General features: G+C 48.9%; 1 pseudogene; it reads left to right on the forward strand.

Moving 5' to 3' along the window:
- The first annotated feature begins 35312 nt into the window (after positions 1-35312).
- On the forward strand, positions 35313-42224 carry LOC144278598 (C-type lectin domain family 2 member B-like; annotated as a pseudogene).
- Positions 42225-72089: the final 29865 nt, after the last annotated feature.

Raw genomic sequence — 72089 nt, forward strand, 5'->3', positions numbered from 1 at the left:
GCATTTCAGCTGCCACCTCAGCTAAGGGTCCACTGAGCTGCGGCCTCAGCTCTACCATGTATTGGTCAGTAGAGATGTTGTACCCAAGGCAGGCCCTTTCGAAGTTTTCTAGGAAGGCCTCAGTATCATCGCCTGCCTTGTAGGTGGGGAACTTTCTGGGATGGGAAGTGGTACTTGGAGAAGGATTACTAGGGTTTGTTGGGATATTCTGCTGAGCCTTTATCTTCTCCATCTCCTCCACATACTTCCTCTCTTTTTCCTTCTCCTCCAGGTCTTTGTCCCTCGCTTCCATAGCTCTCCTGTGAGCAGCCGCTTGGTGTTGTTCTGCTTCTCTCGCTGCCTCCCTTTCTTGTTCCTTCTTCAGCCGCATGAGTTCTATCTGTCTTTCATGTTCCCTTTGTCTTTCCTCAGCCTGAAATTTGGCTAATTCGAGCTGTAGTCGAGCCGCGGATTTTGCCATTCTAACCTCTCTGTTTTTAACTAACTTTACACCCGAGGTTTAGAAATAAACAAACAAAACTTGGCTGTAAAATTTTGCTGTGCTGGAATAGAATACCTATTCTCTGATAGTGATTGTCAGCCTACTGAAAAAGACAATTCCCTTGTCTCTGCTCTGGGCCCAAATTAAAGCAAAAAACCTCCAACTACTTGGAAACCTGCTTACCCAGCCCAAAGAAAAAAAAATTCCCTTTCAAACCTGTGCTCCTTGTAAAACAAAAAAAATCAAAATCCTAAAAAAACCACCCTGCCACTTTTGTCTCCAGGCAAATGGGTAGAGCACACCCCCCCTATTTACTTTTTGGAAGAAAAGAAAAAAAAAAAACCTCTGGGTTGGAAGACTGTGAATTTCCCTGCAGGAGTTAAGTACCCTGCCTCCAGGCAAAGAAAACCTGCAATTCACAAAGATAATCCCCTTTTGTCTCTGCTTGGCCACAAAGCAGGGAAAACCCAAGCTGCTTTCAGTTTCAAAGCTGCTTCAAAGCCACAGGAAAAAAAAATTCCTTTTTAAAATCTGTATTTCTAGTTCAAAAAATCTCAACTGGATCTCAAAATGATTTCAGGTTAATCCCACCACTATGCCACCATGTCAAGGTTCCTCCCCCACTCTGAACTCTAGGGTACAGATGTGGGGACCTGCATGAAAAACCTCCTAAGCTTATCTTTACCAGCTTAGGTCAAAACTTCCCCAAGGTACAAAGTATTCCACCCGTGGTCCTTGGAATGGCCGCTACCACCACCAAACTAATACTGGTTACTGGGGAAGAGCTGTTTGGACGCGTCTTTCCCCCCAAAATACTTCCCAAAACCCTGCACCCCACTTCCTGGACAAGGTTTGGTAAAAAGCCTCACCAATTTGCCTAGGTGACTACAGACCCAGACCCTTGGATCTTAAGAACAATGAACAATCCTCCCAACACTTGCACCCCCCCTTTCCTGGGAAATGTTGGATAAAAAGCCTCACCAATTTGCATAGGTGACCACAGACCCAAACCCTTGGATCTGAGAACAATGAAAAAACATTCAGTTTTTTACAAGGAGACTTTTAATAGAAAATAGAAGTAAATAGAAATGAAGAAATCCCCCCTGTAAAATCAGGATGGTAGATATCTTACAGGGTAATTAGATTCAAAAACATAGAGAACCCCTCTAGGCAAAACCTTAAGTTACAAAAAAGATACACAGACAGAAATAGTTATTCTATTCAGCACAATTCTTTTCTCAGCCATTTAAAGAAATCATAATCTAACACATACCTAGCTAGATTACTTACTAAAAGTTCTAAGACTCCATTCCTGGTCTATCCCTGGCCAAGCACAGCATACAGACAGACCCAGACCCTTTGTTTCTCTCCCTCCTCCCAGCTTTTGAAAGTATCTTGTCTCCTCATTGGTCATTTTGGTCAGGTGCCAGCGAGGTTACCTTTAGCTTCTTAACCCTTTACAGGTGAGAGGAGCTTTCCCCTGGCCAGGAGGGATTTCAAAGGGGTTTACCCTTCCCTTTATATTTATGACAGGCTGGGACTTCCAAAGATGCCAAAGGGACATAGGTGCAAAAATTCTATTGAAACTCTCTCAGGTTCCTTTGGTAAACCCAGCCTATGTCTTTACCTCCTTTGAAATCCCTGGCCTTAATAAGTAAAACACTTTCCAAAAGGTAGGGGGATACAAAGGTAAAAGTTAAAGTTTATTTATTTATCTCTGATGATAAGACTGGTCTAGATAGAAATATACAAAAATACAAATAAGTCCGGCATCAAGGGCAAGATATGTAAAGGTATTTAGGAACCTAGTGGCATTGTCAAAAGCATCTAGGTGTCTATCACCCATTAAAATCAACAGTCCCCATCAACAGTTATGTTTTGAGAACTATCAGTTAGCCAGTTTTTAATCAATTTACTATTGTTTTTGTGTTGTGTTATTTTTTTAAATAGTGTGATGTTACCCTGAATCAAACCTTTAGAAAAATGCAAGTCTATTACATAAACACCATTGCCTTTATCAATCAGAAATGTCACAGTTAAATCAAGTTCATCTGATAAAAAACATTCTGTGAAAACATATTGATCAACATTAATTGAACTTGTCCCTTGTAATTCCTTTTTGTTGAAAAATGACCATTTTCAAAAATGAAAATTTTTGTAAAGAACTGTTGATTTAGTGAATTTTTTCTTTTTTTAATTAAATTTTTCATTTCAATTTTTGACAACATTTAAATGGAAAACTTTATAAAAAACATGATTGAATTGTTTCCATTCACCAACATGTAGGACCCCCAAACTTAAAACCCTTAAAAAGGGAAATAAGTTTGATTTTTTGAAATTCTTCACTAATTAAAAAAAAAAATCCACCATGGTTGTTCATCATTCTTTATTTCCTGCATGTTGTTCTTTAGTCTGCTGTTTAATAATTTTTCAGCTATTGAATCAGGGAACAGACACAATGTCGTGTGAGTTGGCCAACCAGTCATACATCACAGGTAATGAAAACTCTGGAGTTGCTACAAATTTAAACTTAGGACAAACTTCTGAGTCACTAAGGTCTTGATCCTGCACATGCTTTATGCACAAGCTTTCTTTCCTAGTGTGAGTAGTCCCATTAGAGTCAACTGGACGACTCAAAATAATATAATTTAGCACTTGAGTAAGGATCTCAGGATGGGGGCCGAAATGTGAATTGCTAAAAGTAATGTCCACATAGGGCCCGATCAAAAGGCCATTTAATTCAGTTGAAAGATGTTCATTGATGCCAATGGGCTGTTGATGAGACCTCTCGAGAGATTTTAAGGGACAGATTTTCAAAAGTATTTGTAGCTACCACTGAAATCAATGGGATTTTGGTGCCTCATCTGCTGAAGTGCTTTGGAAAAGCCCACTAAACAACTATCTGCATCTTTAGACACCTAAATATCTTTGAAAATATGCCCCTTAGGAGCTCACGTCCAGTAGATTTTCAATAAAAATTAGGCTCCTAGAAACCACATCTTTCATGGTGTTTAGGGGCCTATCTGAATCTTTAGGTGCCTAAATTCCTTTGCAAATCTGGCCCTTAGGCACTTCTGAAAATTTTACCCAAATAAAAAGGTGTAAATGTAAAACTGGAACCAGGATTAAAAGAACAACAACAAGGACAGTTACTACCAAAGGGAACATGAGCACAGGCTGAGAATCAGACCCAGTAACATCTAAGCCATTCAAAAACAACTTCATGTCCCACTGAATAGCTTCCATAAAGCCTCCTTCACCTCTTTGTTTCTCAGACTGTCAAAGAAGAGGTTGAACAGTGGAGTTACAATAGTATTCAAAGTGTTGACAGTCTTGTTCATGTCCAAGGCGTTCTGTCTGGAAGGCCTGACATACAGGAAGATGGTGGAGCTGTACCATATAATCACAAGAGTGGGAGGGGAAGAGCAAGTGGAAAAGGCCATTTGCCAGCCTTGGGCTGACGGGATTCTCAGTATGGTGGAGAGGGTGTAAATGTAGGAGACCAGAGTTATTGAACATAATCCCAGGATGACGATGATCGAGATGATAAAAGCTGCCATCTCAATCACGTAGGTGTCTGGGCAGGAGAGAATGATGAAGGAATCTATGCTGCAGAAGAAACAAGTAATGACATTAGTGCCACAGAAGGACAACCTAACTCTCAGAGATTCTGGGATAGAAATAGCCAGGAAACTACACACCCAGGAGCCAAGGGCCAGCTGAGCAGACAAAGGTGCTGTTCATGATGGTGCTATAGTGCAATGGGTAGCAAATAGCCAGATAGCAGTCATAGGCCATGGCAGAGAAGAGGAAATATTCTGTGCAGCCCAGGGAGAAAATGAAGTCCATCTGCAGGATGCAGCTACTAAAGGGGACGGTTCTGCTTTTCCCCAGGAAAATCGCAGTGATCTTGGGAACACAGGCTGTGCTGTATCATATCTCCAGCAAGGAGAGGTGGGAAAGGAAGAAGTACATGCGGGTGCGGAGTTGATAGCTGGCCCTCACTAGGACTAGGATGGCAACATTTTCTGCAACTGTCAGGACATACATCATGGCAAACACCACAAAAAGAGAGATCTGCAAATATTGACGACCGGGGAAGCCCAGAAGGATAAATTCTTATATCTTGGACTGGTTTTCCTTCTCTATTCCAGTCACAGGCTCCATCTGTCAAGACACAAGAGACCATAATTCAGGAGAAGCTTTGTTACATGGATTGTTAGACATCACAAGTACAGTTTTCATTGGTGCCTGTCAAGATTCCTTCTTCACTCTGAACTCCAGGGTACAGCTGTGGGGACCTGCATGAAAGACCCCTAAGCTTATTCTTACCAGCTTAGGTTAAAAACTTCCACAACATGCAAACTTTGCCTTGTCCTTGAACCCTATGCTGCCACCACCAAGCGTGTTACACAAAGAACAGAGAAAGAGCCCACCTGGAGACGTCTTCCCCCAAAATATCTCCCCAAGCCCTACACCCCCTTTCCTGGGGAAGGCTTGATAAAAATCCTCATTAATTTGTACAGGTGAACACAGAGCCAAACCCTTGGAACTTAAGAACAATGAAAAAGCAATCAGGTTCTTAAAAGAAGAATTTTAATGAAAGAAAAGGTAAAAGAATCACCTTTGTAAAAGCAGGATGGTAAATACCTTACAGGGTAATCAGATTCAAAACATAGAGAATCCCTCTAGGGAAAACCTTAAGTTACAAAAAGACACAAAACCAGGAATATACATTACATCCAGCACAGCCTATTTTACCAGCCATTAAACAAAAGGAAATCTGATGCATTTCTAGCTAGAGTACTGACTAACTTTTTACAGGAGTTCTGAGCTGCATTCCTGATCTGTTCCCAGCAAAAGCATCACACAGACAGACAGACAGACCCTTTGTTCCTCCCCCTCCAGCTTTGAAAGTATCTTATCTCCTCATTGGTCATTTTGGTCAGGTGCCAGCGAGGTTATCTTAACTTCTTAGCCCTTTACAGGTGAAAGGGTTTTGCCTCTGTCCAAGAGGGATTTTATAGCACTGTATACAGAAAGGTGGTTACCCTTCCCTTTATATTTATGATAGTGCCTACATGATATAGAAGCCTAAATCCCATTACAAAATCATGTAAGTTGCTTAGGAGCCTGAGAGCTAGAGTTTCAAAAGTGTTTAGATGTCAATGGTGCTGACTGACAAAAATGCTTAAGCAGGTTAGGCACCTAATCTGGTTAGGGGTTTTTGAAAATCCCACTCAGCATCTATCTGAAGCTTTAGACATCTTCATACTTTTGAAAATCTGGCTCTGAAAGATTAAAGCTCTTTTGAAAATTGGATGTAGTCTCTCAAGTCACCCAGGGCCAGATTTTAAATGGTATTTAGGCATGTAGTGGGATTTTCAAAAACATCAAGGCACCTAAACTGATTGAGTTCATTGATTCATAGATTCCAAAGCCAGAAGGGACCATTGTGATCATCTAGTCTGACTTTCTGTATAACACAGGACATAGATCTTCTCCAAAATAATTCGTAGAGCAGATCTTTTAGAGAAACATCCAATCTTGATTGAAAAATTCTCAGTGATGGAGAATCCACCATGACTGTTAGTAAATTACTCCAAAAGTTAATTACTCTCACTGTACGCCTTATTTCCAGTCTGATTTTGCCTAGCTTAAAGTTCCAGCCATTGTATGGTGTTATCCCTTTCTATGCTAGACTGAAGAGACCATGAAGGAATTTATAGACTGGTTTATTCATCCATTAACCTTCTTTTTGTTAAGCTAAATAGATTGAGCTCCTTGGGTCTGTCACTATAAGGCGTGCTTCCTAAACTTTTAATCATTCTCATGGCTCTTCTCTGAACCCTCTCCAATTGATCAACATCCTTTTTGAATTGTTGACACGAGAACTGGACATAGTCTTTTTCCTGTTTATGCATCCAAGAATTGCATTAGTCCTTTTGGCACAGCATCACACTGGGAGCTCATGTTCAGCTGATTATCCACCATGACCACCAAACCTTTTTCAGAATCACTGTTACCCACAATAGAGTTCCACATCCTGCAAGTATGTCCTACACGCTTTGTTCCTGGATGTAGACATTCACATTTAGCCATAGTAAAATCATATTGTTTGCTTGCGCCCAGCTTACCAAGCGATCCAGATTGCTCTGTAACCCTGTCCTCTTCATTATTAACTACTTCCTCATTTTTGTGTCATTTGCAAACTTTATCAGTGATGAGTTTATGTCATCTCCCATGTCATGAAAAAATGTTAAATAGAGTTAGGATATGAACAGAACCCTCTTGGACCCCACTGGAAACATACCTGTTCCAAGACAATTCCCTTTAACAATTACATTTTGAGACCTAACCGTGAGCCAGCTTTTAGTCCATGTATTGTGTGCCATGTTATTTTTGTATCCTTCTAGTTGTTTAGTCAAAATGTCATGCAGTACCAAGTCAAATGCCATAGAGAAGTCTATTATATCAGCACTATTGCCTTTATTAATAAAGAAATTAAGTAATATAATTAATGTCATTTAACGTGGGTTTATGGTAAATAGATCCTGTCAAACTAACTTGGTATCATTTTTGATGACAATTGTAATGTCATCAAAAATGATACCAAGTTAGTTTGACAGGATCTATTTACCATAAACCCACGTTAAATGACATTAATTATATTACTTTATTTCTTTATTAATTGAGTCCCTTATCAGTGTAACGATGCTGGTTCTGGCGGGACCCAACGGAGAGTGCCCATTCAGGACAAATTGCTTCAAGCAGGGCAGTTACAGCCCAAGGCTGGGGTTTCTGTGCACACCAAGGAAACCAAACCAGCCAGACAGAGAAGACTTTGGCTAACCACAAGTCACACAAGCAATTCCCTTAGACACCCCAGTTTCCCAGTATCACCACCAGTGCCACATGTTATGAGGACAAATGGTGATGAAAACCAAGACCCCAGTAAAGGGAAAAAGGTTCTCTCCATCCCAAAGGACCAAGCCCCAGACCCAGGTCAATATACAAATCAGATCTGACCCACAAATCACGCTGTTGCCAATCCTTTAGATCTAAAATCTAAAGGTTTATTCATAAAAGGAAAACGATATAGATGAAAGCTACAATTGGTTCAATGGAATCAATGACATACAGTGATGGCAAAGTTCTTGGTTCAGGCTTGCAGCAGTGAGAGAATAAACTGCAGGTTCAAATCAAGTCTCTGGAGGACATCCACAGCTGGGATGGGTCTTTCAGTCCTTGGTTCAGAGCTTCAGTGTGCAGTAAAGTTCCTCCAGACGTAAGAAGCAGAATTGAAGACCAGATGGAGGAGCTGCAGCAGCTTTTTATAGTCTCTTGTCATTTGGCCTCCTCTTTCTTTGTCCTCAAGACAAGCTGCCCAGCACATGGCATAGAAAAACCTCAGTGTTCTGTCCATAGGCAGGGTCCCTGCATACCTTGCTGACTCAGAGGGTGAAAACCAACGCACTGAATCAGTTCTCCATCTGTACCCCAGTCTTGATTTGAGTTGGAGTTAAACAGTTAAAATACATTACTGGATGTAAAACAGTTAAACAGTTAAACAGTTAAACAGTTTAACAGTTAAACAGTTAAAATACATTACTGGATGTTCCTTGAATGTTCAAGTCAGGATCCTAATGCCTGAACAATTATTACCACCTCCCCTATCTCCCGAAGCCTCAATCAGCTACTACTTGCAACTAGAGTTTGTCAAGAAACAGGGCAAGGGAAAGGAAGGGGATCCTGATCATTTCATCATTTTTCCCATTGACATTGGAAATGTTGATGGCACTTTTGATCTACTAATTGTTCATTCAATCTTCAGCCAGTGCTATTCCTTGTCAAAAGTCCCTCCATGCTCTTAGCTGGGATTTTCAAAGGGGCTTAAGAGAGTTTGGTACCCAATACCCATTGAACTCCATTAGGTTATGGACACACGGCATGTAGAATTTCCCTTGATTCTGGATGTCCATATTTAAGGGATGATCTTGACTTGCACTCTGGAGAATCACTGATATGCAAATCCCATTTTAACAGATCTACGGAATTTAGCATGAAGAAGAAGAGGAAGAAAAATATCCCAGTTTCCCTGAAAATTTCCTTTCTTCTAATATTAAGGTAAATGGGTCAGTCTTGTCCTCTGCTATTTTCTCCTTCATGAATCTCTGCTGTGCTCTGCGGCAGGCAGGACTTGTCTTTGTTCCTCAAAGGCTCTACGATGAACATTTTACATTGGTATATTCCAAGGCAGAGAATCCTAATCTCTAGTTCCAGCACAACATTGCCAAACTTGAACTCCTAATCTTTTCTCCTAGATCCTCCCTCATTTTCCATTCTCCAGCTCATTTCAGAACTCAGCTACCCTTCCCAATACACACCTTTGGAACATTGGGGTTATTTATGTGTCTTCTTCTGAGTCCAGGACCATGATTTTTGTCTTTGGTGAAGATTTTCAGAGGCAAAGTGGGCAATTCTGTGGCCCAACTCCCATTGAAAATCCTTTGACAATCTCCCCCTTTGTATTGAACATTAAAACTGATTGTACATTTTGCCCAGGATCAAATTCTAACAACCAAGGAACAGACATCATGACTAGGCTTGGAAAGATTAGATTTGTATTGGTGAACGTTGGTAAATGTCAATTTCACCACACACACACACACGCAAACTGATGAAAATGTATTTTCATCGATAATACTCAAAATGTACAGATAGGCAAAGTAAGAAAAATACTGCGGGAGAACTTATTAGAGTCAAAATCCAGTGATTTAGACTTCTGATTTTGACTTACAAATGGATTAGTGAATGAATAGTGAAAACAGGTATTATCTGTTGAATTAAGGATATTTACTTTCTATAGTTTAACACGTGATGTTGACAATTTGTGTTTTAATGGTTTATAGAACTTTCACTTTTTGAATCTCAGTGTTAACTATCATTTGTCTGACAGTCTCCCACGCCCCACCCCCATAATTTTGTACAACTATGAACACTGAAATAAATAAAAAGTGGAGAATATGCTTAAAAATAAACAGTGACAGTACCCATCAAAATTATAAATAATAAAAATAAAATGCTGCCAAGCCTATCCATGACATATTAACATACAAGTGAGAACAGAACAAGAATTTCATACAGAATTATGTACCAGACAGTGCTTAATTGACAATGCTCATTAAGTATAATCCCTAGCTTTTGTGCAATGCTTTTCATCAGTAGATCTCAACACATTTTACAACCGGAGTCAGGGTCATTGTCCCCATTTTACAAAAGAAGAAATTATAAACCAAAATAAATGTATCTGATTTTGCAGTGCTGGACCTTAGAGGCACATTCCATGCTCAGCTGAGATGGAAATAAGACTTTGCCCTGAAGGATAAACGGTTGATTATTACTGTGCAATGGGATTTTCAAAGGAGTTCAAAACAATTAAAAATTCAAATCTCATTGTGATTCAGTGGAATGTAAATGCCTGATTCCCACAGACTCTTTTAAAAATCGCACCCATAATGATTATCCTCCTTATGCTAATCTGAGCTAGTCTGGCAAAGATAATAATACCTTGTACTTATAAACATCTTTACATCTTCAAATCACTGTCCAGTCATAAGCTATTTTATTCTAGAACAGGTTGAAAAGAACTGCCTTTGTAGCCATAACTTCAGTGTTGTTTGGAATGGGCCCAATGCCCCTCTGTAGTAAATAATTAAGGATTATCAATCCTCTGCCATCTGAGGAGAAATTGGGGCAGAGGGGTAAAGGATCTTGCTTAGGGATGCATTGGAAGTCAGGGGAAAAGACCGGAACAGAGACCAGGATCTCCTGACTTCTAATACCCTAAACTTCATAGTTACAGAGGTCCTGATCCAATGACAGAGGAAGTCAAAGTTATTCTATTCATTCACTCTAGTAGACTTGGGAAGAAATTCATGGTGCTTTTTCACCTGTAGATTTCAAACCATTTTACCAAGGTGGGTGAGTAGTATTATTTCATTTATTTACAGATGGGGAAACTGAGGCACAGACAGTTAATCTGACTTTCACACAGTAAATGAGTGACAGAGCTGGGACAAACTCCAACTCCTTATTTCCCATCTACCAGACCAGGCTACAGCTGAGAGTTCAAAAGCTGCCTAAGAGATTATGGGGCAAATTCTTAAAGGCTTTTAGGTGCGTAGTGGGAATTTTCAAAGCAGCTAGGTGTCTAATACCCATTGCAATCAAGGATTTTTAGGTGCCGGGATGCTTCTAAAAATCTCATTAGATGCCTAAAAACCTTTAAAAATCTGGTTTTTAAACAAAGAAATACCCGTGAAAATTAATGAGGAGTGGGCATCCATGTGGCATTTGTAGCTATGAAAACCTAAAGTCTACCTCTAAGAGAAATATCCAATCCATTTTTACATTCTTATCTATGCGACTCAATAAATTACAGCAGCAGTGAGTTCCACAGATCTATCATATAGTTATTTTCTCTTCTGCATTCAAGAGTTGAAAAAGATGAGTGAAATTTAGAAAGTGAGAAAGTAAGTGAGAGAGAAGGAAGTATGTTACAGATGAACCAATTACTCACTGGGAAACCTATTCCTTCCAACCAGATATGGCCCACTAGGTCACATTACCAAGTATACAAAAAATAGGTCTTAATACAAGTGGTTTAAAGTATATTTCTGGGATCCTCTCCCTCTCTCTCTCTCTCTCTCTCTAGTGGACCTAACTTATTAGCTTTTGCTGACAGAACTAGCCAGAACAGACTCCCTTCACACATTATATTCTCTCCTTAGAATGAGACGTTCTTGGATTCTGAGGAAAAAAATGCATTGCGAGCCATATTTTTTCCTCCAGCTATAAATCAAACATTTAAAGGTTTCATACACAAAATCCTCCTACTTATTGCATAAATTTCTATATTGATTAGAATCTCATTGCATTACCATTTTGTCATCACCCTGCTGTCTTTTTCCCTTACCTGCTTCGTTTATGTATGGCAACTCAACAGGTCCAAGAAAGAAGACGAATTTATGTTCCTCAGAAGTGCTCTTGGGATTTGGTCTCAACAGAATTTCACTGTCTTCTCAAGAATGTGCCAAACCCCTGGCTTAGTAAGGACGGTGTACTTGTTTAAAGAAGAGCACTGGAAGTCAGGAGACCTTGGTTCTGTGTCTCCATTGACTTGCTGATGGACCACTGTGAAATTGTTTAAGTTCTTTGTTCCTCAGTTTCTCCGTTTGTAAAAGACAAAAGGCCAGATTTCTCAAGGTATTTAGATGCCTATTGAAATTTCCAGAAGCACCTTGGAACCTACAACTCATTGATTTCTGTGGATGTTAGGTGCTTATGTCCTTTTAATAATCTCACTAGGTGACTAAATACTTTTTAAAATCTGGCCCTAAGTGGCTGCCCAAAGTTAGGCAACTACGTCCACATTTAGACAACCTAATAGGTGATCTAAGATACAGAAGTATAAAGCACCATAGGCTGAAGACATTCAGACGTCTTAAGATAGGCAGATAGGCACCTAGTGGGAATTTCAGAAGTACCTACGCAGGTTAAGCACATAACTCCAATTGAATTCAATGGGGTTTAGGTGCCTAGGCCTTTGAAAATCCCACTAGACACCTAATAACCTTTGAAAATCTGGTTCTAAGACACTTTGGTGCTTTTAAAATATTTGCCTCTAGTCTACACAAAAAGTTGTACTGACATAATGAAAGGTGTGATTTTATACCAATTTAGCTAAAAGAGTGCAACTTTGTGTGTGGATATTATATTGGTTTAAACCTCATGTATACCAATTTTCAGGTGCAAATTGAACTGATATAACCAGTTTTCAACCTAAGAGTCCACAAAGGCACAAAAGTGGCAGTGGCCTAAATAAACATATTGAAGTTAAGTTGCTGTGTCTTCTCTGTATAGACAAGCCCTAGGGCCAGATTTTTAAAAGTATTTAGGCACCTAGTGGAATTTTCAAACCTTCTAGTTGCCTAACATCCATTGAAATCAATGTTTTAGATACCAAGGTGCCTAAATACCTGTCATAAATATAAAGGGAAGGGTAAACCCCTTTAAAATCCCTCCTGGCCAGAGGAAAACTCCTCTCACCTGTAAAGGGTTAAGAAGCTAAAGGTAACCTCGCTGGCACCTGACCAAAATGACCAATGAGGAGACAAGATACTTTCAAAAGTTGGGAGGAGGGAGAGAAACAAAGGGTCTGTGTGTCTGTCTATATGCTGTTTTTGCTGGGGATAGACCAGGAATGGAGTCTTAGAACTTTTAGTAAGTAATCTAGCTAAGTATGTGTTAGATTATGATTTCTTTAAATGGCTGAGAAAAGAATTGTCCTGAATAGAATAACTATTTCTGTCTGTGTATCTTTTTTGTAACTTAAGGTTTTGCCTAGAGGGATTCTCTATGTTTTGAATCTAATTACCCTGTAAGGTATCTACCATCCTGATTTTACAGAGGGGATTTCTTTACTTCTATTTACTCCTATTTCTATTAAAAGTCTTCTTGGAAGAAAACTGAATGTTTTTTCATTGTTCTCAGATCCAAGGGTTTGGGTCTGTGGTCACCTATGCAAATTGGTGAGGCTTTTTATCCAACATTTCCCAGGAAAGGGGGGGGTGCAAGTGTTGGGAGGATTGTTCATGGTTCTTAAGATCCAAGGGTCTGGGTCTGTAGTCACCTAGGCAAATTGGTGAGGCTTTTTACCAAACCTTGTCCGGGAAGTGGGGTGCAAGGTTTTGGGAAGTATTTGGGGGGAAAGACGTTTCCAAACAGCTTTTCCCCACTAACCAGTATTTGTTTGGTGGTGGTAGCAGCCAATCCAAGGACAAAGGGTGGAATATTTTGTACCTTGGGGAAGTTTTTGACCTAAGCTGGTAAAGAGAAGCTTAAGAGGTTTTCATGCAGGTCCCCACATCAGTACCCTAGCGTTCAGAGTGGGTAAGGAACCTTGACAATACCTCAACTAATCTGGTGCTAAGTCACTTTTGAAAATAGGATGGACAGTTAAATTTTCAAGTGCAGCTAATTGACTAAAGAGCCAATGAGACCTAAGCTCCTAAGTCACCTAGGTGCTTTAGGAAATTTTACCCTAAGGCTCCCTAGTGTGCTTGAATGTAATATAGTTTGAATTCTAGGGACTTCAATGGAAGTTAGACACCAAAGTGCTTTTGAAGATCCTGCTAGGCACCTGTTTGTCTCTTTAGCACCTTTATACCTTTGAGGAGCTCAGCCCTAGTGCTTAGCTGTCCAGTTCCACCGGGTTGTCATTGTGCTCATGAAATCCTGAACTGCTCAGAGCATTTGCCATCCACATGGGTGTGAAAATTACTGAGCAATATCAGGCATCATCCCGGTAAATACAATGGGAATTTGCTGGGCTCAGGACTGAATAAAATTTAAGTCAGGAGTAAAATAATTGCTGAAATTATGCACCTGATCTCCCTTCCCCTTCCAGAGATTTAGGCTGGGATTTTCAAAGGCGACTAAGGGAGTTAGGTTTCCAACTCCAATTTAAATTAATGAGATTTGGGCACCTAAATTCCTTTAGGCACATTTGAAAATACCAGTCCACTTTGGCATGGACTTAATTGAGGCAGGACTGGCCCCTAAAGCAGAAGCTACTCCCCATAATAGTGCAATACATGTGAGAAGAGAATCAGGATCTGTGACTTTATGGCCCTCAACTCCGTGAGAGATTCATGATAACATCGCTAGGCTTGGCAACATGGACACCCCATTCTAAATGATAGGTCAGAGCTCCTAAATGTAAATGAGCTGCAAAGATGAGAGCACATGTGTTTGTGGCTAGCATACAGAAATTGTGACTTGTTCCAGTTCAGAGCCAGTGGGCAAATTCCGTACGCCTTAGGGTGAAAATCATCCTGTGCAGAGAAGTACTTACCTTACACCTAACCCTCACAGGATCACTTAACGAGGTCTTCAGTAGTGCACTGACTGAATTTGATTCCTCATCTCAGCATGGGACACAGGACCAAAGACATAGGTTGATAGAAATCTACAGCTGATATAGTGAGTTCATATCCATGGCGTCCATACCCATGGCGAGGTAGGTGCGAGAGCATTGTTATTCGTACTTGACAGAAGGAGAAACGAAGGCTGAGAAAGGAGCAGGGACTTGTCTTAGCTGATGCAGCCAGTCAGTAGCAGAATTGCTCTCAAATGAGCTACAGACCAGCAATTGTTCATAGTAATTATGCAGCAAGTATTTGAGAAGAATTGGATTGTTCGAGAGGATATTGAACTGCTCGGAGACAATGAATGGAGAGCAGCATCCACATTGGTCAGACATATAGCTGGTTGTGACTTATTTGCTTGGTCATAAAAGAGAACAACAAAATCCAGAGTTTTCTCCCTGTCAATAGCCCCCTCCTCAGCCAATCAAGGTTGAGACTTTGAGGGGTGGGAGGCTAAGGGTTCTCATTAAATAGCCCAAAGAATGGCCCTGGTCACCACCGAGGCGATCATTCTCGGAGCCCTATTCCAGTCTCATCTCTCTGTGAGGGCCTCCCACAACCTCCCCGGCCCCCGTTCCACACACAGAGCTCCTGGTGAGCAGAGGAAAATGACAAAGGAAGCAAGAAGAGAAAGGTAGGAGGGACAGAGGAAAAGGGAAAACAAAAAGGAGAAAAAGCAACGTCCCCAGTGATTCTAAGGGACAAAGTCCTAGGTCGGAAATAAAATACTTCCCCCACAATCTAATGTTTTCCTTTCCTAAAAATCAACCAGCACCTGATGGATCAGACTGAAGAGGTTCCAAACCTCTCTGAGGCTCTTACCTTCTATACAGGGATGTCTGTTTTCGATCAAAACCACTACAAGAAAAGGAGAAAACTCCGAAGAGGGTCCTCCTTGCGCTCACGAATGTGAAAGTGAATGCTCTCTCAGTCCTCCAGGAGAGACCTCGAGAAGGAGACGTGCTGAAGCAAAGCCACAGGGATCTCCGAGCTTGCCCCTGTCCTGCACCCCTGTCCTGCCTGGCTGATGTCAAGATCTCTCTGTGAGATCATCGCCTCCCCACCACCTTTGTCCAATAGGCTGAGGTCCTGCCAAAGGCCCTTGTGATGTCACTGCCACACCCACCCCTCCCCTGCAGTGCTGATGTCCTGCCCCTGTCCAGCCACACTGGATGTTTCAGCTGCTTCCCCTGGATCACCCCACGCAATGACTCTTCCTTGTGGGGATGACACCGACCACACAGTATAACACAGAGCTTCTTCCCCAGGCCGCAATTAGGTTTTCACAAGTTAGTTGACTTTATGGCCAGAAGCAACCTTTCGAGCATTTAATCTCATCCCCTGCATATCCTAAGGCCTCCTGTATATCAGAAGAGCTGGGCTTTTCTTTTACTCAAATGTTTTCCAGAAAGGCATCGAGTCTTTATTCAAAGAGATCAAGAGATGGAGAATCCATCATTTCTCTTGGCAGTTTGTGCCAATGACGAATCACCCTCTTACAAATCTGGGTCTTATTGTCATTATACTTTTTCTGATTTCTGCTTCCATCCATGGGGTCTTGTCATGCCTTTCTCTGCTACATAAAAGAGCCCTTTTATATTCAACATTTTCTCTCCATGAAGTCAAGCAACTCACCTCTCATTTGTCTTTTGTGTATACTAAACAGATTGAGCTTTTTCAATGTCTCATTAGAAGGCATCATCCCTATCACTCAATTACAAATCTTTTCTGTACCCTCTCCAATTGTTTTAACATAATATTCAAAATGTGGACACAAGAACTGGATTCAACATTCCAGCATCAGACTCACCAATGCTCTTTCATTTCCCTTTCCATTCTCACTACTCTATCCAGCCAAGAATGGCTTTAACCTTTTTTAACACAGTTTCACATTGACAGACCGTGCTGAGCAGCTCGTCTTCTATGGCCCCGAAATCCTTTTCAGGGTCGCTGCTTTCCAGCGGATTGTCCCCCATTCTGTAGGGTGCCACCTGACTCCTTTGTTACTGAAGCTATGGGGTTGCATTTGGCTTGATTAAAACCTAATTATTTCGTAAGTATTTTAGAAGAACTAGCCCATTAGAGAGAGAATCGTGAATTACTCCAAGACAATGAATGGAGAAAAGCGGCAAGAGCAATCAAATACATGTTTGGTTATGGCCTATTTCCTTGGTCTTAAAAGAGAGTAAGGAGGACCTGAGTCTCCTCCCTCACAATAGCCCCAAGCTCCCCCAATCAGCATTGAGACTCTGAGAAGCAGAAAGCTGAGAGTCCTCACCAGATGTCCCGGGTAACCACCGGCACCTGATTGATCAGACTGGTCAGGTTCCAAACCTCTCCGAGGCTCTTACCTTCTATACAGGAACATCTGTTTTTGAGCAAAAGCACTACAAGAAAAGGAGAAAACTCCGAAGAGGGTTCTCCTTGCTCTCACGAATGTGAAAGTCAATGTTCTCTCAGTCCTCCAGGAGAGACCTCGAGAAGGAGACGTGCTGAAGCAAAGCCACAGGGATCTCCGAGCTTGCCCCTGTCCTGCACCCCTGTCCTGCCTGGCTGATGTCAAGATCTCTCTGTGAGATCATCGCCTCCCCACCACCTTTGTCCAATAGCCTGAGGTCCTGTCAAAGGCCCTTGTGATGTCACTGCCACACCCACCCCTCCCTTGCAGTGCTGATGTCCTGCCCCTGTCCAGCTACATTGGATGTTTCAGCCGCTTCCCCTGGATCACCCCATGCAATGAGCGTTCATTGTGGGCTCAAGTCGAACAAAGTAAAACATCAGAGGCTTCTCCCCATGCTACACTCAGTTTTTCATAAATGAGCAGACTTTATGGACAGAAGAGACAATTAGAGCATGTCATCTGACCCCCTGCATATCACATGCTTTCTGTAGAGCGTTGGAGCTAGTTTTTGACTACACACATTCCAGAAAGGCATCTAGTCTTCATTAGAAGACATCAAGAGGTGGGGAATTCCCACCACTTCCCTTTCTAGTTTGTTCCTTTGGTGATTCATCCTCACGGTTGAATATGTGTGCCCTCTTTCTAATATGAATTGGTCTCTTTTGAGTTTCCAGCCACTGGGTCTTGTTATTCTTTTCTCTGCTAGATTAATGAGCCCTTTCATACCTAATATTTTCTCTCCATGAAGTCACTTCAACACTTCAATGATGTCACCTCCCGATCTTTTTTTATCATCTAAACAGGCTGAGCTCTTTCAATAGCTTATTCACAGGCATTTTTCTCCAGCCCTCAAAACGTTTCATTGCTTTTTGCTGCCCCATCTCCAATATTTCCAAATCTTTTTTCATTGGTGGCTGCCAAAACTGCATGCAGGATTCCATGATCAGTCTTCCTCATGGTTTCAGAGTAACAGCCGTGTTAGTCTGTATTTGCAAAAAGAAAAGGAGTACTTGTGGCACCTTAGAGACTAACCAATTTATTTGAGCATAAGCTTTCGTGAGCTACAGCTCACTTCATCGGCTGCATACTGTGGAAAGTGTAGAAGATCTTTTTATATACATACAAAGCATGAAAAAATACCTCCTCCCACCCCACTCTCCTGCTACTAATAGCTTATCTAAAGTGATCACACTCCTTACAATGTGTATGATAATCAAGTTGGGACATTTCCAGCACAAATCCAAATTTTTTCATGCTTTGTGTGTATATAAAAATATCTTCTACACTTTCCACAGTATGCATCCGATGAAGTGAGCTGTAGCTCACAAAAGCTTATGCTCAAATAAATTGATTAGTCTCTAAGGTGCCACAAGTACTCCTTTTCTTCCTCATGGTGTGTCACCTCCCTATGCTCCTCACTGCTCTTTTCATCCATCTAATGATGGCTTTAGCCCTCTTCACCACAGCATCACCCTGGGTGCTCATGTTGAATGGCTTGCCTAGCATGGCCCCGAAATCCTCTTCACAGTGCTTTCCTGGATACACTTCCCCACTCTGTAGGTGTGGCCTGCATGCTTTGTCGCTAGCTATAGGACCCTTCCTTTGGTTCTTTTCCAACTTGTTTTCTTTGAATGGCTCCACTTTATCAAGGGATCCGATTGCTCTGTGTCACTGCCCTCTCCTCATCATTAATTACCACTCTGTTACTATTTTATCACCCACCAACGTTAGCAGCAGTGATATTATATTTGGGTTGCAGTTCATTGATATTTATTTTCAAGAATTAGTCCTTGAGAGCCTCTTCATATCCCTCGTGCCCATAACCTGCTCCACACAGCACAGTGAGAAAAGGCCGCCCAGCCCAGCTGTGCCCTAGGGGCTAAGCACAGAACAAATGTAGGAGCTTGTGTCATCCATAGCTTCTGAACAACATGTGGGGGTCATCAGCTTACAAAGACACTCTAGACGGGTAGCATAGACAGGCCCCAAATGTATCGAAGTGTCCCGCCTTGAAAAACAGAAGACAAAAAAACATAACCTTGCATAGCTTTATTTTATAGTCGTGGAAACTGAGGCACACAGAAGCAAAGAGATTCGCTCATGGTCAAAAAGCCAGGAATAGAAAATGGCCAATCTGCTGATAGTCAGTCCTGGGCCCTAGCTGTGTTTGTCCTGGCCTCTCTGCTTCAGCTCCAGTAACAACCCGAGTGGAGGTTTTCTTCCTCTCCGTGTCCTTTAACTTCACGTCACTGGAGAAGAAAGATTGTTTCTGACCAGCTGGCTCTAATGCTTAAAAACCTTCATTTTTTTCTTTCGCTAGGAGGATAACGCTGGACGTTTTCTCTCATTCACTTTCCTTTGGAATAATTTCAATCCAGTCCAAAGGATTTCCTTTTCCATTGTGTCTTCAGCACCTTTCCTAGCAAACAGTTCCTGTTCGAGCACAGGTTTCCAGTTTCAGGCTGTCCCAAGGTGAGATGGCCATGAAAGGGGTAGTAGCTCAACTGAACCTATCCCCAGGTGAAGGGAATAAGTGCAGGGGTCACATGGGAAGGAGCAGCATGTAACTAGGATCCAGGCCTGTTGGGTGATATAAGAACAGCCTGTGCTCAGCCAGGAGAGAGACCCGCAATGGGAGCAGGCCTGGGAGGGGCTTGGATAGTCCTTTCAAGTCAGTTTTGGTACACAGCAGGGGATGGAACAGCCAAGCTGCTAGGGTTGGGAGCTGGGTTTCCTGGCAGTGTCCAGGAACGAAAGCACAGCACCTGCCAGGAAGGGAGTCCCCACAGAGGGACACCGTAATCTTCCAGGGAGGGAAAAGGCTCTCACTGCCATTTCTTAACCTCATGGGGTGTTCTCCTTCTCTGCCAACCCCACCCCTATTTCAGCATCTCTAGGTGCCTGAGGAAGCAGGCACCAGAGACCATCCTGCAGCTGGGACAGAGATGGAGGTTGATGACCTACCTGCCCGTGGTGACCATGGTGCAGGACAGCCCTCAGGACATGCGAGTGCAGCTCCAGATCTGCAGAATGCACCTTCCCTTTGCTGGCACGAGACCTTGCAGGTTGCGGAAGGTGAGACAGGCACTAACTTTTGGTAACCCTCAGTGGGATCAGAGGGTAATGGTTTGTAGAAAGTGGTGTTGGAGAGCTTTACAAAAACTAGGCAAGCCATTTACAACACACACTTTGTTTCTCTACAAAAGAAAAAGGACACTAAACTATCTAAACTACTACATGCCACAAGGGGCCACAACAGTGGTTCCCTCAATCCACCCAGCAATATTGTTAATGTCTCCAACTCTACTCTTAGCCCAGCAGAAGAATCTGTCCTATCTCGGGGCCTCTCCTTCTGCCCCTCCACCCCCACGAATATGATACCGTTCTGTGGTGACCTAGAATCCTATTTTCGACGTCTCCGACTCAAGGAATATTTCTCACACCTCTGAACAAAATACTAACCCACAGAGAGCTTCCTACCAAGACGACAAAAAGAAGGATTCTGGGTGAACTCCTCCTGAAGGTCGAAACAACAGACTGGACTTCTACAGAGAGTGCTTCCGCTGACGTGCACGGGCTGAAATTGTGGAAAGCAACATAACTTGCCCCATAACCTCAGCCGTGCAGAACACAACGCCATCCACAGCCTCAGAAACAGCTCAGACATCATAATCAAAAAGACTGACAAAGGAGGTGCTGTCGTCATCATGAATAGGTCAGAATATAAACAAGAGGCTGCTAGGCAGGTCTCCAACGCCACTTTCTACAAGCCATTACCCTCTGATCCCACTGCGGGTTACCAAAAGAAACTACACCATCTGCTCAAGAAACTCCCTGAAAAAGCACAAGAACAAATACGCACAGACACACCCCTAGAACCCCAACCTGGGATATTCTATCTGCTACCCAAGATCCATAAACCTGGAAATCCTGGACGCCCCATCATCTCAGGCATTGGCACCCTGACAGCAGGATTGTCTGGCTATGTAGAGTCTCTCCTCAGGCCCTATGCTACCAGCACTCCCAGCTATCTTCCAGACACCACTGACTTCCTGAGGAAACTACAATCCATCGGTGATCTTCCTGAAAACACCATCCTGGCCACTATGGATGTAGAAGCCCTCTACACCAACATTCCACACAAAGATGGACTACAAGCCATCAAGAACAGTATCCCCGATAATGTCACGGCAAACCTGGTGGCTGAACTTTGTGACTTTGTCCTCACCCATAACTATTTCACATCTGGGGACAATGTATACCTTCAAGTCGGCCGGATTGCTATGGGTACCCGTATGGCCCCACAGTATGCCCGCATTTTTATGGCTGACTTAGAATAACGCTTCCTCAGCTCTCGTCCCCTAATGCCCCTACTCTACTTGGGCTACATTGATGACACCTTCATCATCTGGACCCATGGAAAAGAAGCCCTTGAGGAATTCCACCATGATTTCAACAATTTGCGTCCCACCGTCATCCTCAGCCTGGACCAGTCCACACAAGAGATCCACTTCCTGGACACTACGGTGCTAATAAGCGATGGTCACATAAACACCACCCTATACCGGAAACCTATTGACCACTATACTTACCTACATGGCTCCAGCTTCCAACCAGGACACACCACACGATCCATTGTCTACAGCCAAACTCTACAATACAACCGCATTTGCTCCAACCCCTCAGGCAGAGACAAATATCTACAAGATCTCTATCAAGCATTCTTACAACTACAGTACACACCTGCTGAAGTGAAGAAACAGATTGACAGAGCCAGAAGAGTACCCAGAAGTTACCTACTACAGGACAGGCCCAACAAAGGAAATAACAGAACGCCACTAGCCATCACCTTCAGCCCCCAACTAAAACTTCTCCAATGCATCATCAAGGATCTACAACCTATCCTGAAGGACGCCCCATCACTCTCACAGATCTTTGGAGACAGGCCAGTCCTTGCGTACAGACAGCCCCCCAACCTGAAGCAAATACTCACCAGCAACCACACACCACACAACAGAACCACTAACCCAGGATCCTATCCTTGCAACAAAGCCCGTTGCCAACTGTGTCCACATATCTATTCAGGGGACATCATCATAGGGCCTAATCACATCAGCCACACTATCAGAGGCTCGTTCACCTGCACATCTACCAATGTGATATATGCCATCATGTGCCAGCAATGCCCCTCTGCCATGTACATTGGCTAAACTGGACAGTCTCTACATAAAAGAATAAATGGACACAAATCAGACGTCAAGTATTATAACATTCAAAAACCAGTCGGAGAACACTTCAATCTCTCTGGTCACTCGAACTCAGACCTAAAAGGGGCAATTCTTCAACAACAAAAAACTTCAAAAACAGACTCCAAGGAGAGACTGCTGAATTGGAATTAATTTGCAAACTGGATACAATTAATTTAGGCTTGAATAAATACTGGGAGTGGATGTGTCATTACACAAAGTAAAACTATTTCCCCTTGTTTATTCCCCCCCATACTGTTCTTGTCAACTGCTGGAAATGGCCCACCTTGATTATCACTACAGAAGGTTTTCTTCACCCTCCGCCACCTCCCCCGCCCACCTCTGCTCTCCTCCTGGTAATAGCTCACCTTTCCTGATCACTCTTGTTACAGTCTGTATGGTAACACCAATTCTTTCATGTTCTTTATGTATATAAAATCTCCACCCTGTATTTTCCATTGCATGCATCCGATGAAGTGAGCTGTAGCTCATGAAAGCTTACGCTCAAATGTCTTTGTTAGTCTCTAAGGTGCCACAAGTCCTCCTTTTCTTTTTGTGGATACAGACTAACACGGCTGCTACTCTGCCATGCCTCCACCCACTTTAATCCAAAACAAACTCAGGTTTTGGGTCAAAGGGGGTAGAGGCATGGAAGAGAGTATATAGTGAACAAAAGATTGATTTTAAAAGTGTCAGAACAATATTGTGAAAACAGGAAATTCCTAGTCTTGACAATCTTTCACGAAAAACCCTTGCATTCCAAAAATAGTCCCTTTTCTACAGACAATCCTTCCTTTGGAAAAGATTTTCAACCGTGTCTAGAAATCGCTCCCAGGTCAGTGTCTCTCTGAGCGTGGGCTGCACTCATTTGCCCTCCCCTTCCCCTGGGGATGTGTATGAAGCACTAGTTAGAGGGGTACAGAGGAGGTATAAATAAAGATGATTAGGTCTTGACGAATACACATGTGGAGGGTGTGGGGGGAGAGAGACATGACTGATTGTATTGTCCTGAAGCAGTGCACAGCTTCCAAAGATTTGGTGAATGCTTCTCTGGGGGTCTGATTCTGCAAACCAACTTCCAGGAGCATCAGATGTGCATCTGACAAGGCCCTGCTCCCTCCTCATGTCCAGGCCACTTGGCCAGTGGCTTGGCATGAGTAACTTTAATGCTGGACTGCCATTTGCCTACCCCTGCCTCTATGTGCATTGTGAGCAGCTGCACTGCTGCACATCCAAGTGGCTAAAGAACCATCAACAGGCTTCACTCTTCTTCACTCTCTGGTCACGCAATTACAGACATGAAAGTTGCGATATTACAATAGAAAAACTTCAGAAATAGACTCCAACCAGAGACTGCTGAATTGGAATTCATTTGCAAATTGGATACAATTAACTTAGGCCTGGGAGTGGTTGAGTCATTATGCAAGGTAACCTATTTCCCCTTGTTTATTCCTTCCCCCTCCCCCCCACTGTTCCTCAGACATTCTTGTTAAACCCTGGATTTGTGCTGGAAATGGCCCATGTTGATTATCATACACATTGTAAGGAGAGTGATCACTTTAGATAAGCTATTACCAGCAGGAGAGTGGGGTAGGGGGGAGAGAAAATCTTTTGAAGTGATAAACACCCATTTTTTCATGGTCTGTGTGTATAAAAACATTCTCACTGTATTTTCCACTTTATGCATCTGATGAAGTGAGCTGTAGCTCACGAAAGCTTATGCTCAAATAAATTGGTTAGTCTCTAAGGTGCCACAAGTCCTCCTTTTCTTTTTGCGAATACAGACGAACACGGTTGCTACTCTGAAACCTGACAACACATAGTGCTGTCATTTGCACAAAGATAAAATGGAGAAATGTTGTGTGTGTTTAACCTCTTTCAAACAATGGGCTCTTAAATGTGGCAAATAATTTCTAGCTCAACCAGAAGTTAGGGGCTTGAGGTAGGAGTCTCCCAGGCATTGTCTTCACTGCAAAAGTGTGTTTACACAGAGATAGCTAACTTGATGTAAAATCCGCGTGGAGACATAGAATAGAAACATAGAATATCAGGGTTGGAAGGGACCTCAGGTGGTCATCTAGTCCAACCCCCTGCTCAAAGCAGAACCAATCCCCAATTAAATCATCCCAGGAGGGGTTTGTCAAGCCTGACCTTAAAAACCAATAAGGAAGGAGATTCTATCTACCACCTCCCTAGGTAATGCGTTCCAGTGTTTCACCACCCTCCTAGTAAAAAGTTTTTCCTAATATCCAACCTAAACCTCCCCCACTGCAACTTGAGACCGTTACTCCTTGTCCTGTCCTCTTCTACCACTGAGAATAGTCTAGAACCATACTCTCTGGAACCACCTCTCAGGTAGTTGAAAGCAGCTATCAAATCCCCCCTCATTCTTCTCTTCTGCAGACTAAACAATCCCAGTTCCCTCAGCCTCTCCTCATAAGTCATGTGTTCCAGACCCCTAATCATTTTTGTTGCCCTTCACTGGACTCTCTCCAATTTATCCACATCCTTCTTGTAGTGTGGGGCCCAAAACTGGACACAGTACTCCAGATGAGGCCTCACCAATGTCAAATAGAGGGGAACGATCACGTCCCTCGATCTGCTCGCTATGCTCCTACTTATACATCCCAAAATGCCATTGGCCTTCTTGGCAACAAGGGCACACTGCTGACTCATATCCAGCTTCTCGTCCACTGTCACCCCTAGGTCCTTTTCCGCAGAACTGCTGCCTAGCCATTCGGTCCCTAGTCTGTAGCTGTGCATTGGGTTCTTCCTTCCTAAGTGCAGGACCCTGCACTTATCCTTATTGAACCTCATCAGATTTCTTTTGGCCCAATCCTCCAATTTGTCTAGGTCCCTCTGTATCCTATCCCTGCCCTCCAGCGTATCTACCACTCCTCCCAGTTTAGTATCATCCTCAAATTTGCTGAGAGTGCAATCCACACCATCCTCCAGATCATTTATGAAGATATTGAACAAAACCGGCCCCAGAACCGACCCCTGGGTCACTCTACTTGACACCGGCTGCCACCTAGACATGGAGCCATTGATCACTACCAGTTGAGCCCGACAATCTAGCCAACTTTCTACCCACCTTAGAGTGCATTCATCCAGCCCATACTTCTTTAACTTGCTGACAAGAATACTGTGGGACACCGTGTCAAAAACTTTGCTAAAGTCAAGAAACAATACATCCACTGCTTTCCCTTCATCCACAGAACCAGTAATCTCATCATAGAAGGCGATTAGATTAGTCAGGCATGGCCTTCCCTTGGTGAATCCATGCTGACTGTTCCTGATCACTTTCCTCTCATGTAAGTACTTCAGGATAAGTGCTTCAGACAAGGCACAGGTGGCTTTAACCTCTGTGTCACTTGTCCAGGTAAATACCAGGCTGAGCATATAGCATTCCTGGACTAGCTACATCAAGGTAAAAGACACCTCTCCCTCACCTCTACTAGTACTTTACATTGAGTTCGCCAGCTGAGTGTAAACACATACGTTTTGAGCTGGGAGGTTGATTTTTTTTGTTTGTTTTGCTGCTTTTTGGTGGTGGTGGTGCAGGGGGGAGGGCATTGAAGCCATAATAGTGACATTCTCTAGCCCGTGTTATTTGTATTACTGTAGCACATAGGAGCCCCAGTCATGGATCAGGACCCGATTGTGCTAGGTGCTGTACAAAAAAGTACAAAAGACAGTCCCTGCCCCAAAGAGTTGACAATCTAAGTATAAGACAAGAGACAGATGCAGACAGACAGACAGGGGAGTGCAAGGAAAGAATGAGAGTGTATCGGTCGGTATGATAGGCAGTGGTCTCAGCACCCCAGGAGACAGACTGTTGAATTTTTGGTAGACACCAGGGCAAAGAAGAGCATTGATTTGGGAATTGGAGATGGATAATGAGGTAGGTTTGCGAATGTTTAAGGGGCTCTCCTCCCGAGCATGTAGGGCATGTGGCAGAAAACATGAAGGTGGTTGTCTGAAAATTTAACAAGTGGGTGTTGCTGGCAGCACGGACCAATTGGAGGTGGGAGTCAACACCTTGGTACGGTGAATGAAAGATGTCCGGTTGGGATAGGACAGTACCTGAAGGGCCTTGAAAGAGAAGACAAGCAGCTTCTGTTTGATGTAATAGAGAAGGGGGAGCCAGTGGAGGGATGCAAAGAGGGGTGACATGGTGAAAGCAGTGGGCTCAGAGAATGATTTTTGCAGCTTGCAGCAATATTCTGAATGGATCTGAGCTGGGCAAGAGGGAGAAGAGAAGCATGTGGCGGTAACTGAGATGTGATGTGATCAAAGCCTGGATGGGAATTTTAGCTGTGTGGATGGAGAGGAAAGGCTGTATCTTAGAGATGTTATGCAGGAAAACTCCACAAGACTTAAGCACAGCCCTGGATGTGAGGACCTAGAGCAGAGGTGGGCAAAGAACGGCCCACGGGCCACATCCAGCCTGCGGGACTGTCCTGCCCGGCCCCTGAGTACCCGGCAGGGGAGACTAGCCCCCGGTCCCTCCCCTGCTGTCCCCCCGCCCCTGCAGCCTCACCTCACTGCGCCGTCGGCGCTCTGGCCCGCTGCTGCTACCGGGCAGCGAGGTGGCAGGGCTGCGAGCTCCTGCTGGTCTGAGCAGCATGGTAAGGGGGGGGCGTTAGATAAGGGGCATTCAGGGGACGGGGGCAGTTGGATGGGGTGGAGGTTCTGGGGGGCGGTCAGGAGATGAGGAACAGGGGGGTTGGATAGGTGTGGGATTCCCGGGGGGGCTGTCAGGGAGCAGGGGTGTGGATAGGGGTCAGGGCACTCAGGGGACAGGGGTTGGATAGGGGATGGGGTCCCAGAGGGGGCGGTTATGGATGGGGGTCAGTCAGGGGGCAGGAAGTGGGAGGGGGCGGATAGGGGGTGGGGGCCAGGCTATCTGGGGAGTCACAGCCTTCTCTACCCGGCCCTCCTCCGGTGGGCGGGGGAGGGAAATGAACAATTCATGAAATCGAGTCAGACTGATCTTTGAAAACAGTGTGAGAAAACTCAAACCCTGTAACCACCATTTCTGGGTGGGATCTGGGGTCCCGCCCACCTCAGGGCCAGGGGGCACAGGAGGAGGAGGAGGGGAGGGTGGCGTGGCGTTGATAGCCATGTAAACAGAGTATTAGGGAAGGTTTCTGGCTGTAACAACCGTAACACAAAATGTCCACTGGAAACCAAAGGACAGCACATTGTTCATCACAGAGAGCAGGGCTCCCCTTGAAAGCCTCCTATCCCCACACCCAGAGAACAGGCTGCATGCAGAGCAGACTCAGGAGAGGGGGTGGGGAGAACACGCGGGGCGGGAGGAGAGAGATTGAAATTGAGGTGAGGAAAGGAAGGAGGGAGGATTGAGAAAAGGGGGAACAGGAGAAACGCAGGAAGGGGACGGGGGAGAGAAAGAACTGGGGTAGAAGCAGGAACTGGAGAAGGAAAGAGAGAGAAGAGAGGAGGGAGAAGAAGAAAAACCTGAAAGAATCAGGGAGGGAAGGTGGGAGCAGCTCCCAGCGACTGCGACAAAGAAAACCCAGAGGTGGGAATGAAACCCGCAGTCACGGCCCCTGGAATCAAAGTGCACCTCTGAAGGGTGAACCACTGAGGGGGGTTGGGGGGTCAGATTGCACCCTTCAGCATGGCCCCCCTCCATGCACCATGTAACCTAAACCAGCTCCCCACGTCTGCCTGGAATCAGGGAGGTGTCTGCTGCTAGCCAGAGACGCCCAGGTGGGATATGTGAGCCGTGGCTCCAGGGCTCCCTGGCTGGCCACCAACCAGTTGTTCCAGCAGCCCCGGGGCTGGATCGGCTAGCAGGAGGCGCTCGGGGGAGGGGCGGAGAGGAGCAAGTGGCAGGCGGGGGAGGGGCCTTGGGGGGGGATGGAGAGGAGTGAGTGGCGGCCATGCGGGGCGGGACCTCGGGGGAAGGGGGCAGGAAGCGGCGGAGTGAGGGCTGGGCCTCGGGGTGGAGCACCCACCAGGAGAAACAAAAGTCTGCACATGTGACGGGCCGGGCCTCCTCTTCGACCACACAGCCTCGTGCCTGTGTCACACTCTGTGCTCCCCCCTTCCGGGGGACCTGCAGGCCGCTGGTCACCACTTCCCTTAGTGGCTACTGCAGCGTATTGTCTGGCCATTTTCTCATGGCCCCAGTATCCTGTTTGCCCTCGCCTCAGCCTGCAAGCCCCAGCAGCCTCTCTCGCTCCCCCATTCCCCGCACACTGCCCCCTAGGTCAAGTGGCTGCAACGCGGCTGTTAGCCCATCCTGGGTCTTTGTCCCAGCCCTGCCGCCAGCCACCCATGGGCCCTGCATAATCCAGCAGGTTTTGGTCATTGCCTGACTGCTGCGTATGATCTGCATGCTCTGGTCCTCTTTGGCTCCTGGCAACCAGCAAGCAAGAAGTGGCCATGAGCCGCGAGGCTCCTATCATGGTTCTAAATCATGTGCTTGACCCCCTGGGTCCTTTACTGCCGTGGCAGGTTGTTAGACACTGCAATGGCCCATGCTGTCTGTTCCCTGCTGCACACGTAAGAGGGCTGAACCAAAGGGCTCTGTCCCCTTGAAGGGATTTGGCGCGCTTTGTGCTAATCTGATCAGTGTCATTACAAATGTCCCGCCACGCCGGTCAAGTTTCCTTCATTTCAACAGCGGATGTAGTTAAGGCTCTTGGTGCCTTGTCCCATCCAGGATCAGTATGCTAATAGAGTATATGGCCACGCCCCTGTGTGTATTGCAGTCCCCTTGCGGCTGGCTTTTTTCGCGGGTTTTTCCTTGCCCTAGCAATGGGGGAAAACATGATGTGTGTGAAGGGGGGAGTTCGGGCTCCCCCCTCAGAGATATGGGGTCATGTTGTTCATATAATGAGTATGTTCAGATGTGGAGTATAATGAGTGGATACCATGATGAGGTTGGATTTACCCTCATTTGGTGGGATTTAATGTTCAGTGATTTATGGCTCCCAGCAGAACAGAATCCCATTGTGCTTGGTGCTGTATCTGTATGGAGTAAGAGACTGTCTCTGCCTTGAAGAGCTGTGCTAGGTGCTGTAGAGAACTTAGTTAGAACTGCATGGTCTCTACCCTGAAGCTGGTATGATCCAGTTTCACATGTGTCACCAGGAAAGGGATGAACAAAATACCTGAAAGGAGGATAGGTGTGTTACTGCCTCAGTTTCCATAGATACAGGTTTTTTAGGTTTACTTCTGAGTCTTCAGCTTGCCTAATCCCTATGGTATATCACAGCCCCAGTGCATGAAATGCAGCCACCTCTGGGTTGGGGCAGCTGGCAATAGCCATGCAGCAAGGTTGCCCAGGGATTGTGTAGGCATATTCTTAATATTTGTGATTCTGTTCATAATAAATTGTAAACCTGCAATATTGATTTATAGTATTTGTAAATCTGCATTTATAACATTTATAATTCTTCCATTTGACATAATTGTAAATCTGCAATATTGATTTACAATTCTGTATTAAAGCTTGCAAACCGTACCTTGCAAGCTGCTCAATTGGCTCTGCTTTCTCTGAAGTGATACTTTCTCTCACTTGTTAGTAAGACTGACGCTTGTAAAACTAAACCGCTCAATTGATTCTGCTTTCTCTGTATTGAGGCTTTCCATTGATTGTAATTGAGATTGACGCTTATAAATGTAAACCAATCAATTAATGTGACTTTCTTAAAAGGTTATGTTCAATTGGCTCTACTTTGCAAAGGGATACTTTGTGATGGAGATGGACATGATTTCTTGTAACACGGCGAAGAGCCGCGATTTGGAGCGGCGCTCATAGAAATGCCACATAGAGACTCCCACCCTCTATAGTTTGGATCAGGAATGTTAAAAAACGGGGAGTCTCAAATAAATAACACCTTTGTATGAAAAAGAAAGTCAATACCGAAGGAATGTTAAGAGACAGGGAGTCTCAAATAAAATAACAATAGTCCGTGAAATGAGAAATGTGTTTTTATTAAAGTAAGGAATGTATGTGAATGAATGGTGGGTTTTGAATAATCAGGGAAGTGCCAGCCTAGGAATTTAACATCAATTGGCCGAAGAAGACGCCAGGTGGAGACAACCAGAGAACCCCACCGGAGGGCAAACTAGGATCCACCCAACCAATTCAAAGGATGAAGAAAGCTGATGAGCACCTGACAGCCGTCCTGGAGCAGTCATGACTAACAATATGACAAAGCAAATTCCACGGACTGGCATAGGAAGAAACTCCTACAAAAATGGACACTAGGGACTGAGAACTTTGAGTCTCCAGTTCTGCCACTACCCTTCAGGAGCATCGGATGCGCATCTGACACGGACTCGGCTCCACTCTCGTGTACAGGTTACCTGGCCAGTACTCTGTCACGAGCAACTTTTAGGCTGGTAACTATAACCCCTATGCAGAACTGGTATGAATGAATGAATGAATGAATGAATATATATATATATATATATATATATATATATATATATATATATTTAAGTAAGGAATAAGTAACAATACAACAGTGTGAGTTTTATATTTCTTTTTATTATATTTACAATAAATGTGGCATTTTGCCTTGTCCCTTTTATAAGATCCTGCTGGTTTTTATTTTATTGGTACAACAATTGCTTGCCAAGTACTGAAATCTAACTGCCTCTGGGGTTGGGTGCAGCAGCTGGTTGACAGCCATATGGTAACAATGCGCTGCGATCGTTCATCCAGTGCTGAAATGCAGCCATCTCTGGGGTGGGACTCATCAAATGTTTAAATGTATATCAACATTTTTTGCAAAAAAATTTAGTTGCATTTTTTCCACTTAGAACAAACTCAGGTTTTGGGTCAAAGGGGGTGGAGGCATGAAAGAGAGTATATAGTGAACAAAAGATTGATTTTAAAAGTGTCAGAACAATATTGTGAAAACAGGAAAGTCCTATAGTCTTGACAATCTTTCCTGAAAACCCTTGCATTCCAAAAATAGTCACTTTTCCACAGACAATCCTTCCTTTGGAAAAGATTTTCAACCATGTCTAGAAATCGCTCCCAGGTCAGTGTCTCTCTGAGCGTGGGGTGCACTCATTTGCCGTCCCCTTCCCCTGGGGATGTGTATGAAGCACTAGTTAGAGGGGTACAGAGGAGGTATAAATAAAGATGATTAGGTCTTGACGAATACACATGTGGAGGGTGTGGGGGGAGAGAGACATGACTGATTGTATTGTCCTAAAGCAGTGCACAGATTCCAAAGATTTGATGAATGCTTCTCTGGGGGAAGCAGTGAAACTGACTACACAGAGTGCTGTCAGTTGCACAAAGATAAAATGGAGAAATGTTGTGTGTGTTTAACCTCTTTCAATCAGTGGGCTCTTAAATGTTGCAAATAATTTCTAGCTCAACCAGAAGTTCAGGGCTTGAGGTAGGAGTCTCCCAGGCATTGTCTTCACTGCAAAAGTGTATTTACACGGAGATAGCTAACTTGATGTAAAATCGGAGTGGAGACAAGGCACAGGTGGCTTTAACCTCTGTGTCACTTGTCCAGGTAAATACCAGGCTGAGCGTATAGCATTCCTGGACTAGCTACATCAAGGTAAAAGACACCTCTCCCTCACCTCTACTAGTACTTTACATTGAGTTCGCCAGCTGAGTGTAAACACATACGTTTTGAGCTGGGAGGTTGATTTTTTTTTGTTTTGTTTTGCTGCTTTTTGGTGGTGGTGGGGGGGAGGGCACTGAAGCCATAATAGTGACATTCTCTAGCCTATGTTATTTGTATTACATTAGCACATAGGAGCCCCAGTCATGGATCAGGACCCGATTGTGCTAGGTGCTGTACAAAATAGTACAAAAGACAGTCCCTGCCCCAAAGAGTTGACAATCTAAGTATAAGACAAGAGACAGATGCAGACAGACAGACAAGGGAGTGCAAGGAAAGAATGAGAGTGTATCGGTCGGTATGATAGGCAGTGGTCTGAGCGCCCCAGGAGACAGGCTGTTGAATTTTTGGTAGACACCAGGGCAAAGAACAGCTTTGATTTGGGAATTGGAGATGGATAATGAGGTAGGTTTGCAAATGTTTAAGGGGCTCTCCTCCCGAGCATGAAGGGCATGTGGCAGAAAGCATGAAGGTGGTTGTCTGAAAATTTAACAAGTGGGTGTTGCTGGCAGCATGGACCGATTGGAGGTGGAAGTCAACACCTTGGTACAGTGAATGAGAGATGTCCGGTTGGGAGAGGACAGTATGTGAAGGGCCTTGAAAGAGAAGACAAGCAGCTTCTGTTTGATGCAATAGAGAAGGGGGAGCCAGTGGAGGGATGCAAAGAGGGGTGACATGGTGAAAGCAGTGGGCTCAGAGAATGATCTTTACAGCTTGAAGCAATATTCTGAATGGATATGATCTGGGGAAGAGGGAAAAGAGAAGCATGTGGCGGTAACTGAGATGTGATGTGATCAAAGCTTGGATGGGAATTTTAGCTGTGTGGATGGAGAGGAAAGGCTGTATCTTAGAGATGTTATGCAGGAAAACACCACAAGACTTAAGCACAGCCCTGGATGTGAGGACCTAGAGAAGAGGTGGGCAAAGTACGGCCCGCGGGCCACATCCAGCCTGCGGGACTGTCCTGCCCGGCCCCTGAGCTCCCAGGAGGGGAGGCTAGTCCCACGTCCCTCCCCGCTGTCCCCTCGCCCCTGCGGCCTCACCTCACTGTGCCGCTGGTGCTCTGGCCTGCTGCTCCTACCGGGCGGCGTGGCTGCGAGCTCCTGCTGCTCTGAGCAGCGTGGTAAGCGGGTGGGGGGTGGGTTGGATAAGGGGCAGTCAGGGGACAGGGGGCAGTTGGATGGGGTGGAGGTTCTTGGGGGGGGCGGTCAGGGGATGGGGAACAGGGGGGGGTTGATAGGTGTGGGAATCCCGGGGGGGAGGGGGATGTCAGGGAGCAGGGGTGTGGACAGGGGTTGGGGCACTCAGGGACAGGGGTTGGTTAGGGGTTGGGGTCCCAGAGGGGGCGGTTAGGGATGGGGGTCAGTCAGGGGGCGGGAAGTGGGAGGAGGTGGATAGGGGGTGGGGGCCAGGCTACTTGGGGAGTCACAGCCTTCCCTACCCGGCCCTCCATGCCGTTTTGCAACCCCGATGTGGCCCTTGGGCCAAAAAGTTTGCCCACCCCTGACCTAGAGAGAGGTGTAGTGGAAGATGACAGGTTATGGGCCTGAGTGACAGGCAGGATGCTGGCGTTGTCCACAGCGATGGAGAAAGGGGGTAATAGAGAGGGCTTGGACAGGAGGGGAGAGACAGAGAGCTCTGCTTTAGCCATGTTGGGCTTGAGCTGACACCTAGGTAGGCACAAGGAGATGTCCCAGAGACAGGCTGAGGTGTTCATTTGGCCAGCAGGAGATGGGGCTGGTGCAGAGAGGCAAATGGGTGAGTTGTCAGCATGGAGAGGGGAGTTGAATTTGTGTTTACAGAGGAGACAACCCAGAGAGGAGGGGCAGAGGGAGAAGAGAACAGAAGAGGGAGGCTGGCCATAAACCATGTCACATTTACTGGTTTGTTTGTTTTTTTTTCTCAAGACCTCCCCCCTCCTTGTCACACACTGTTACACCGAAACAAACCAGTAAGGACCCTCCCCGCCCCATGTGTTTATATACTATTTGGTCAGCCCCAGGGGACCAAGGACAGAGCCTATGGAAGGGCCCCGGGGAGCTGGCAGGAGGGGGAAGCAGCGATCAGAGGGGTCGGGGCTGGGGGGAGCAGGGGAGGGCAGAGGGAGGACAAGGTTTCAGGAGGAGGGCGGGCAGGGCGGGCAGGCCAGGGAGGGCGAGGACTGAGCCCCGATCGGCGCTTTGCCCTGGGCCGGGCGGGACGCCGCTCGGGCACCCGGCCAGCCCGGGAGAGAGGGGGAAGGTTTGTGGGGAGCGGAGCGGCCGGGAGTCCAGGGGTTAAATGGAGGCGGGGCTGAGGGTGGGGATCGGCCGCTGTTGTGGTGACCCCCGAGCAGGGACGTTTCCGCTGTTCAGACCCACGTGGGAAAGAAGCTGGCGCGGGGTCACAGGGAAGCCGGTCGCTCTTCGGTCGCTCTGCGGCTGCAAACTCACCCGGCGGGATCCGCTGCGAGCCCGCCTGGCTGCTGGGACCTCAGCTCCTCCCTGGGCTGCGGCACCGGGCGCTCTTCCCGTGGGTGAGACTCCGGGTCCCAGGGGTCCCTGCCCGGGCCGCGGGTGGGTGGGTGGGTGCTGCTGGCTGCTCGGCGGTGGCTGGCTCGCTCGCTGCGCGGCGGGGATTGCGGGCCGGTTCCAGCCACCGCCGGACTGGGGCGAGGGGGGACCGCGGGCCCGAATGGGGAGGGGGTGGGGCCGGGGCTCGGGCCCGAATGGTGGGCGGGGCTCGGGCCCGAATTGGGGGGCGGGGCTCGGGCTCAGGGACCAAATGGGGAGGGGGAGGGACCGGAGCCCGAATGGGTGGCGGGGCTCGGGCTCGGGGCTGGGGAGCACATGGGGGGCGGGGCTCCAAAGGGGGGGCGGGGCTTGGGCGGTGCCTGGGGACCGTGTGGGGAGGGCAGCGCAGTGGCAGGGGCCGGTCCTTGGCCGAAGGGCTGGGACTCTGGGTCAAAGGGCGGTGATTCGGGGGGCAGGCCCCGAGCCGAAGAGTGGGGGGTGGGTTCGGGAGAGTCCCCCCCGGAAGGGAAAGGAGGGGCTGGGCAGAGGAGCGCTGGACACTGGTTGAAGTCCCGCCCTCCAAGGAGGGGCTGGGCCAGGGACAAGGCTGTTTCGAGCCCCAGCCCCTCCCCTTCTGATATCCGACCCACACTTACTTCTAGGAGGATTGTGTGTGTGAGGAGGGTCTTCTCCCCCACCCCCCAGCTGGGTGCCTGTCACGGGTGGGAGGGGCCCGTAGGACATCAGGTCTCTGAGGCCCTGGGGGCGGAGGGGCCGATGAGAGTTAAGGGGTTTTAATCATCATGGCACCTCCTTTGGCAGGGGGTTGGGCTGCTGGGCAGGGAACAAGAAACCACAAATGGCCTCCCCCACCGCTGACCTGTCCTGCTTGGTCCGTCTCGGGTTCAGATTGGCTGGAGAGCTTGGAGCAGGGACGGGGAGCCAGGGCCAGGACCTGCGCCTCGGCTTTGCTGCTGCCAAATCGGACTCACTCAGACCGAGAGGAGCCGACCCCAGCCCAGCACCTGTTGCAGCGTCTGTGGCCTGAGTGTCGCTGAGAGAGACGATGGGGCCAGCAGCTAGGGCTGCTGAGAGCTAAGAGCCGCTGCAGGAGTTGTGTGTTAATGGCAATGGACACCGGGAGACTGGAGGGAACCCAGGTAATGGGGAATCTCTGCCTGGGAGCAGGCTGCAGAGAGACACTGAGACTGCCTGGGGTGCTGGAAGGGGGCATGGCCCTCCCACTTTTTGTCACTGGCCCTGCCCCTCCCCGTTCTCTTCCCCCTGAGGTCCCCCCCACCCCGCCTCTGGCAGGCAGCTGGAGTCCAAGCAGTTGCAGGGAGCCGTGGATGACCCTCCACTTGCCTGGGGTGGGGGGCCAAGAGCAGCCCCTGGTCCATATCCCTCCCCACAGGCTTCCGGCCCAGAGCAGGGGGAGGGTCTGTAGTTCCCCACAGCTGCGGCTCTTACCATGGCCCGGCTGCTGCTCTGAGGCCCTGCTACCCAGCCAGAGCCGGATCTTGGTAACAGCCCCAGGGTAGCTCTAGGGAGACATGGACCCTCCATCTGCCCTTGGTGGGGGGGTCTGCCTGACCCTCTGGGCTCCCCTCCCAGAGCGTCTGAGGGAAGGAGCAATCGACAGAACGGTGCATGTTCCAGGGCAGCTCCAGCCCCGCTGCTGTCAGTGAGACGTGTCCTCCCAGCCCTGCCTGACGGGTCTGTCTGTTTCAGACCCTCCTTGGAACTGCCAGAAAAGCCCAACCTGTAGAGTTGTGGTTGCACTGATAGTTGTATCGTCTCCTTTGATCGCTGCCATCATTGGTCTGGCAGGTGAGTTCCCAGCTCCCGCCCCGCTCCCTTCCCCTCCATCTACGATCTCCGTGCATCCCATTCCCCGTGACCTGCCACGGTCCCTCTCTCCTCCCGGTCTGTCTGGCTTCTGCCCCTGGGACAGAGGATTCCTGGGGGATCTTCCTCACCGACCTTCCTCCTGCTCCCTCCCAGACCCCGGCACCTGGGCACTCTCTGTGTGGGGACGATCTGACTGACATTAGCCCCCCCAGCCCATCTCTGAGCACTTTGGACCCAAGTCACCTTTGCCATGCGCCATGAAACAGTCCCTGTCCAGGGTGTCCAGTGGGACAGGGTGCAGCGCATCCCTGAGCCCTTTGCCTTCCCTGTGTTGCTCTGAGGTTACCAGCCTGGCCTTCCTGGATCTTCAGGTCACGCCTGTGGCCGGGCGGCAGGTGCTGCCGTGTTATTGAAATGAGCCGTAGAAGTCAGTCTAGACCCCTCCACCAGCGCAGTGTGGAAACCCCCCAATCGCTGAGCGTGGCCATGAAGGGTCCCTTAGCACCATTCACTCCCCTCGGATGCACAGACGGCGTGTGCTCGTGCAGAGGGCGTCTGTTTGCCGTGAACATGAACCCTGCTGTATCCCCCCGTCGTCTGGGGCAGGGGGTGCTGGAGGCTGTCGGGGGTGGGATTTCTCTACTGCCCTGGGATCTGATCACTGGGCCCCAGGAGGGTTTAGCAGCTGGCAGAGGGGATTGAATCCAGCTCTGTCTGCATTAGGAATCCTCTGTGCCGATGTCATGACATCCGTGCAGTTGAATTGGTGCAAACCGCTAAAGCAGACACACTGCACTGGTGCACAAAGGAGCTTTCCTTGGTGCAGTTCGCTGCAGGAAGTTACCAGAGCGAGCCGCACTGCTCCAGCGCATCTCCAGGAGGTGTTTGCCCTGATGTCACTGCGTCACTGTGATTATACCGGTGCAGATTGCTCGGATACAGATGGGCCCTGAATCCCAGCTCCCTGCTGTAATGGCAGGCTGTTGCAATGGGCAGCATTGGCTCTCACTGTGTAAGGTGGGAATCTGTGAGCTTAGGGTTGGTTACACACCTGCAGGTGCAGGGAGCTCTGCAGAACATGTGGCATCTGACCTGGAGATGGATGGTGGAGACAGCCTGTGCCATCAACTATTAGTCACTGACTTCTCTGCTCAGTTCAGTGGGGGAGGGATGTGGGCTACCGTGCACTGGACAGTTAAATCTACAGGGTCAGACATGCCTTGTGCGTGAGGCGAACACATGCTCGTTTTCTGATCACCGCTGCCACGTTTCCTAACTCTTCCCGACTCAGAGTGTCTGTTCCTCGCTGAGCACCAGCCACATGGGAAGGCTTGAAAACCAGCTACCGAGTTACTGTGGTGCAAAGAAAAGTGACATGCTCAAAAACGTCTGGAGGGGTTTGAGTCCGACTCCTCTCAACTAGACAGGTCTTTCAAATCCTCTTTGGTGTCACTTATGGGTGAGCCCCCTGCTGCTCTTTCATGGCTCTGAAAGGGTTACACTGCCGTGAGGGTTTCCAGAAAGTGCCTTTCTTGCTGCTGTGTTTGGGGAAAGAAAAGTCTGCAGGTAGGAGGTGAATAAATTTACATCATTCCTGGCCCACAGTGCAACAGGTCGCTTCCGGTTGCTGTGGTTTCTGGTGCCCCCTTGTGGCTTTCATGTCCCTGAGTGAAAGTTCCCACGTTCTTCTCAGTTGTTCACCTGCTGTTTGTTGCGAGGTTGAAGGTCCAGCTGTTGATCTTGTGCCTGGGGTGAAATGCTCTGAGCTGTGTCAGTCCCTCGCAGGCTGGGAGTGTCCCTGGAATCCTTCTTGCCAGGCAAATTTACAGTGACAAACGTCTCCGTCCCCCTGCGTCTGATTGCCATGGTCCAGCCCCAGCTGGGGGTCCCAATGGGCTTGGCAAGCCGGTCAACTAACTGCCTGTTTGGCCACAGTCAAATACTCCAGCGAGAGCCCTGGGGGTAGGAGGCAGCCTGCCTTTCGGATTGCGTCTTGGAGCCTCACTTGTGTTTTCCGGAACCTGGTTTCATTGTTTTGCCTTTTTTTTCTGAGCTAAAATAACTCAGTGAAGTACATTTTTTTAAAAAATGAGGTAGATCCGTATCTATCGAAAGCTAAACCTACTGGAGAGAATGACATCTTGCTCTTTTTTGTTCCTGGCGGGAGGTAACCAATTCTGATAAATTGGTATTTTAAAATATCTGACCACTCTTTGACAGATTTGACTGGTCAGTTGACCAATTTTTGTACCAGTCAAATGCCCAATTCTAGGTGTAACACTTACCCTCCATGTGACTGTCTCATTCTCAGTGCTGACATCTCAGCTTTCATCAGCTGATCTGTGCCCCCCTGCTGGCCCCTAGTGCCCAGACGGCTGGATGGGATACCAAGGGAAATGCTACTATTTCTCAAAGATGAAGGGAGCTGGATTGACAGCCGGAGCCGCTGCTCTGCCCCGGGTGCCTCCCTGGCTGGGATCGACAGTGAGCAGGAAATGGTGAGAGACTCTCGAATTGCCATACACTGATCTTGGCACAGTGGTGGCTGCTGCAGTAGGACCTGGGCTCTGCCCCGTGGGGTGAGGAGCAGCTCTGAGCCCTCCCGTGCTGGGAGGCCAGAGTGAATGAACTTCCAGTTGCTGAACGACAGCCGTGGCTGGGCCCAGAGCCCTACTGTCTGTGTGTGATCACAGGGATTGCCCATTCTCCGCTCCCCCCTCCCCAAATAGGGAGACAGCTTCTGTCTAGGGCAGGGCTGGCTCAGGCATCTCCTGGCCTCCTGGCTGCTGGAGTGGGACCGAGAACCCAGCCAGTGCTCCTGTTGTGGGGATGGGAAAGGAGCAGCCAGCCGAGGAGGCGGGGGAGGAGGGGATCCTCTCAGACTGACTTCAGCTTGACTCGCTCCCTCCTCCTGCCTTGCTGTGGTGAGCGGGGGCTGATCTGTGAGAAGAGAGGTCTCTGCAGAGAGCTCAGACCCAGCAGCTGCCCCCAGCCCAGGGGGACTTGGGGTGTGGGTGACTGGGAGCACAGGGGTGGGGCTGCTCTGTGCAGGGGGAGGGTTAATACTGCCTGGGTGATCTTGTACTTTGCAAAAGGCAGGGGAACACCCCCGCCCCCCCAAAAAAATAAACTGAGCACTCTTCAATATGGGGGGAGGGATAGCTCAGTGGTTTGAGCATTGGCCTGCTAAACCCAGGGTTGTGAGTTCAGTTCTTGAGGGGGCCATTTAGGGATATGGGGCAAAAATCTGTTGGATGACTTAATTGGGGATGGGGGTGGGACTAGAAGATCTCCTGAGGTCCCTTCCAACCCTGATACTCTATGAATATGAGACTGGGATTCTCTGCGGCACAGAGCCCTGGAGGGGTGGGGGTGGGGAAGCACCGGAGCTGGGGCTGATACCTGCTGTCCCTCGGCTTTCTTGAAAGCGTTCCTGCTGCGCCATAAGGGTGTCCAGGACCACTGGATTGGCCTCCGGAGGGAACAGGGTCAGCCCTGGAAATGGACCAACAGCACCAAATTCAACCACCTGTGAGTCTCTCTCACCCCTCTGTACTAATTCCCTGGGCTTGGGATTCTGGTGTCTGAGCTGTTTGAGTTCAGGTAGATCCACCATTCAGTGCTAGTGAAACAACCAGACACGACCCTGGTCCGTTCGCGTCCTGCGTGTATCGGAGACCGATGGGAGCCGGCATGTCCCTGAACTCTTGGCTCCTCCCTGCAGCACGGTGCTGGGCCGGAGACAGAGCCCGCCACAGCCAGAGGTGCCCTCGCAGCGCGCTGGGATTTCAGCTGGGACACTCGCTGTTCTCCCCCAGCCCTCTTCAGCAAGGTCCCTGGGGTGTCTGACCTCCCCTGCGGAAAGGAGGCAGCAGGGAGCTCAGGTTAACAGTGGCTGCTAGAGAGGGCAGCATGTTGAGCACTGCATTGCAGGTGCAGGTCCCGCTGGGGATTGCAGCCGGCAGGTTTGAGTGACTTGGCTGGTGAGGCCTCTGAATCCGCAACAAGGCACCGATGTTAAAGGAGCCTGCGGTTCACAGGTGCTGGACGCCTGGGGCTCCCACGGGAACGGGGTACAGTAGTGATGGCTGTCCAGCCAACACCCCGCGATGGGTTTCAGTGGGCTCCAAGTGTGATCACAAAACCAGCGCTGCTTGAACCCTGGGACTTCAGGACTAGAAGCATGAGCCTCTGCCATAGGAGCGAAAGAATCCACTTCTTTAACTGAAACCCCCCCCATTGATAAAGCTCTTTTGCAGGCCAGCCATTAGAGGGGGATGGAGACCCCCCCACTTCTCTGGTCTGGGTTACTTCAGTACTTTGAAAAATCAGGCTCTTTTGGCGCTGGGTCAGGGCTCCCCAATGGACAGTCCCCATTCTGCTGTATTGGACCCAACCTTTGGATCCTACCTGCTTCCAGCCTCACTGGGTCTGAAGAGCTACCAGACACTGTCCTGAGTTCGGGCCTCTGTGGCACTCTCCTGGGGTACAGACTCCCTGTCTGGTATGCTCCTTAGGATGTGGGACCCTGCAGATCAGCTGCTGTAGGATCCAAAACCAGTGCTGAACCCTCCCAAATCTCCCGAGAGTCATGTTGTCCCTAGAGCTCCACCCTCCACTCCAGATGAACTCTGGGAGAGTCACGTGAGGGTTACAAACAAGGAACACATGCTTTCACAAAGGAACTTCTTCAACACTCTCTTTTTCCCCCATCCCCAATGGAAAGCTCAAGAGTTATAGATCAACAGAAAGAAAACCCCTGAATGCAATTTCTTCTTTCAGTGTCATCTTGGTTCTGCTCCATGTGTTTCAAGGAGGCGAGATCCCTCCTGTCCCCCGCTTTTCCTGCTCAGTCGTCTGGTTCTGGTGATGGTCTGCCCCTCTTGTTAGAGGGCCGGTCCCTTTTGACAATCAGTCTAACAAATTCTCTCTGTCCTGCTGGGGACTGTCCATTCTCCAGCACCCCTGTGGGCTGCTCAGCATAGAGGGTCAGGAACAGTCAGCGGTTCTGCAAAGCCCCCGCTGTCCTGAGCTCTGCTCCTGAGGGGCTGGGAGAGTAGCTGCTCCGCACTCAGGCCTGCACTGTGGAGAACGGCTCCCCTGGCTGGGACTGGTGTGAAATGCCTGGCCTCTGCCTGACTGCAGCTCCCTGGCTTCTGTGTTGCAGGTTTCACTTAAGAGGAGGAGGTGACTGCACATATCTGAACGACGAGAAAGGGGTCAGCAGCTCACGGTGCTACATGGGAAGACGGTGGATCTGTAGCAAACCTGAGATGTATGTGATGGTGTCATAAATATAAAGGGAAGGGTACACACCTTTAAAATCCCTCCTGGCCAGAGGAAAAATCCTTTCACCTGTAAAGGGTTAAGAGGCTAGGATAACCTCGCTGGCACCTGACCAAAATGACCAATGAGGACACAAGATACTTTCAAAAGCTGGAAAGAGGGAGAACATCAAAGGGGTCTGTGTCTGTCTGGGTGAGGCTTTTCCCAGGGACAGAACAGTAATGGAGTCTTAGAACTTAGTAAGTAATCTAGCTAGATATGCGTTAGCTTATGATTTCTTTAAATGGCTGATAAAATAAGTTGTGCTGAATAGAATGAATATTCCTGTCTGTGTGTCTTTTTGTAACCTAAGGTTTTGCCTAGAGGGGTTCTCTATGTTTTGAATCTAATTATCCTGTAAGGTATTTACCGTCCTGATCTTACAGAGGTGATCCTTTTCTTTTTACTGTTTCTTCTATTAAAATATTTCTTTTCAAGAACTGAATGCTTTTTTCATTGTCCTAAGATCCAAGGGCTTGGGTCTGTGGTCACCTATGCAAATTGGTGAGGATTTTTACCAAACCTTCCCCAGGAAGTGGGGTGCAAGGTTTTGGGGAGGATTTTGGGGGGGAAAGACGTTTCCAAACAACACTTTCCCAGAAACCCGGTTAAACGTTTGGTGGTGGCAGTGGAAGTCCAAGGGTCAAATAGTTTGTACCTTGGGGAAGTTTTAACCTAAGCTGGTAAAGTAAGCTTAAGAGGTTTTCATGCAGGTCCCCACATTTGTACCCTAGAGTTCAAAGTGGGGAAGGAACCTTGACAGATGGGAAAAGAGACTGCACTCGAAAGGGGCTCGAAATGAGACTCCTAGAAGTGACACTTACACAACTCACACCTACTTGAACGAGCCAAGATCTCAAAATCAGGCAGTGGGGCCCTCAAGCAATAAGTGTGTCTCATTTAAACTCCGTATGTGCCTTCTGCTTTTGAACCTTTTAAACTCAGGGTCACGTTGTCAAGCTTTTCTCTACAGCTGAGAGAGAGTGATCTCATGAGAAGGAGTCTTACTTCATTTCCCCAGCATGTGGCTAAGGGAAGGCCTTGTTCCTTTAGACTCCAGAACAGCATTTCTCAAATGCAGTCACCAGCTGATTGTTTGCAGCCACAAGAGCCTCCAAAGTGCCCCAACAATCGCTCAGATGTTAAGTATTAAAGGTGTCTTCTAAATGCCATAAATCCTAATGCGCGCTCCCTTTTAAATAGTACCATGCCGGCAGAGCTGAGCTACATAGGTGTGGTTTTCTTTCAAGTCACAAAGTGTATTCTTTGGCTAAGAACATAAGAACGGCCATACTGGGTCAGAGCAAAGGTCCATCCAGCCCAGTATCCTGTCTGCCAACAGCGGCCAACACCAGGTGCCCCAGAGGGAGTGAACCTAACAGGCAATGATCAAGTGATCTGTCTCCCGCCATCCATCTCCACCCTCTGACAAACAGAGGCTAGGGACACCATTCCTTACCCATCCTAGCTAATAGCCATTCATGGACTTAACTTCCATGAATTTATCCAGTTCTCCTTTAAACCCTGTTATAGTCCTAGCCTTCACAACCTCCTCAGGCAAGGAGTTCCACAGGTTGACTATGCACTGTGTGAGGAAGAACTTCCTTTTATTTGTTTTAAACCTGGTGCCCATTAATTTCATTTGGCGGCCCCTAATTCTTGTGTTATGGGAACAAGTAAATAGCTTTTCCTTAGTCACTTTCTCTGTACCACTCATGATTTTATAGACCTCTAACCACTGTGTTTACATCTCATGTTATTGTAGCTCTGTAAGTGGCTATGGGCCATCTCACTGCGTGATGTTTGGGCAGGTTGCGATTGTTCATGGGGGTGGGGAGGGAGGTGAAAAAGTTAAAATGTGACTGGGTATCAGAAAGTATTTCAGATAATCTAGTGCCAGAAAATGACCTTGAATGTGACAGCAGGTGGCTCCTCTGAGACCTTCTGCTAAGAAAAGCAAAACATAGAAAGAAAAAGAAACACTTCAGCACCAGGGGGAAAGGCAGTTTCCTGTGTTTGCGAAGCCATCTGATTCCATTTCTGAGTAAGTTGCAGTGTGAGAGAGAAATTCATCAAATTGAAATGTATGTAGTGCAACGTCCCTACAGCACTTGTGCAAGGGAAGTTGAACCAAATTACTACGGTGAGCTTCAGAGGCGCAAGCTGTTAAATGATGCAAAAACCAAGCTGAAAAGACAACAGCAACGGCTCAGATTTTGTTGTTACTGTTATCATTATTATTACTGGGCTACGTTGATTGGGTTTTTTTGTCTGTGAAAGAAACTTTGGACATATTGGCAGATACATTCTTTCCTTATTAGTCATTATCCTTTCTATTATGTAAAGCATTTTTAAATTTAGTTCAGAATTGTACAGCCGTCCACCTTTGACCAAAAAAGTAAAAAAGACAAGACTGTGCAAAGCACTGGTTTCTTCTGTGTTTAGGTCCACTAAAGATAAGACACAACTGTACCTTATATTTATTATTGAGTCTGCAAAAAATCCCTATGTAAATATGCACATGTAATTTATTTATTTGTTTTTCCTACAGTTAGTTCAGTATTGTCAGAGCCTCATTCTGAGGCTGCCAAAAATTTGTGAGAACCCCGGCTCTAGAAAGTGTTAGAAAACAAAATCCTATGTGACCATTACTTTCCAGTATTTGCAAAAAGAAAAGGAGGACTTGTGGCACCTTAGAGACTAACCAATTTATTTGAGCATGAGCTTTCGTGAGCTACAGCTCCCTTCATCAGATGCATTCAGTGGAAAATACAATGGGGAGATTTATATACACACAGAACATGAAACAATGGGTGTTACCAGTATTTATTCACTCTCGCTTGCATCTCTGTTCTTTGATAATAAACTCATTCCTGTTTTCTGTATATCTAATTGCTGTGTTCTCAATAGAGTGGTTGGCCTGAATTGAATCTTACAAGCTGCTGTGGACCGCGCCTGAGGGAATAGAGTCACAGTTCTGCATGTGCTCTGGGGAACGGGCTGAGCACTCCTGAGGGATGCTCAGAGGCTTTGGGAGTGTTTATCGCTAACCTGTACACAGAGAGCGAGGCCTGCAGGGGGCTGGAAGGTCAGGCTTGCGCTGCCAGGGGTGGTGGTTTGAGAGAGCTGACCCATGGCAGGCCTGGACAAGGCTCCCCCAAAAGTGCCTCGTATGCCTGCTATGAATCACTCAAACGGGCAGACGTCCCCGGCTCATTCCACCCCTGCACCCCCCAGGTACAACCCGCAGAAGGCATTCGACCAGGGTGAGGAGAACACCTGCAATGCCCTGTCACCTGACGTGCTGAATTTGCCTCTGAGCCCATTTTCCCTTCCAGCTTGGGACTCCAGAACCCTGCCTTGTTGAGCCAGACATGCTTGCCAGCTGCAAACACAGACCCAGGTCTGGGCCACACCCCTAACGCTGCAGACTTTAACCCAAAATTGCTCAGCAGGTCACCTGTCTCCAGCACCCAGCTCCCAATGGGATCCAAACCCCAAATAAATCCGTTTTACTCTGTATGAAGTTTATACAGGGTAAACTCAAATTGTCCACCCTCTATAACACTGATAGGGAGAGATGCCCAGCTGTTTGCTCCCCCAGGTATTAATCACTTACTCTGGGTTAATTAATAAACAAAAGTGATTTCATTAAATATAAAAAGTAGGATTTAAATGGTTTCAAGTAATAACAGACAGAACAAATAAGTTACCAAGAAAAATAAAACAAAACACGCAAGTCTAAGCCTAATACATTAAGAAACGGAATACAGATAAATCTCACCCTGAGAGATGTTCCAATAAGCTTCTTTCCCAGACTGGACTCCCTCCAGTCTGGGCCCAATCCTTTCCCCTGGTACAGCCTTGTTCCAGCTCAGGTGGTAATTCGGGGATTTCTTATGACTGGCAGCCCCCTTTGTTCTGTTCCACCCCCTTTGATATCTTTGGCACAAGGCGGGAATCCTCTCACGGTCTCTCTGGGTTTCCACCCCTCCTTCTAAATGGAAAAGCACCAGGTTAAAGATGGATTCAAGTATCGTGTGACATGTTCACATGTCCTGTAAGCCCCTCTCCATTCTTTCAGGACTGGCCCGCACGTATGCAGTGAAAGCTTGCAGGTGAACAGAGCCATCTACAGTCAGTTGTCCTAGCTAATGGGAGCCATCAAGATTCTAAACCACCATTAATGGCCCACACTTTGCATAACTACAGTAGGACCTCAGAGTGATATCTCATATTCCTAATTTCAGATACAAGAATGACACATTCATCCAAATAGGATGAACACACTCAGTAGATTTGTAAGGTCTCATTACAAAACTTATAGAGACCTTTTGCATAAAGCATATTCCAGTTACATCATATTCACACTTAAACATTTTTATAAAGCTTATGAAGTGCAATGTCACAGGGTCAATACCCTCAGAGGATACCTGCAGATAGAGGCTTCCCTGGCTGGTGGAAAGGCCTCAACTGTCCTGCTTCCCATGGCCAGAAGGCATTGTAGTGCAGCTATTCTCAGCTTACCCGGGCCTATGTGGAGCGGAATGTACATTAGAGCAGCCCCAAGGCTGCTCTGACTTAGACCTGGTCAGCACAAAGCCTGACGATCATTTGTCTACTCTCCGATCAGCACGGGCTGCCAGTGAGTTGGCCACCCAGGAAGCCTAGCCCCTGGCCCTTCCCCTTGTGCCTGAGGTCCCGACACTCCCCTTCTGCCCCCCTCCCTCTCCTACCTACCTCTTCCCCGCAGGAGCCCAAAGCACCCTCACCACAGCCCACAGCCCCAGCACTGGACGGCAGAGGTCGGGGGGCGAGACCCCAGCCCCGGGGCACTGCAACCTCAGTGCCCACAGCCCCATGACACCTGCTGCCCATGCTGATCACGCTGTCTGGATTGAAGAGATTTGATGCATGTTACCCTACTGTTCCCGTATCGTGTCCGAATCCCAGAGCTGTTGGCATGAAGACACCACTGGAAATGGAACATTCATTCATTCCTAAATCTGCTCAAAGTTTGTAAGTGCAAAGAAGAAAGGAATAATAAAATATATATAAGAGAACCCCTGAGATGCCTAGCTCTGTAAACAGTGAGAGGTGAGGAAGCCCCTCTCGTGTGGGTGCATCGTATAGTGCCATATGCACACCCAGCACTTCTCAAATCCCAGATGTTCTAATCCACATCCATCTCCTTGCCCTCCCATTCTCCCATCTCCTCCACCTCCATCTCCTCCATGTCGCTGCTGTCCGGGTCGTCCTGGGGCTCCGTCGGAGCCCTGGCTTTTGGGCTATCTGCTGCTCCATAGAAATCCCTGGCAGCATCTCCCATTGGCAGCTGCAATGTGATATTCACAGCAAAGTACGAAGCATGGTTGAAATCTACAAGCACAGAGCCCCACGGCTGGGTTAGAGGCCAAGTGCACAGAGGTTTGTGCTGCTCATGCAGGTGGAGGGATGAAGGCAAAAACATCAAACTAGGAACCGAATTGGACAACCATTTCACTGTAGACAAAGATCTCATGCCCCTCAATCCCGACCAGCAGCTCCCTGCTAGCCCAGTTTTGTCAATACTCCTCAGTCCCACCCCAGAGCCCCCTGCGGTTCTGGCCTTAGGTCATCCCAGACAGCTCTCTTGATTCTCTTCACTCCTTCTGTGGCAGATACAGGATACACAGCGGGGCGGTGTGCAGGTTTCCTTGGCACTCACTTCGAGTGAGCTCCATAACTCAAGGCTTCACCGTTCATTAGTAACATGCCAATTGCAACCCCACACCAGCCAAACCCATTCGCAGCTCCAGCAGGGCTTCCTTTCTGTTCCTTACCCGCCTTACACACTCTCCGCCCAACCTAGAATACACTGGCGAGGAAAATCTCTTCCTGACCTCTGCATGTGACCAGCTGAAGCAAGAGACTTGGGACCATAAGACATATACCAGACAAGACCCTCAGGGTTGCCCAGTCCACCCCCATCCCACAAGCAACCCTCTCATACAGTCACACTCAAATGTGTCCAATGCTCTCTTAAAACTAATAAAGTTTGCCCCATTGGGAAGCTGTTCCAGAACCTCCCTCCTCAAATGGTTAGAAACTTTCTAATCTCCAGCCTGAACTTCTTCTTGGCCAGTTGATTCGCCTTTGTTCTTGGGCCTACATTGTCCTTTAGCTAGAACAGCTCTCCACCCTCCCTGGTATTTACCCCGATGTATTTATGGAGAGCCATCAGATCCCCTCTCAGCCTTTGTTTTGCTAGACTAAACCAGCCCAGCTCTCCCAGCCTTCTCTCATAAGACAGGCCCTCCATTCCCTGATCATCCTGAGAACTCTTCTCTGTACCTGTTTCACTCTGAATTCATCTTTCTCGAATGATCAGAATCATACACAGGATTCTAGAGGAGGGCTCTCCAGGGCCATGTACTTTCGTACTTCTCTGTCTCGACTGGAAGTGCCTCAGCTGATGCATCCTAGCATCACATTTGCCTTTTTCATGGCCACATCACATGGGTGGCTCAGTCACCGTATAATCGACCAACACATCAAGGTCTCGCCCCTCCTCTGTCGCCTCCAACTGATGAGCCCCCAGCATCAAGAAGAAATTCTTCTTATTAGACCCTAAGTGCAGGATTTTGCACCTGGTACCATTAAATGTCATCCTTCTTCTGGTACTCCAGTCTTCAAGGTCATCCAGATCTTCCTGTATAATATTCTACCCCCTCTGGACAGACCATGTTTCCCAGCTTTTTAATCATCAGTAAGTTTTGTTATCACTCTCCTACTTTTTGGGTTAACACCATTAATAAAGAGATTAATGAAGATGGATCCCAAAACAGATCCTTGAAGAACTCCATTAGGAACCTCCCTCCGATCCCATAACTCAGCTTCCAGACTTCTCCCCTTTAATTGGTTCCTTACCCGCCTTACAATTCTTGTACTGATCCCCGTCTTCTCTAATTTAGCTAAGAATTTCCCACGTGATACCGTATCAAATGCTTTACTGAAGTCCAAGTATATTAGATCTGCTGCATTTCCCTTCTCTAAACAACCAGTTCTCAGCTCAAAGAAAGAGCTCAGGTTAGTCTGGCCCCATCTACCTTTGGTTACATCCCCTTTTCCATTTACCTCTGTTGGAGACCCCAGGGCATGGCCACTAGTTAAGTTGAGGAGATGGAAGGCCATAAGGGTTGAGGAGGTCTCCCTGCTAAAGGCCTAAGGGCTTCTTCTCAACCCCCCTTAATAGAATTTAGGCCTGGCTGGTTTGAGTAAGCTCTTTTGCTCTTAAAACAATGTTGCAGCCGCAGACAATGCCCCATAGTGTAAGGTTTGCTGAAGCCAAGTTAAAGATAATAGGAGAGAGAGCTACAAGGCCAGACAGGATGTGCTGGTTCTTTAAGTTGCTAGGAATGCTTGTTAGAGTTTGCAGGAAATAAACATTGTTCTAACCCATATAAGAAAGGCAGAGTATTTGTGCAAAGTTTTGATTGGCTGATGTGTAGTGCAGTAGCATTAAGGAATATAAAAGTGTGTGTAATGACCTGCTCTGATGTGCAGGATTTGAGATTCTATTCTCCCTGTACCTTGTTTGCAGCTGCAAATAAACTTTTCTGCTTCTCCACCCCGTTGTGATTATTGAGTGACGCACACCGGGTAACGAACCCCCCCTGCTGTTGTTCGCCTCTGGCACTGGGTGCCGGCAACAGCTTTTGGAGTCCCAACGTGGGGTGACGAGGATGCAATTTAGCCTTGCCCAGATCCCTTCTGGAGGTCGAGGATTGCAGCGACAACCGACGCCCAGCACACACCGGTGAGTTCATTGGGGGCCTCAGAGGAGACGCAGTTTGATCGATCCCGGAGGGCACGACGGTGCAACGCACTCACATAGTGGAGAAGCAGCTGTGGGAGACGGTTCCTTGGATATAAGGGAGGAGCAGCTGCGGGCGACGTTGGGGAACTGGTCCCTTGGATAAGGTAGGAACCTTTTGAAATCCGGATTATATGCTCTGTTGGAACCTGGAGACGCCCAGAGTTACACTGTAGGTATGGGACAGGAACAGAGCACGGGAGGTATGGTACGATGCATGCCCCTAGAGTGTATTTTAGTAAATTGGAAGATATTTGGATCAGATCCAATGGCTAAGGGTAAATTGAAGCGATTTTGTACGGTTGACTGGCCTCAGTACCAATTAGAGGACCAAGAACAGTGGCCTCCCGGAGGATCACTAAATCATAATACAATCCTCCAGTTACTCCTGTTCTGTCAGCGAACGGCGAAGTAGAATAAGCATTCGTATGCTTACTTGTTTATAACCTTATAGTCTCGTACTGATATTTTACAATGCTGTAATTTAACCCCGATTGGTCCTGTAGCAATTAATGTCAGTCCCCGGATCCCCACCCCAAATGCAATGGCAGATCCGGTGTCTCCTTCGGCCCCTACACCCACACAGAGCGAGGCTCCTTCGGCCCCTACACCCACACAGAGCGAGGCTCAAAGTAAGATTCCTAGTGAAGCTCATAGTGAGGTTCAGGCTCCATCTGCTGGATTATACCCGTTACTTACCAAGACTAAAATCGCCCCTAATGCAATAGAAAGGACAAGCTCTTACCATGCAGGTCTATACTCATGCACCTTTTAATCCTATGGACCTGGCCGCTTTCAAAGCACAGGCTGGAGAATTTTCTATCAATCCAAGCAAGTTGGTATCGGTCTTTGAGGAATGTCTTAGCAGCTACAAGCCAGACTGGGATGATTGTAATGTCCTTCTGCAAACATTATTGACTGAGGTTAAACAAGAACAGGTCATAGCTAAAGCAAGGAAAAAAGCGAAAAGGCGATATGACCAAGACCGTAACAACGTCCCGATCCCAGAAAATCAAGTTCCTATAAAAAATCCTAGGTGGGACCCAAATGACAATCAGGCTGTGACCCACCTCACCTCCTCTAAGGAGCTGCTACTGTATAGACTCTGTCACGCAGCTGTCAGACGGAATCATTAAACTAAACCGTAGAAGGTAGTGCAGGATCCAAAGGAAAGCCCTGGAGCTTTTTTGCAGCACATTCGAAACATGATCCAACAGTATACCAATGCAGATCCTAATATTCCACAAACTGAGGCAGTTATTAAAGGAGTATTTACAAGCAGGGCAGCCCCCGACATTAAGAGAAAGCTACAGAAAAAGGAGGATTTGATAAGTATGACAATGGCACAGATTTTAGAAGCAGCAAATCAAGTGCATAGTTTAAAAAAAGTAAAAAAAAAAAAAAAGCAGGTAAAATTAATGGTAGCGGCAATGCAGGCAGGCACGAAGGAAAGTAAACAAAAAAAAGGGGGCCGTGGACACGGACATCCAGGCCCGCGAAAAAGACGATTGGGGCGCAATCAGTGTGCCCTGTGTCGGCAAGAGGGACACTAAAAAAATAAGTGCCCAAACAAAAAGAAAAGGGGAAGTACCTCTATGATGGTGATAAAAAAACAAAAATAAGGGTGTCAGGGGAAACAGATCATCCTACCCCCGGAACCCCGAGTAAAAATGAGGATGGGAAATGAAGAAATAGATTTTTAGTGGACTCTGGAGCGGCGCGAACTGCTGTAAATCAACCGCTTCAGTTGCCAGTAGCAAACTCCCTCACTGTCACAGGAGCCACAGGCAAAGATACCAAGTGCCTAGTGTATGCCCCAGCAGAATGTGCTTTGGGAAACAAAACCATATCCCATAAGCTGGTATAGCTCCCTGAATGCCCAACACCATTGCTGGGATGGGACCTGCTGTGTCGCCTAGGTGCCACCCTGCATTTTACTCCAGATGAAATAACCCTTACCTTACCCCCTGAAAATGCATAGATTATGACCCTTGCAGCTGAACCCTCGGCTATGCAAGCCCCAAAATGGGACCAGTGGGAAGTCCAAGTGTATCCCCTTGTGTGGGCATCAGGGATCCCAGGAAAAGCTACTCACCAAACCCCCATTCATGTCCAGCTCATACCCGGGAAAGGCCCGGTGCGGGTAAAGCAATAGCCAATCAAGAAGGAAGCCAAAAAGGGGTTACAGGAAACCATAGATCGATTTCTAACCTACGGTATTCTCCGGGAATGTCGGTCAGCCTGGAACACTCCCATTTTACCCGTACAGAAACCTGATGGCACGTACCGGCTGCTACAAGACCTAAGGGCAGTTAATGAACGGGTTAAGACTCTGCACCCTCTTGTCCCTAACCCCTATACCCTATTGGCTTCTATAGGGGAACAGTATACCCATTTTCCAGTTCTTGATTTAAAAGATGCTTTTTTTGCCATCCCAGTTGACACCTCAGCACAGGAGATTTTCTCCTTCGAATGGGAGGACCGGAACAGAGTTAAAAAGCAACTTTGCTGGACAGTGTTAGCCCAGGGGTTTAAAAATTCCCCCACCCTCTTTGGCCAGGCTCTGGCCAGGGACCTAGAGGAGTGGGATAATAAAGAAGCCCTCCTTTTGCAATACATAGATGATCTGTTAATTGCCACTGTAGGTTTAACTCCCTGCCTTAAAGCCACCGTGAGTCTCCTGAATTTTGTGGGACTCCAAGGATATCGGGTAGCACGAAGTCAGGCTCAGATTGCTCTCCCGCAGGTACAGTACCTCGGGTTCTACATACAGCAGGGGGAACGCCAGCTTTCAAATAAAAAAATAAAAGCAATATGCCAAGTTCCTATCCCGAGTAATCGCAAGCGGCTCAGAGCATTTCTGGGGATGGCAGGCTTCTGTAGAATATAAATCCCAGAGTCTGAACTATAGGTTAGACCCCTGTATGACTGTGTAAAAGGAGCAGACCATGACCCCTTTCATTGGACCTCAGAGGCTGACAGGGCATTTAAAATCCTAAAAAACAAGCTAATGGAAGCCCCGGCTCTAGGTCTGCCAGATCTCTCCAAGCCATTTCAGTTGTATGTACACAAACGAAAGGAGGTGGCCCTGGAAGTACTCACACAGCTGCTAGGAGCATGAAAACGTCCGGTGGCATATTTTTCGAAATAACTGGACCAAGTAGCCAAGGGCTGGCCAGCGTGCCTGCGGGCAGTGGCAGCCACCGCCCTGACCCTGGCAGAAGCAGAGAAACTGACACTAGGGGGAACAATACAGGTTTTTACACCACACATGGTACGCGCTTTACTGGATGTTAAGGGCGGCCTCTGGCTCACACAAGCGCGTATGGCAAGATACCAAGCAAAGCTCTTAGAGAACCCTGAGGTCACGCTGCAGCCTTGTCCATCCCTTAACCCTGCCACCCTCTTACCAAAAACTGAGAAACAGAAACATGACTGTTTAAAAATCATAGATGCCCAATATTCTAGCCGCCTGGACTTGAAGGATGCTCCCCTCCCAAATGCAGATTATGAGTGGTACACTGATAGTAGCAGCATGGTAATAAATGAGCAAAAAACGGCGGGTTATGCTATTGTAACCCTCAGTGACACCGTGGAAGCTGAAAGTTTGCCCGCTGGGACCTCTGCCCAGTTGGCTGAGCTAGTGGCCCTGGCCCATGCACTCGAACTGTCCAAAAAAAACCCAGGTCAATATTTTCACTGATTCCAAATATGCTGTTGGGGTGCTGCATGCTCCTGCTGGCCTGTGGAAGCAGAGGGGAATGCTGACAGCCCAAGGCTCCCCAGTCAAGTACGGGCCCCAAATCCTCCAGCTTCTAGAGGCAGTGCAACTCCCTTTGGAAGTGGCAGTGGGACACTATAAGGCCCATCAGAGGGAGGATCAAGATGTGACCAGGGGTAATGCCAGGGCAGATAAAGAGGCAAAGCATGCTGCCACCCTGATGTTCCCTCAGACTAAAAACACCTATATGCATGCCCTTATCCCATCAGTGGGGAAGCTCCCGACCCCTCAGTATTCTGGGGAGGAGAAACAGCTAGCTGACAAACTTGGTCTCCAGGAAAAGGAGGGATGGCTTCATTCCCCGGAAGGGAAAGTCCTCTTACCAAAGGGCCTAATTCTGCCAGTATTACAAAAGTTACATCAAAATACTCATACTGGCAGGGAGGCACTTATCCAAGTAATAAAACAGTACTTCATAACCTCCAGACTCAGAGCCCTAGCTGCCCAAGTACAAACAAAATGCCTAGTCTGTCAAAAGAATAACCCCTAATCAGGACACCCAGTGCCACCAGCGGCCCTGGAACCCACTCCAGGCCCCGGACGGGTGTGGCAAATAGACTTTGCTAAGTTTCCCCGGACCCAAAAGTTCAAGTATCTCCTTGTCATAGTAAATGGATTCAGCAGCTGGTCAGAAGCCTTTCCATGTCGCAATTGCACTGCCAGGACAGTGGCTCTCAAGTTTGTTAAAAAGATTATTCCTCCCTTTGGACTTCCCCAGTAAATAAAATCTGACAATAAAACACACTTCACGTCAAAAATCGTCCAAAGCATCTCAGACACCTTACAGATTCCCTGAAAACTCCATACACCCTGGAGACCACAAGCCAGTGGGGTAGTGAAGTGGATCAATCAGACCCTTAAGCAACATCTCTCGAAAGTATGCCAGGAGGCCGCCCTGCGGTGGCCTGATGCCCTGCCCCTAGTTCTGCTCCGCAGCCGTGCTCTCCCGAAGGGTAAATTAAAGCTCATTCCCTTTAAAGTTATGTTTAAAAAAACATGGCCTATAAATAGTACACCGCTTATGTCAAAAAAAAAAGTAAAAATTAAAAAACAAGTTTCTCTCTCAGTATATGTGTTCCCTGTCTGCTGTTCTTTTGTCTCTTCACAGGTATACTAAGGATTCCCAGCCTCTACCCTTGGACTCACCCATCCACTCCCTGCAGCCTGGTGATTCAGTGCTCGTACGTACCTGGAAAGACGAGCCCCTCCAGAAAAAGTGGAAGGGACCCTATACCATCCTGCTGGTCTCCCACACGGCAGCAAAGGCCGAGGGACACAAGAATTAGATTCATTATACCCAGCTGAAAGACGTGTCAACCCCCCCCCCACCCCCGCCCCCCGGCTAAAAGGTAGACCGTGCATTCAGCCCCCTCCAGTGAAGATCTTAGACTAAAATTACTATTTAAACAGCAGCCCACCAAAAAAGCAAAAAAATAAATAAAAAAGTATATTTTATTCCCCCTCTTAGCCATGTGCCTAACCGGTACTGCTGTTTCAAGCATTGTACCCGTAAATACCTGGCTGGCACTGGCCCAGAGTGCAGTGAACGCAACGTCGTGCTCAGAGAACCTTATTCTCAGAGACTAAGGCAGCAGCTCTGGCCTTTTCTTTAGTTAGTATCCCTGGGCTTGTGGTGCATAATTATCACGCAGTAGAGCACCTTGCCTGCACAGTGGCAAAGGCCATTAATTTAACCTCAGCCGTCCTGGCCCAACTCTCACATGAGTTAGGGGAAGTACGTCAGGGTATGCTACAGAACAGGCTGGCTGTAGACTATTTACTTCTACGCCATGGTCACCTATGCCAGGAGTTTGCAAGCATGTGTTGCTTTAATATAACAGATGCAGAGCCATCCGTAAAAGCTGATTTCCAACGCCTAAAGCAGCTAGCAAAGAGCATTCGTCAGCAAACTAGAGAAAATTAGCTAAGCTCTCTATTTTCTAGTTGAAGCCTTTCCCCGTAGCTAAATAAGTTCTTTAGCCTATTATTTAAGTTTTTTTTTTTCCTGTATGAATCATGTTATATTTACTGTGTTATATATAGTCCTGGTAAAAATGCTTATTTTGCATAGTTTTAAAAATCTTAATTTTATGCATAGCCCGCTAGTAAGTAAATAAAAATAAAAAACCTCAAGCAATAAAAATAAATATTCTCAAAAAAAAAAAATTGTTAAAAACCCCAGGGCATGGCCACTAGTTAAATTAAAAAAATAAAAGGCCATAAAGGTCAAAAAAGTCTCCCTGCTAAAGCCCTAAGAGCTTCTTCTCAACCCCCCTTAATAAAATTCAGGCCTGGCTGGTTTGAGTAAGCTCTTTTGCTCTTAAAACAATGTTGCAGCCGCATATAATGCCTCATAGTGTAAAGTTTGCTAACGCCAAGTTAAAAATAATAAAAAAAACAGCTACAAGGCCAAACAAGATGTGCTGGTTGTTTAAGTTGCTAAAAATGCTTGTTAAAAGTTGCAAAAAATAAACATTGTTGTAACCCATATAAAAAAAGCAAAATATTTGTGCAAAGTTTTAATTACCTAATGTGCAATGCAGTCGCATTAAGGAATATAAAAGTGTGTGTAATGACCTGCTCTAATGTGCAAAATTTAAAATTCTATTCCCCCTGTACCTTGTTTGCAGCTGCAAATAAACTTTTCTGCTTTTCCACCCCGTTGTGATTATTAAGTGACGCATACCGGGTAACAAACCCCCCCTGCTGTTGTTCGCCTCTGGCACTGGGTGCCGGCAACACCTCCATGAATTTAATTCTCCTCCCCTCACAGTGTCTTCTACAGCGCCTTGCCTACTGCTGAGCTCACTGACAGAAAAGCAAGAGGGAGCGAAAAGCTGGGATGTGGCCACTAGATGGGGACAAAGAGCTGCATCTGCTGGCCAAGAGCAGCTGGGGGAAGCCTGGGAGCAACACGTATCAGAATAAGCAAGTCAATCTCAGACCGTGGCCTAGTTTTCAGACATCTCTGGGCCGATTCTTGGAGGACGCAGCTCCTGGCAAAGCCACCCCCCAGAGTCAGGCCCTCAATGGTTCTCCCAGCGCAGTGGGCCCTGGGTGCAGCAATGGTGCAGAGATCGGTGTGAAATAGGAACCCCTGCGAGATGCTGGCTCTACCTGCGGTCCCTGACCCCTTCCGGGGGCTCCAGCGCAGCTCCCCCATACGCAGGCAGAGCTCAGAGCAGAGTCCGCAGCAGCCCCACTCCAGCGAGAGCTCCCAGCGAAGGGAGAGGCCTGGCAGAGAGAGGAGAGGGGCACAGGCAGGTCAGCGGAGAGCTGGAAGGTGGCTTCCACCCCAGCAGGGTTAACAGAGAAAGAAGAGCGGAGCTGGGAGAGCGCAGAACAGAGACACCCCCCAGCAAATCCCCCCCGCCCCCAGACACCGAGATCCCGGCCTGGGAGAGCCCTAGCAGAGGGGTTCACTCCCCGATACTTACTCATGACACTTGCAGCAAGGGGTCCTTGTGGGGTGGGAGGAGGTGCCACCCCGCTCTGGCTGGCTGGCTTTGGAGAGATACAACGGTGAAGAGCGCGGTGAGGAGTTGGTGCCCTGGGAAAGAGGTGGAAGAAGAGTGGGGGCTAAGGGCCGAACAGGGGTGGAGCATCTACGGGGAAAAATAAGTCAGTGCCCGTGGAGGGGAAGGCCGGGGGCTCTGTTCCACGAGGGCTGAGCGTGTCAGAGCAAAACTCCTGAGCAGCGTCATTGTGGCCTCCCCCTGAGCGTCCCTGATTCCTCAGGGTATACTGCGTTTCTCCGGCTCCTTCCCTTGCTAGGTGTAATTTCAGAAAATCACTCTCCTGTCCCTAACTCCCACAGCTGCTGTGTATGAGCCACTGCCAGGCCTCTCTAGATGGGCTAACATCTGGATCCTGCCCAAGCTGGTTCTATCCCACGTGGCCAATTGCAAGTGACCAAAAAAAAAATCACAAGTCAGAGCCCCCCTGAAAAACGATTGTTTTTAAAGTCTCGTTGGTTTTAAGCCAACAAGTTTGGGTTCTGTTCTCCAGCTCCTGGTGTTGGAGCCTTTTGGGGGGGGGTCACCTTTTCAAGCTTTTCTCCCCATCCAGGAGAGCAAGATCATGAAAAACTTCTGCCAAGAATGGCCAACCCCGCCAAAACCTTCTACCAGCACCGGAAAACAGTTAGTCCCAAATTGGGGAAAAAGCAAAACAAAAACCCCCACATCATCCAAACCATTTTTGGTTTTTGAATTTTCCAACAAAAAATTGATTTTTTCCTGCTAAAGTGACACTTTCCACAAAAAATTGTCTTTAATCGAACACCCAATTTTCCCTAGCACAAAATGTTGATGGAAACATTTCAGTGTATTAGTTAAAGTTGCTGTGAAATCCCCACCTCCCCATACCTCCCTACCAGCACCAGCCCCAGCACCTATGGGGCGTGCAGCTGTGCAGCCTGCCTGGCTGTAGGGCCCCTTCCCTGCCTCCCAAACAGCAGCTGGAGCCAGGGAGCCATCGGGGATCCCCACAAGGACTGGCTGCACCTGCTGCTGCTCAGCTCAGCCCCACAGGGTCAGCATCAGCCTCTCCCCATCCCTTTCCTGGGTAGAGAAGAGGCAGTACCTGGAGCTCCGCTGCCCTGAAGATGCCCCATGGGCTGCGGTGCCTTGGCACAGGGAGAAGCTGCTGGATGCGGCTGGGCTGGGGGTGAGCGCTGGGCTCGGGAACCTCTGGGACAGCCAGGCGGTCGGTTTGCGGGGCTGGTCCTGCTCCTGTGAACACAGCGTGCTTCTCTCCAAGGGGAGCTTGAACAGGGCCTCCAGCCCCAGTAGGAGGAAGCGTCTGCAACAGCCCCGGGGACCCAGCACAGAGACACCCCCGACCCCAGTGAGCTCCCCTGGGGCAGCAGCAGCCTGGCCTGAGGGGAGAGAGGGAGAGAGACACAGCAGGGGAGAGTAATGGGATAGTTCTGGTTTTGCACCGTGCAGCGAGGGAGAGCTCAGCTGAGCACCCAGGGCAGGCAGGGTGTTAGGGCAAGGGGCTGACAAAGGAGGAACTAGAGAGTGCCTGAATCCTGTACAATCCTCTAGTAAAGCTCAAATCTTGACCGCCTCAGGAAGCAAAGCATGGCTCGGAAAACTCTCCTCCCATTGCAAAGCGATTCCAGAGTTGTTAAATGAATCTCTAACCGGCTCTGTTGATCGTCTGGTGGAACTGCCCATGCACCGTTTACACCATCAGCTTACTGTGCTTTCGTAGAGTCAGGTGATGGTGGGCTGGCCTTAGCTTCTGGTGAAGTTGCCGCCGATCTCGCCCGTTCCTTTTGCGCCTCTGACATGCCGTGGGTCGGGGTGTCTCTGGGGCTCTTCCTTCCAGCCCGCCCCTCTGGGTTTTTGGATGGCACTTCAGGTAAGAGATTCCATCTCCCTTCTGGACTGTTCAGTGGGGCTGGAGTCCTAAGCAGAAAAGGGGAGGGGGAGGTGTGTTGTCTGGGGGTTAGAGAAGGTAGAGCTGGGGCGGGGGGGTGCATGGCGGGGGAGCAGCTGCAGGGCCCATGTGTTCCCAACACCTCCACATGCCCCTTTCTTCAGGCCCTGTCCCACCCAGGGGCGCTGGAACAATTTGTACAGTGAGGGGGCAGAGAGCCACTGAGCCAAACTGTAAACCCTGGATAGGACGGAAACCGCTTCAAGCCAGGGGGAGCGGCAGCCCCGCTAGGTCCAGCACTGGTGGTCCTGCCCATGTCGATTTTACAGAAAATATTTGGGGGCTTTTTTGTCCAGTTTTTTAATTTTTATTTATTTATTTGCAAATCCCCAGCTGCTGGCTGAGCAGGTGAAACTTAGAGACGCAGAGAATAGGGATGGAGGGAAGAGCGCATGGAAAGAACATACAGAGGAGGGGGGAGAGGGATTATTTTGTAAACTTTCTTTGAATGCAGTTTAGCAGCTGGAGACAGAGAGGAAGCAGTGAAGTGGGATGGGGAGAGCTTGAGACCTTTCCCCATCACACCCCAGTGACAAAAGCTGAAACCATAGGATGGCAGCCCTGTTGAACAGGGCAGGTCAGCAGCCCCTGCCAACTGAATCCTCCCAATCTCTCGGGAGCGGGTCCAGCCCTACCAGCAGCAAGACCAGCTTCCCACGCCCACGTGCCTCAGTCAGTCACCATCACCAGTCAGTCCTTGGCCTCCCAGGCTGCCAGGGATAGGAGCAACTCTCGATGGTGGCTGGGGTGACATGGACACTAGGCTATGGGGAAATGGGGGCAGCTCTGTGGGGCAGGAAAGGTTCCCAGAAGGCACTTAGGGGACTCTCCTGTCCTTCCCAGGAGTGATAGCAGAGCACCACATCCTAAGAACAGAAGTCCATGAAGTCCAGAAGTTCCCACTAGGCTTCTTGCTACCAGGCCAGTGCATGGCGAGAGGATGGGAAGGAGGCCCTGGGCCCCACCCCAAGCTTCTGAGTCGATTGCAGCTGCTTACCGTGTCCCCCATCAGTTGCTGGGCTTCCCCCAGGAGGGAGTAGACGAGCACCAGCCCAGCCTGGCTGACACGCAGCAGGGGGTCGTGGATGGCCAGCAAAGCTGTCTGCACGAAGGATCTTCTCTGCCTGATGGAGAAGAATTTTCCAAAGACCTAAAACCAAGAGGACATGAGGCTCGAGCAGTTTGCCCAGAGCCAGCCTCCAAGTCCTGATGGTACAATGGCGTCTCATGCCCCAAAGGGCGGGGAAGAGAGCTGCTGTGGCCAAGGCAGTTCATTCCCCAGGAGGCTTTCAGGGTCCCAGGGCTCAGGGAAGCCCCTTTATTAAAAGGTCGCAGATGCTGAGGGACCAAAGCCTCCAGTGGCTCTTTCGGGAAGGGCAATTTATGGCAGGGGCCAGGATGGGCTGGAAATGGATCTCTAATGTGTGTGAGCAGGGCCAATCTGCTGTGCAGGGCACAGAGATGACAGGGGACCCTGTCTTGCTTCCAGCAGAGAGATCTCCTGCACCTCAGCGGCTAGAGGAGTGTGCGTGTGTTGTTACATGGGGAGGGGGTTGGAGATGACAGACCAAAGGTCTCTTCCCCGAGCTAAGTGATTTCTCTAGTTGCTGGCTATGGCCTCTGCAACTCCTTGGTTTCTTCAAGGGGAATCCAACCTGCAGCCTGACAAGAACAAGGAGACTCATGGCCCAGTCCCAGTGTGGGACCTTTAGCACCAGCATGTCCCACTGGTTGCTGGATGAGGAACTCTGAACTGGAAATAAGGAGCGGGCTCTTTTCCTGTCTCCAGGAGGCATCCACTGCAGGGAACCCAGCCAGCTACACTCCCTGAGCTGTGTCATGCCCTGGCACAGTGCCCTTACCTCCTCCACTCTGGCTGTGTTATTGTAGCCCAACAGCCTGCTGTCCTGGTGCCAGTCATAGCACCAGAGATCTTCCGCCTCATGTATGGTCAGGCCTGGAAGAAAGAGAGAGAGAGAGACTTTTCTCGTCATTCTGGTTGCAGTTTCTGTGTCCTTCCAATCCAATTGGTGGCTGCACAGTGGAGTGGAGAAGAACAGAGGCAGAGAGAGACTTGTCCTCCAGCTGGGGTCAGTCGGAGAGAAATGGTCTGGGGTCCCATTATCAACCTGTGGTCACTCTCAGTCCCCTATTGGGTTCCATGTCCCAGCTGGGTTCCTTACCCCTCTGTTGGAGCAGCAGTTGGTAGAGCCGGTAAGTCCCCTCCCTGGCCTGCAGGCTGATGTCCTTGTCTGGATTGCTGACAAATACAGCCAGCTGGGCCACATGGTGCCCCATCCTAGGGAACTCTGCTGAGATCTAATGGAAGGGAGAGCAGAGGGGACTCCATCAGCATTTTCCTCTCAGCTCCCTGTCCACCCTGGGCCAGAGGGCTCCTTCCCCTTAGCCCCTCTGCAGGAGATGCTGGGGGAGAGGAGCTTGAGATCGAGCCTTCATTTGCTCTGCTGCCAAGGGAGCTCGGAGCTGCTTTGGGATGCCAAGCAGGGGCTGGAGCATGATCCCCTTAAAGGCCCAGGGACAACACTGAACCAGGACAAGGAGAACTTGACTCAAGCCTAGCTCAATCCTGCTCTGACTCTGCCTCCCCATGAAGAACCCTCCTAAGCCACAGCCCCGGCAGCAGCAGCAGATCCTGCAGCCCGCTGGAGCCAGCCCACCTCTGCCTGGAGCCAGCAAGCTGGGCTCGGAGTTCACTTAAGTCAAACTCAGGGAGGGTGACTGTGTATCTCAGCAGGGCTGTGCTGCTCCTGATGGCCCTGGCTCGCTCCTGGGACACCCTGGACACGACCCAGAGGTTGACATGCTGTGGGGAAAGGAGGCAGGTCAGACTCAATGGCCAGCTGCTCCTGCTTTGCAAATGAGCCCTCCACGCCTCCAGCCCCAGGGGCCTGAGACATTCTGCGCAGGGGGGAATATCTGAGTCCTTGATGGCAGAGCTTTAGAAGGGGATTCTTTCCCCCAGGATGCAGCTTGTACCCTTCACGTCACAACTTCTCCGCGTCTCTCTAGATTGGGACAATGTTCGGGGTCGGGGCTGGTCCCATCCTCCCAGAATTCCTGATTCCTGAACAGTTCACCAGAAAGAAGACTGAACCCTCGGCCCTTCCCTGCTACGCAAATCCTTGGGGGGATGTAGGGAGTGACTGAGAGCACAATCCCCCCAGGAATTTCAGAGCAGATCAGAGGGAAGGGCTGATTCCCTGGGGCCCTCCTGTTTCTCTAGGAAGGAGCATGTGCCTCTTCTCTGAGAACTATCTCCCTAATCTCATGGGCTCTGTGTGTTGGAGGGGAGGGGGAAGGGTGGATTTTCAGACTCTCACTCCCCAAGACAGCCAGGAGCCCTGTGCTTAGTGCTCAGCAGAACCAGGCAGAGCTCTGGCTTGAAGTCCCAGCTCCTTCCTCTGTCCCTCAAGAAGGAAGGACCTGACACTACATTGTACTGACCTCCCCAACCAAGGATGGCCCACTGGGGACCCAGCTAGGAGGACAGAGTAGAAAATGGATATTCCAGTCTCTCCTTACCAGTCCCCCAAAGAGTTACGGTCAAATGGGGCTCACCTCCAAGATGAAGTGGAGCCTGTCTGTGTCTGGGGACTCTGCCAGCAGGTTCCCCAGCATGGCATCCAGGACCTCTGGGATGACTTTGTGCAGAGCCTGCAAAGCATGGGTCAGACTTAGGGAACCTGGGCCTACACCTGCCACAGGATGGGAAGAGGGGTCTCTGGGAAGCACTGGGGAGACTCCCAAACACATCTCCCAGCCTCCCTCCTTCACATCCCACTGCAGGCAATTCGCAAGAATTGATGACCCCTGGACCTTTAATCCACGAGCTTAGCAGGTCTCTGCAGAGGGCCTTGTAGGCAGAAGAGTAGGAAACAGCCAAGTTGCTATGGACGGAAGCTGGGCTTCTGGGCAAAACACGGCTTATGAAAGAAAGAAAGAAAGAAAGAAAGAAAGAAAGAAAGAAAGAAAGAAAGAAAGCAAGCAAGCAATCCCCCAGGGAGGCGTAATCTCTTCCCTGCTGGAGGGAAGGATCCAAGCCTGCAGCTTGTTCCATCTCCACTACCCCACCCCTAAAGCTGGAGCTCCAGTGAATCAAGAGAGCAGGGACGAAGGACCACTCTGGAAGAGGAGGAGGATGGAGGAGGAGGAGGTACCTGGATGTCGGTGGTGTCCTTCTCCGTGCCCAGGGTGAAGACGGAGTGAAGGGCAGCTCGCAACAGGTGGGTCTCTAGGGCTGGCTCCAGGGCAGGTTTCATGGTGCTGGCAAGAGAGAGGAGCTGCTATTAGACTGTGCAGTACGGGGGTGGGACTGTCGCCAACACAGACACCAAGCCACAGGGATAGAGGCACAGGCTGGCGAGAATGGAAACTGAGGCACTTAGCTAGGGAATGACAAGGCCAAGGCGTCCCAGACAGACAGTGGCAGGACAGGAATAGCTGCTGTTCCCTGGAGCCTGCTGCCCCTCCTGTATCTGATCCCCAGAGTGAGCCCCTCCCCAAGGCCCCTGTCATGTTATGGGAGTGGAAAGAAGAGCCCTGCCAGGAGAGAGTGACCCTTCCCACCCCACCATCTCTGCCAGAGGCGCCACTCTTGGGAGGTGACCTGGGAGGGACAGTGACGGTGACTCCCAGCCTTGGGCCTGAGCAGCACTGGGGTGAGGGGAGCCGGCGGGGTCGGGGGGTGGGGCTGTCTCGGTACCAGAGGTTGCCCACTGCAGCCAGGGAGTGGGCGAGGACGGCGCTGGGTGACGAGTCATCGGGAAGCTCCTCGATGAGCTCCTGTGAGACGCGAAGGAGACAAAGGAGCGTGTGAGATTCAGGCCCGACTGACACCTCCCAATGACGAAATGACACAGCCAGTGCCCCACATGGCCAGCAGGATCCCCCACCACCTCCCGCTCCCCCGATTCCTTCCTGCCCATCAAACTTGTCCCCCTTCCCGGATTCCTGCAAAGCTCACTCCCAATCTCCTTCTCTCCTCCTCCCTGTCAAAAATGCCCCCATTCAGCCCCATCCCGATGACCGAGCTGGGACCATGTGATTCCTTGGCCCCCACTCTCAGCTGTCCTCCAGCCCCACAATTTCCCCCCTGCCCACTACTGACCAGTCTCACAATTTCTCCCTTCTCTTCTCCCAAGTCTTCAGCCCGAGGAATCCTTGTCCTCTGCTGCCCCCTCCAACACCACCCAGTCCCCACCCAAGAGCCCGGCCATACCCCTGCCAAACCCATGTCTCTCTCCTCCCTCCAGCTGCCGTATGGCGTGTCTCACTCACCACAATCCTCTTCACCACAGCCGCCTTGCAGTAGCGCGGCTCCAGCGTGTCCTCCCCTCTCTCCCGTGCAGCCAGACATGCGGGGTAGATGGCCTGAAGGAACAGGAGCTGCTGCCCCTCATCCTGTACCCACCGGGAGTGGGGTATAGCAAGAGAGAAACTGTTAGCTAGGGACCTTCCTACCCCACCCAAACCAGCTCCAGGGCTCAGGCCTCAATGGGGGATTGTGGGGACCCGCCTATTGTCCAAATCCCCCACCACTCCTACACAAGCAGGATCAGGAACTGGGACAGTGCCTGTGGGGGGAGACGACCTCGGCTGTTGTGGGACAAACACCCCCATCTTGGGTGTCCCACATCATGGGTGTAAAAGGGCCCCATTAGAGGTGGTGGATCATGAGGGACAAGACCCTCGGCAGGGGGTGGGGATGCTGGGAAGGGACAGGGCAATCTTGGTTCAAGCCCAGGTGGGGAACATTTCTACCTTATCTCTGCACTGGAGCTGCTTTCGGATGAGCTTGAGAGCAGCTTCATCTTTGGCCATGTGCACCCCTTCCTCCTGCTCCGAATCCCGGGGGGGTCCCTGCACCAGGGAGGGAAGGACAGGGGCGTGGTGGGCAGAGCAGGATTCAAGACCCCCCTTCCCACCTCAGGCACCCAGGGCAGATCGGGCCCCAAACCTCCCTCTCAGGGATGCCTTCAGTCCCCAACAGCTGCTGAAGCCCAGAGCAGAGCCCCCCTCCCCTGCCCAGGACTCCAGGGGAGGTGCCTGTTCCCCCCGCCCACAGCAGCAAGGACCAACTGGCAGCAGCTCTTCACGCCCCCACCCCCAGGTCCCCATGCGGAAGGGGCAGCTGTGTGACGGCTGCTGCTGTCCGTGGGGTTCCCGTGGCTCAGGCCAGACACCTGGGATGGGGACCCCCCCCGGTATCCCTGGGAGAGCGTCTGGGACCAGAGTGTTCACAACCCCGTCCTCACCCCTCCCTTAGCCCAGCCTGGCTCCTCACCTGGAACAAAGCAGTGGCCTCCATCGGCCTGGCTGCTGCCAGAGGCCCAGGTGCTGCCGCTGTCCCAGGCTGAGCTGCCGGTGCTGGGACAGGGACCTTCCCCCTCCTGGCCGGCGGGGGCTGGAAGGGCCTCAGAGACCGGGCAGGGCGATGCCCCCTGATGGGAAGGAGGGCTGGGCTCCTGGGGCCGCTGCTGCCCACACAGCAAGCCCCAGAGCAACCCTGCCCGGCGCCCCTCCTGGGCTGGGTCCTGTCTGCAGCCTGGGCCAGCTGCATTGGGGCCTGGTCGGGGCCTCTCCCAGCTCGGCGCCTGCGCCGGGAGCTGGGTTCCTTTTCCAGAAGGCCGGGCACTTCCGCCGTCTGGCCTGGACGGAAGCTGTTTCCCCGCCAGCGGGGATGTAGGGGATGCTCTGCCCCTTGGGAAGGTGGCAGCTGCTTCCCTCAGGCTCTGGGGCCACCTGCAGAGCCTTCCTCCGCAACATCCGCAGGAGCCTGGCCATCCTGGAACCGAGCGGGGAGCAGGGGTGAGTCTGGGCTCAAGGCAGCCTTTCACTCATGGGGCTTTTCTGTCCCTCCTCCTCCCTGCTCCAACCACAGCAGCCCCTTCTGCCCCCACAGGAGTGCAGGGAGTGCCATCTACACACACGGGCAGGAGTTCATTGCATGATCTGCTCCCAACGTTCCCCCTCGTAATCCCTGCTGCTGCAATAGCCAGGAAGTCTCATCCTTTTCCAGCAATGGGGTCAGTCCCTAAGACCATCGGTTCCTCTGGACAAGCAGTCCCCTCCTGTCGTCCCAGGCCACTCTCCCACCCAGGCTAGAGAAGGAACAGAAGCCAGGAGTCCGGACTTCTCCTGGGAAACCATTCCCCACGGCAAAGTCACAAAGAGCCTAGGCACAGGAAGCCCAGGGCCCTCCTCGTTCCCCCTTGATTTCCAGGCTCAGCAGCTCACAGGGTCTGGCCCAGCTCTGAGACTCTCAGCCTGGGGAAAGGTGTCCCACAAGGGAAGGGTTGGGAGTCCCATTGCTGGAACCTTTCCAAACACACTGGAGAAGGCTCTGGAGAAGCCCCTGCCTGGCCTAAGAATGAGGGGCTCTTGGGGGCTGTTTGCAAAGGAAATCCCCCTTTGGAAATAGTCTCTCCCCATTTCTGCCTCTCCCTAGACAGACAGGGGAAGCCACCGAGGAACCCGAATGCCACTCACTTGCTCTCAGTGATGGGATGACGGATGGCGGATGTTCAGGGTCAGCAGACTTCCCACGCCCTCCTCCTCACTCTCCAAGCCCAAGGCAGGCTGGAGAGGGTGGTGACCTCAGGAGTCACCCTGCCCAGCCAGCAGGCAGGGTGATGACACGAGGGCGATCGACTGGCTGTGAAAACAAGAGTCTGTCTTATTGCCAAGGGACGGAGAAACTCAGCCAGCAGCAGGGGGGTGCAGAACACGGCCCTAGGGCGGAGGTGACAGCGCCTCCAGGATCCTGACATCCCAGCACTTTACACACCTTCCTGGAGCCTCCCAAACCCACTGAGCTGTAGCCATGGGATCCTAACCCGACTGATGGCAAACGGGCCTCAGCTAGGAGCACAGGGTCACACTGAGTGTCAGAGCCATGGATGGACCCCTTCACTAACCACTGCCGCACACTCCCTCCACAGCTGGCAATTGCAACCAGGCCCTAATGGCTGGTCCCCCTGCCTTTGAGAGGGAGGGTCACTCCTGCTTCCATTGCTGCCTCTTGATCTGTGGGACTTTGGGCAAGTTGCTCCCCCTCTCCATGGCTCTCTGGGACTCACATCCCTGAATGGGCTTTAAAAAAACGATGGTTAAAGTTTGGTCCCAACTAGTTCTTGTTTCTCGAGACTAACCATTTCAGCAAAGTTTAGAATTCTTGACATTCAACACCTGGAAACATCCCTTTCTCCTTCGCAGACGGCCTTAACATCCCTTATCTCACCCAGGCTCCCTGCTGCCTGGAGTTAGAGAATTGACCCTATTCCCACTGGACCTACCCAAGGTGTCACACAGCAAAGCGTGATGGAGCCAGAAAGAGAAGACAACAGTCCTAACTCCTGTTCTAACTAACAGACAACAACCCCCCCGGAGGCAGGGATAAAGCCCAGGAAATAAGGTGTGAACATTTGCATGGAAACCGTTTTCTGTCTGAAAATCCATTCAGATGAAACCACTTTGTTTCTTGAAATCATAAGAAGTAGGATGAAAATTCTTTGCAAAAATATTTGTTTGCAAAACAAGAGCATCTCCTGTTTGTCACAGTGCATTCAACTGTCTCGTTGTACACAAAGGGGAGACACTATGATCTAGCAAAAAGAAAAAGGAGTACTTGTGGCACCTTAGAGACTAACGAATTTATTTGAGCATAAGCTTTCGTGAGCTCCAGCTCACTTCATCGGATGCATCTGTGGCTCACGACAGCTGTAGCTCACGAAAGCATATGCTCAAATAAATTGGTTAGTCTCTAAGGTGCCACAAGTCCTCCTGTTCTTTTTTGCAAATACAGACTAACACGGCTGCTACTCTGAAACCAACTATGATCTAGAAAATTAGATGAGATGCTTCAGTCTGAGCTAAGTAGTTGCTGCTCTTCACAATTTCAAAAGAATAAAATACAAATAAAAGAGAATATTAGGTCATAATCTGATATGGCTCAGTGTGATAGGACACCCCTAGTCTGTACTGCTCCGAGTGACACTCTTCAGTGGATCCCCAGCATCCACCCATGGCGAGGTAGGTGGGAGAGGATTGTTATGCATACTTGACAGAAGGAGAAACGAAGGCTGAGAAAGGAGCAGGGACTTGTCTTAGCTGATGCAACCAGTCAGCAGCAGAGTTGCTCTCAAATGAGCTACAGACCAACAATTGTTCATAGTAATTATGCAGCAAGTATTTGGGAAGAATTGGAATGTTCGAGAGGATATTGAACTGCTCCGAGACAATGAATGGAGAGCAGCATCCACATTGGTCAGACATATAACTGGTTGTGACTTATTTGCTTGGTCATGTAAGCAGTGTCAGGATGAGCTCCACCCTGACATCTGGTGGTGAGGTGTGGCAAGTTGTGGAAAAGAACTTCAGGGGCCGATCTCATTTGCATAGGCACACCCACCCCGCCTAGAATGAGACCATAGCTGCCCAAATGATCACTTTGGCTGCTGTGGGATCCCCAGTGTCTCTGTTATTGGGGCAGGAAGAATAAATTGTTATTACCCTGATTATGGGAACTGTGCTTGGAACTGTATGTGGCCTTTTGTTATGATGGAGGGATTCACCATCAACTAAGTAGCACTCGCTAGGCAAGGGTCATGGGTTCCAAAACTGGGTGAATGGAGAGAGGTTGGGGACAAGTATTAATACTTGGTGGCATGGGCCCCTTGGAGAGGGCCTTACATGCTAATTGCACTTTCTCCTGTCTCCACTGTGGAGTATCAGAGCTAATTTTGATTTCATTAGAAGTCTAGTTATAGGCTGCTGAGCTCACTTTGGGCTGACAGTGCACCAGCACTGGGGCTCCCCTGCTACAAGCTGAATTCACCTAAGAGCTGAAATCACTGAGTGTTGTGTTAAGTAGTGGGGGAGCCTGAAGATATATTGTGGAGCAGTTCGACGTGGAGCAGTGTGTGGATGGCAGGAGCTGCTTGTGGGTCGTGGAGCTGAGCGAAGGAGTTCGTGGGGCGGCTGGCGGAGCGGAGTGCAGCTGAGCGAAGGAGTTCGTGGGGCGGCTGGCGGAGCGGAGTGCAGCTGAGCGAAGGAGTTCGTGGGGCGGCTGGCGGAGCGGAGTGCAGCTGAGCGAAGGAGGTTGTGGGGCGGCTGGTGGAGCGGAGTGCAGCTGAGCGAAGGAGGTCGTGGGGCGGCTGGCGGAGCGGAGCGCCGCTATGGAGCTATGGGGCGGTCAGCTTCAGATCATGTAAGGTGCCTCTTACCCCCATCCCATTTCCACCCAGGTTGGGAGGTAAAGCTCCGCAGATAAACTTTCGAACTCTGGGGCTGCCCTGACCAGGGACAGAGACTTTTGGGGCATTGGACTTTTGGGACTTTGGGTGATTTGGGGTTGCTGGACTCAAGAACCAAAGGGAAAAGGGCATGCCCCAATTTGCCTGGGGTGGGTTTTTTTTTTGCTCATGGGTTGTGTTATGAATCCTGTTGGTGGTGTTTCCCCAACATAATGCCACATTGTTTCTCTCTGTTATTAAAAGGCTTCTGCTACACTCAGACTATGTGCTTGCGAGAGGGGAAGTATTGCCTCTTGGAGGCGCCCAGCGGGGGTGGTATATATTTGTCCCAGGTCACTGGGTGGGGGCTCGAGCCGGTTTGCATTGTGTTATTGGAATGGAACCCCTAGATATTGAACCCGGCCCTTGTTGCTGCCAACTCTGACGGGCAGAAGGGTTACAGTCATAAAAGAGAACAACAAAGACCAGAGTTTCCTCCCTGTCAATAGCTCCCTCCTCAGCCAATCAAGGTTGAGACTTTGAGGGGTGGGAGGCTAAGGGTTCTCATCAAATAGCCCAAAGAATGGCCCTGGTCACCACCGAGGCGATCATTCTCGGAGCCCTATTCCAGTCTCACCTCTCTGTGAGGGCCTCCCACAACCTCCCCGGCCCCCGCTCCACACACAGAGCTCCTGGTGAGCAGAGGAAAATGACAAAGGAAGCAAGAAGAGAAAGGTAGGAGGGACAGAGGAAAAGGGAAAACAAAAAGGAGAAAAAGCAACGTCCCCAGTGATTCTAAGGGACAAAGTCCTAGGTCGGAAATAAAATACTTCCCCCACAATCTAATGTTTTCCTTTCCTAAAAATCAACCGGCACCTGATGGATCAGACTGAAGAGGTTCCAAACCTCTCCGAGGCTCTTACCTTACCTTCTATACAGGGATGTCTGTTTTCGATCAAAACCACTACAAGAAAAGGAGAAAACTCTGAAGAGGGTCCTCCTTGCTCTCACGAATGTGAAAGTGAATGCTCTCTCAGTCCTCCAGGAGAGACCTCGAGAAGGAGACGTGCTGAAGCAAAGCCACAGGGATCTCCGAGCTTGCCCCTGTCCTGCACCCCTGTCCTGCCTGGCTGATGTCAAGATCTCTCTGTGAGGTCATCGCCTCCCCACCACCTTTGTCCAATAGGCTGAGGTCCTGCCAAAGGCCCTTGTGATGTCACTGCCACACCCACCCCTCCCCTGCAGTGCTGATGTCCTGCCCCTGTCCAGCCACACTGGATGTTTCAGCCGCTTCCCCTGGATCACCCCACGCAATGACTCTTCCTTGTGGGGATGACACCGACCACACAGTATAACACAGAGCTTCTTTCCCAGGCCGCAATTAGGTTTTCACAAGTTAGTTGACTTTATGGCCAGAAGCAACCTTTCGAGCATTTAATCTCATCCCCTGCGTATCCTAAGGCCTCCTGTATATCAGAAGAGCTGGGCTTTTCTTTTACTCAAATGTTTTCCAGAAAGGCATCTAGTCTTTATTCGAAGAGATCAAGAGATGGAGAATCCATCATTTCTCTTGGCAGTTTGTGCAAATGACGAATCATCCTCTTACAAATCCGGGTCTTATTGTCATTATACTTTTTCTGATTTCTGCTTCCATCCATGGGGTCTTGTCATGCCTTTCTCTGCTACATAAAAGAGCCCTTTTATACTCAACATTTTCTCTCCATGAAGTCAAGCAACTCACCTCTCATTTGTCTTTTGTGTATACTAAACAGATTGAGCTTTTTCAATGTCTCATTAGAAGGCATCATCCCTATCACTCAATTACGAATCTTTTCTGTACCCTCTCCAATTGTTTTAACATAATATTCAAAATGTGGACACAAGAACTGGATTCAACATTCCAGCATCAGTTTCACCAATGCTCTTTCACTTCCCTTTCCATCCTCACTACTCTATCCAGCCAAGAATGGCTTTAACCTTTTTTAACACAGTTTCACATTGACAGACCGTGCTGAGCAGCTCGTCCTCTATGGCCCCGAAATCCTTTTCAGGGTCGCTGCTTTCCAGCGGATTGTCCCCCATTCTGTAGGGTGCCACCTGACTCCTTTGTTACTGAAGCTATGGGGTTGCATTTGGCTTGATTAAAACCTAATTATTTCGTAAGTATTTTAGAAGAACTAGCCCATTAGAGAGAGAATCGTGAATTACTCCAAGACAATGAATGGAGAAAAGCGGCAAGAGCAATCAAATACATGTTTGGTTATGGCCTATTTCCTTGGTCTTAAAAGAGAGTAAGGAGGACCTGAATCTCCTCCCTCACAATAGCCCCAAGCTCCCCCAATCAGCATTGAGACTCTGAGAAGCAGAAAGCTGAGAGTCCTCACCAGATGTCCCGGGTCACCACCGGAGGGAGTCACTCTTAGAGCACTATTCCAGCCACATGTCTTTGGGAGCAACCCCCCATCCCCAACTCCACATGCACAGACAGGTCCTGGTGGTGAAAGGAAAGCAGGGGAAAAGGACAAAGATGCAAGAGAAGATGAGAAAGGAGGGAGAGACAGGAAAAGGGAAAACAAAAAGGAGAAACCCCAGTGTCCCCAGTAATTCTAAGGGACAAAGTCCTAGGTCTGAATTAAAATGCTGCCCCCACAATCTAGTGTTTTCCTTTCCTAAAAATCAGCTGGCACCTGATTGATCAGACTGGTCAGGTTCCAAACCTTTCCGAGGCTCTTACCTTCTATACAGGAACGTCTGTTTTTGAGCAAAACCACTACAAGAAAAGGAGAAAACTCCGAAGAGGGTCCTCCTTGCGCTCACGAATGTGAAAGTGAATGCTCTCTCAGTCCTCCAGGAGAGACCTCGAGAAGGAGACGTGCTGAAGCAAAGCCACAGGGATCTCCGAGGTTGCCCCTGTCCTGCATCCCTGTCCTGCCTGGCTGATGTCAAGATCTCTCTGTGAGATCATCGCCTCCCCACCACCTTTGTCCAATAGGCTGAGGTCCTGCCAAAGGCCCTTGTGATGTCACTGCCACACCCACCCCTCCCTTGCAGTGCTGATGTCCTGCCCCTGTCCAGCTACATTGGATGTTTCAGCCGCTTCCCCTGGACCACCCCACGCAATGAGCGTTCATTGTGGGCTCAAGTCGAACAAAGTAAAACATCAGAGGCTTCTCCCTGTGCTACATCAGTTTTTCATAAATTAGCAGACTTTATGGACAGAAGAGACTATTAGAGCATGCCATCTCACCCACTGCATATCACATGCTTTCTGTGGAGCGTAGGAGCTAGTTTTTGACTACACATGTTCCAGAAAGGCATCTAGTCTTCATT

Source organism: Eretmochelys imbricata, chromosome 22, assembly GCF_965152235.1.
Source record: "Eretmochelys imbricata isolate rEreImb1 chromosome 22, rEreImb1.hap1, whole genome shotgun sequence".
Taxonomy (NCBI): domain Eukaryota; kingdom Metazoa; phylum Chordata; order Testudines; family Cheloniidae; genus Eretmochelys; species Eretmochelys imbricata.